The 72,089-nt window shown below is 32.9% G+C and overlaps 4 protein-coding genes across 4 annotated transcripts in view; 3 read left to right on the top strand and 1 right to left on the bottom strand.

Annotated features, from left to right (window-relative positions):
• The first annotated feature begins 28,010 nt into the window (after positions 1-28,010).
• On the top strand, positions 28,011-28,544 carry LOC113388856. The gene is made up of 2 exons (XM_026626009.1): positions 28,011-28,262; positions 28,341-28,544. The coding sequence occupies exons 1-2, from the start codon at positions 28,011-28,013 to the stop codon at positions 28,542-28,544; spliced, it is 456 nt and encodes a 151-aa protein (XP_026481794.1).
• A 688-nt stretch (positions 28,545-29,232) lies between these two features.
• LOC113388840 lies at positions 29,233-29,790 on the top strand. Its single transcript, XM_026626008.1, has one exon. It carries the CDS (start codon positions 29,233-29,235, stop codon positions 29,788-29,790), a length of 558 nt encoding a protein of 185 aa, XP_026481793.1.
• Positions 29,791-31,186: 1,396 nt separating this feature from the next.
• On the top strand, positions 31,187-32,433 carry LOC113388824. The gene is made up of 2 exons (XM_026626007.1): positions 31,187-32,068; positions 32,410-32,433. Exons 1-2 carry the CDS (start codon positions 31,187-31,189, stop codon positions 32,431-32,433), a joined length of 906 nt encoding a protein of 301 aa, XP_026481792.1.
• Positions 32,434-68,977: 36,544 nt separating this feature from the next.
• The window catches only part of LOC113388792 (larval cuticle protein 1-like), a 6,982-nt gene continuing 3,870 nt past the window's right edge, over positions 68,978-72,089 (bottom strand). Inside the window, exon 3 of the mRNA XM_026626006.1 lies at positions 68,978-69,200. Coding sequence (XP_026481791.1) covers positions 68,978-69,200 — 223 coding nt within the window. The remainder of the gene's footprint in view (positions 69,201-72,089) is intronic.

Here is a 72,089-nt window from a genome sequence, read left to right as displayed (position 1 = left end):
ATGATCACTCATGTCACGTCCACCCTCCCTGAGAACAAAATCAGCCTGTAATTTAAAAACATCGTTTATGAAATTTAATTTTTTCTCTTTAAATAATTTCATATTTTTGTACCAGATCAGATTCCATTTTTTTTTCCATTTTATTCGCCCATCTTTCTTTCCACAATTTTAACATCATTCAACGCCTTTAAAGGGAAGATAGTATCAAAAACATTCGCTTCCTTTTTCGGTAATTTACGGTGTGTCGGATTGTTTTGGTCGCTGATCTTCCCCTCCAAGAGTATCAAACGCTTCAGTATTAAATCAAGAGTTGCTAAAATCAAATAAAAATGATAATATATACCATGCACTGCAACCATCTAAGGGCAAGTATGTAGGCAGCTTTCTGAAATAAAATTGTTGTAATGTAGAAAGTCCATTTAATTTACTAACATGAGCACAAGCTTCTGTTATCAATTACCTTTAGCGGCAACAACATGTTCGTCATGTAACACCTCTATCTCGTAATGCCTTCTTGTATTATCTTGAGAAGCTACAATAAAAACAATAATTACCATTGAATTTGAAAAATACATTTGATAAAGACTAAAATCATTAAGCTTCAGCATCCAATTACTTTTAACAACACCAACATCTTTTTCCTCAAACACCTCCTGCATCTCGTCCTCCTTTCTTTTATTAGCTGGATGAGCTACAAAAAAAATACCATTGAATTTGAAAAACACATTTCATAAAGACTAAAATCATTAAGCTCCAGTATTCAATTCAATTTCTTTTAATACCAGCAAAATGCTCCTCCTCAAACACATCATCTACCTCCGCCTCCTTTCTTTTATTAGCTTGAAAAGCTGCAATAAAAACAAAAATTACTATTAAATTTGAAAAATACTTACATTTGATAAAAACTAAAAACATTATATGTAAATGATTCAACCTTCTGACTCTATGAACGCCTTTTCTTCTCTCTGATTAACATCGGTGCCACAATAAAAGCAAATAACACATCATTTGTGACATGTAAAAAGTGAGTAAGTCTAATGCACTACAATTTTACCTGTTATGGCCTCAATCCTTGACTCGATCAATGCTGTTACTTTTTTTTATTGTATGTCAGTTTTCCTTGACCGACTGTTCTCGGTATCCTAGCATTCTTTGATATAAGTTTCGGAAACGCATTTTCATTTTCTTTGCTAATTAAATTAATCGCTTTAACGTATGACTTGTTGAATAAAATTTTGTATGCTTTTTTCTGTGATATACCTTTCATAGCGGTCAATGTTTTTATTTTTTTCGTACGCCGGACATAATTTGCTAGTTACGTAGTGCTCCTTTTGGCACTTCTTTCGAATTGCAGTGCAGTCATCGACTACACTTAGCTTTGCCTTTGCACTGATTTCTTACGTGGCCATATCTCGAACAATTATAGCACTAAATAACTCTTGGTACATATAATTTACTACCGGGCATTATACATAGTATAAAGATACTTTTTCAGGTAGCTTAGTGCCTCTGAAAGTCAATATTACGTTTTCCCTGTTTGTTTATAATTATTAGTATTAGTATTTTTTTGGCATTGTGCATTCAAAGTTCTATGGGGCTTTCTATGTTTTCTAATAATTCTTTTTCGGTTATTTCTCTATCTACGTTTCTTATTAATCCTTTTATTGTAATGTTTTGTGAAGGGGTGTATGTTTTTAGGTTAATGACTTTGAATATTTGATTATTTACTACAAAGTTTGCCCAATAGTGACTTTTAAATACTATTCTTATTCGATTTTTTCAAATACTTTTAATTTCTTCTACTTCTTTACCTATTTCTGGGAATTTTCCATCTATTTTCCTGCCTAATGCCATTTCGTGAATTTTTCCAATGCTTTCCTTCCTATATCTGATACCATTCAAAACTTCGAAAAAAAATTCTTTATTTTTTTCACTTTTTCCGGGATTTGAACCATCATTTGTGCTTTCGCTAACTTTACTATCTACTAGGTTGGAATTTCCTATCTTTCTTATATCTACAATACTTTGATCTATGATTTTTTCAGGTTCATTATTCACATTTTTCTCTGTACCTTTTTTGCATACCTTATGGCTTATTTGTCTCAAATCTTCGGAAGCACTTCGTTTTTGTGACTTCGTATCATCACAATCCGTCTTTTCATGTTTGGAGTTTAATTTTCTCGATCGATGTTCCTTTTCGATTCTATTCTTGGGCTGACCTTTGTCTTTTCAGTCAGCCCCTTCTTCACCATAATTCCCGCTACTCATGTGAGAATTACATTCCTTTGCAATTATATTATTTACTTCCAACACTTACAATTTTGACAGATCACTTTTTATTAACACTTTTACTACACGATGTTAACTGTTCGAGGGCTGACGGCCGAAATAAGAAATATGTTAAAACGATTTTACATATTTCTATGGTCGAGGTCTTCTAGGATACTACACAAAGATATTTTGAATTGATGATGAGTATCACGCCATGGTCAATCTTCGACCGTTTTAAGTTATTTAGTCAAAAGCATATTTCAATTATGCTTTTAACCCCAAGTATTTTTTGTTCTTGGAGTAGAGACGGTGCAACATTAATCTTTGCAGAGTTTTCAGACATAGTGCATGTAATATTAAATAAACAACTTTGACAATATTTTCATACAAAGAAAATCCTCAATATTAATCCTCAATCATAATTAAGATTAATGCGCAGGTAGATCAAAAATATCTAGATATTGACAAAAATGACCTTGAAAACATTGATTTTATTGTAGATGATAAAGATTTTGTCAAAGATGAATTACCACTCAATAATTAATCACTTCACCACATTACCACTTAATAATTATCACTTATAACGATGACTACTCTGTTCCTAGTTCTCTCACACAATCCTATGTTGAACAAATTCCAACTATTAGTTTTAGCTATATTAATAATGACGAGGAATTGCTTATTGATAATAATGCCGATATAGTAAATGAACATTCTTCAATGATAAGCGTAATTGCTCTGGGTCAGAACAAATATCCATTGCTTTGGCATAAAATTGAAAATTTAGATGAATTATGCTTTCCAAAAATATTTGGTGGATATTCCTTTTTCTAGTAAAAATCGCGTACGGTCAGAAGTCAAGCGAAAGCCTGGAGATTTCTTGTATGGCAAATATAAATATATGATTGAGGCGATCTACAAAAAAATGCGGATAAAGAAATTAAAGCATCCTACGTTATGATTCTAGTTTTGTAAACGATTTAGTTAAATTCGATGACGGTTATAGGTTTTTGAAAAATATTAGATCTTCGCCAGCTTTTTGAGAAGATAAGAAAAGGAAGTTATTAGCTATGATTCGGCAGTTGGGCCAGGGTTGTTTCTTGGCTGTCTTGACGTTATCTGCTGCGGAATCCTAATGGCCTGAATTATAGGAAACATTAATCAAATACAGCGATTTTAATCGCAATATCTCTTCGCGAAACCTATTTATTACATTATAATACTAAAACAACTCTGGTAGAAAATGACCCCGTTACCTTGTGCTAGGTATTTTGTACAAAGCTGATAAATTCATATAGTTATTGCGACAACAAAACAGTATTTTCGGTTTACTTATGGTGATAGACAGCTACAACATATATTATTATGGCTAAATAACGCACCGAAGTACGATACGAATGGCGAATAAAGTAACAATAAAACGTTTGTATATTTTATCGATAGATTTATTACGTGTAGAAATGATCCAGATAATATTTATTTTAAAATGCAAATTATATAACAAGGAATGTCGTTTTTATTTTCCATATCCTGTTATGAACAGGAGAATAATATTATCGCCTTTAAGTAAAGGCGAAAGGTCACCAAAACCGTATAAAGCCATACGCGATTTAATGAATAAGTTGTATAGGGAGAATAAATATATGAGTTACGACGATATTTTAAAGGAATTAGGGCTGAACGAAACGGAATATATATTATCGATTCGAAGTACATTGAAACAGGCGCGTATTTTTGAAAAGATCTAGTTTGGAAGTATCTGTTAATGCATATAATTCCAAAAGTTATTCAAGTCAAATATGGATCTTCAAATTATATTAGATGAATATGCGGTGATAAGTTGTGTTACAAACTATATTAGTAAGATAGAGGGGGGGTTATTGAAGCTTTTAAGAGAAGCAGCCGTGGGTTGCAATAATAAAAGTATTAAGGAAAAATTTAACGCAAATAATAAACAAAACAAAACAAAAAAATCGTCTATGATAAGATATATGAGATATAAATTATACCAAGATCTTACCAATTATTATAGAGAGAATATGTTATTCATGCCGTGGCGCAATGAGTTAGAAGAAGTGGAAAATGTGGATTTTGAACTAGTGTATAATCATCAAAAATGATATTTGAAGATTTCCAATGAAAATTTTTTATTATAAGCGACAAAGCTTTAGACGAAGCTCTGAACTTAATTGAACATGGCCAACTTAAAGATGACAATAATGCAGAAGATACAGAAGAAAATTCATTCGAAAATGACATAGATATAGTGCAACAAGAAGGAAATAAAAGCACATGTAATAAAACCAAAATTACTTTTACAAAGAGTCGATACGCATGCTCCACCAGGGTATCCTAAAATAATTTGTACGAAATAATGCGACAATTAAATAATAAGCAACGGGAGTTCTTAATGCATATATTTAAAGTGTTCAGAATAGGAAAATTGCTCTTTCAAATAGCGGAGTAAGGAAAAGCATGGTTATAAATACTTTGTATCAGCTTATAACAAATTATTTCGATAGTTTTCTTGGAAGGGATTTAGATAAAATTGTGGTGCTATTGTGTGCTCTGTCAGGAAAAGCCGCTTTCCTAATCAATGGAGTCATGTTGCATTCCTCGTTCACGTTACCTTGTAAACAATTCGGTGTTAATTTAGCCGAGCTCTCGAGCGATGTCGCAAATACAATACGCAAACAACTTTTGATAATTGACGATAAATCAATGGTAAGTTGCACGATACTAAGTCGTGTTGATACTCGATTACGGCAAATTAAAGGCATTAATAAATCTTTTCGGTGGGGTATCAATATTAGCAGTTGGCGATTTGAAGCAAATACCTCCGATAAAGGATAAATCGGTATATGAAGTGACGCGCCGTAATAAAGTGGCTCCATTTTTTATATTAATCATCTCAGGCAATTCATCATTCTTTGCAGATAATCTGCTAATCTGGATTAGTTATTTTGTCGAGCGCTGCTATCACCTCCACCTGCAATATTGTTAAGGGCATTTCTTCTTGCCCTTTCTCAACAGCTTCTGCATTCTCCAGATTAGTTCCTGTCGGTATTCCTTTTTCTCGACTCTTTAGCTTCATCATTCCTTCTTTCGTCCTCGCTACTCGAATTTGAACGCGTTCTCCGAACGCGTTGAGCGACATTAGACGCGGCGTCGTTTTCTATAATGCCGTCCGTCTCGTTTCGACCTGTTAGAACTTCTGCATCTGAGTTTTAGGGATGTATTTCTGTTGTATGTGTTTCTGTGGTGCCTGAGTAGCCCATTATGACTACTAAATCTCACGGTCAGTCGAACGTCTATGAACACTAAATTGTTCCTATTCTCAACATCTACCCGAATTGCAGAGTTTGTATCTGACTCTACGGTTATAATACAATTGTTTAGTAATCCTAAACCTAGAGGAAATTGTTACTGGCTACTGGAGTACCAACTTATCCGATCGTCAGGTGAGCGTACGCAAAACTGCGTAGCGATGCGGAAAGTCGTTCGTATAAACGAGATCACCTACATGTCGTCGGTTGTATTTGGGCGCTAAATCAGTATTCCTTTGTTTAGACGAAGGGGACGCGCCTAAATAACTCCGAACAACTTTTAAAATAAGGGAGCGCACAGGATGTTTCAGGAGTCTTCAGTTTTTGAATACGAATCTATCGAGGGGGTCTACAAGACTCTTACAAAAATTGTCTATATCGGGGAGTCAATCTCACAAGTGCGAGATCGCCCTATAACAGATTTAGCCCCGAACTAATTTGCGTAGTTCAAATTTTCTTGGTCCAAGGGGGCGCTCAGTGGGCGCTCCGAAGATTCTCAATTTGCAACACGAGGATCAACTGCATCAAACGATTTGGGATCGCTTACGCAAAGAATGCCACGTCCGAGACAACCTATCACAACTCGGGCCTGACAGGTTTTTGATGGGCTCTGGTCCCGTTCCGTGGGGCTCCGCTTCCGACAAGCTCGGCTCAAAATGACAAAAAACCAAAATAGAGCCTTTTTCCTATTTCCTAATTATTGAAGCCGTTTAATTAAGCCGATAAGAACAGATAATACATGTATTTAGTAAATAATATTTACAATGATTTTTAAACCAGATGTGAACTAGTTACAGTATATAAAAAAGAATATCACACTTCTTTAAAAATTACAGTTAAATAAAAGTAAATATGAAGTTGTTATAATATATGATAACTTAAGATATTTCATTATAATGGGTATTGGTCCAGATTGGTTCTGTTCCTAGTCTTCGTTTCGGTGGTCCTCATTCCAGTGGTCCGTCCCTTCGTCCTGCTGCCGTGGCTGCTTGGGCGGTTCCTGCGTCCTGGTATTGCCTATGCTCGGTGATGAGTTCCACGTAGATGTCCCAGGACCAGCGGATTGTATCGGAGACCATCAGCCGCTTCATCACCACTGCATACTTTTTATTGACCTTGAGTGGTGCTAACGCGGTCCAATTGCAGCTGCAATATTCCGACGATGTAGGCTTCCACTGTTGTCCTGAATCCCTTGGCTCGAAAGTGCTCTGCAAGTGCGGCGTACTTGTCCCTCTTCAGCTGTCTAGTCGTCTGGAAGACCTCGGTCCGGTTCTCGAAGGGCATTGCCAAGGTAATGATCGCGGCTGTCTTCTTTCTGCTGTCTACGATGACGATGTCTGGTCTTTTTTGTCGGTCGTATCCTGGTATCGGCTGGTTGCTGTACAGGGCTCCGTTCGAAGGTTTCCTTGCTGCCGTGACCAGTCGCTGCATGATGCTGTCGTGTGTCCTGGTGATGGTGCTCTGGTGCGGCAGGGTCTCGTCGTGTTGTCCACACCTTCTGCATCGCTTGTCCCTGCTGCCATATGGACGACTTTTATTCAGCGGTAGAACGTTGAGCCGCGCTCGGTGGATAAACCTCCACTTTGCGAATCTGGTAAAGCCGCCTTGCCTAAGGAAGTTGTTTGATGCAGAGTTTTGGGACGTTACCTCGAACACTTTTTCTTGGTCCGGTTTATTGAGTAGTCTTTCTTTGATTTTCGGTTTCAGTCGCCGCACTGAGTGAGCCTTGAACACGTAGTTGTAATGTCGTTCGCTGGGTTCGCCAAATCGCCGTCAGTTTTGAAGTTCATAAAGCCGACAATTTCCTCTGTGTTTGGTTTGTGGTCTGCTAGTGTAGTTCGGCTGAGGTCTGCTGTGGCCTAGTCCTTTGATGTCAGTAGCCGGTGGGCATGTACTATTTGTCTTATATCTGCTAACACCGCTGCTGGTAGAATGTTGAAGCCGCCTTCTTTGTAGTTCAGATATAGGACCTTGGCGATGGCACTCTGCGGCAAGTGGGCCCATTTCTTGACGCTTCGCTTCAGCTGCTTGTCGAATCTGTGCAGGATTGCGTTGGTCACGTTCCCGTTTTTCATATTTTAACACATATTTATTAAAAAAACAATTTATTTTTTGTACCACAGAAGTACACACTTGATTATGTTATGGGACATTGAAAATTAAAATATTAAATATTTTGCACATATTTATTAAAAATATTTATTCGATAATATAAAAAAGTTGTATTCAATAATATAAACATTACTAATAAAAAAGATAATTATTTGTGCAAATTATTAAAACACTATATACAAAGTGCCGGTTGGCCCTTGCAATGCGCATTATGTCTTAACTTTTGCCTGCCATTTTTCTTAGTTAATTCTTTGTAGCAATTCTTGCACCGCCAGAGTTTCTGGCCGATTCTTCAAATAATTTCAACATATGCTTATTTGATGAAGTATGACACTTATCTTGTTTTTTTGACAAACAATGATTATTTCTCTGAATTTTAATATAAATTAATTGTATCACTATTTTTCGATTTTGATCGTTTTTTGTAGGCAACTATAATAACCCGACAGCTGATCCGATACGTCTACGCCTTGTTATAATCGGGCTTCATTTTACCATTTGTTGCTTGCATAAATTTACAATGATGGTCGTTCGAAAATGATATTCATTTTAAAAATTTTATTCCATTGAGATTTTCCAAGCTTATCTATTCGCTACGTTTTTGTTTGTGTTTAGCCTGGGGTGGTAAGTTTTTTCTGGTAATTGTTACTGTACCACACATAAATGTTGTATTATCCAATAGATGTTGACCTAAAGCGACACTAGTGTGAAAACTATCATTAAATAGTTCTACTTTCTTTCGAAAATCTGCCACTGTGTTCTTCAAAAGTTTACGATTTATTGCTATGCCTAATTGCAATTCATAATTCTAGTTCCGTCTTTTATTTTGCGTCTTGCACTTTCTTTAGTAGTAAGATAAATCCTGTTACTCTATTTTATTTTTCCATGTGTAAAAATCCACAAAGAAGTATGAATAATACAGAACTGCTTTGATAATATCAGTAATTAAAGACAAGAAAAATCAGTTCTTAATATTTTATTTCAATCTCGTGGTTGAACTCAATCGGATCCTTTAATATATGGTATCTAGAAATTCTTTTTTTTTTGCATATGGGGCATACTGGACCAAGAGCCAGTGAACCTTTTGAATAACAGGTGATTCTTAACGTGCTAAGTACGGAAACGGCGGTCTGGCGGGTTTTTAGCCCTGCACATCATGGTCGTCCAGGCATTTGAAAGTGTAAAAAACACCTGAAAATTAAACTTGTTCCTGTAAGGTTCAAATTTTTATACGATGTAATTTACTCTTTGAGAAGTTCGAACATCAATCTGCCAGACCATTTCAACCTGCACAAGTACCTGCCAGGAAAGTGAGCAAAAAATGCCCCAAAATAAACTTTGTCCTATAAAGCTGAAATTTACATATGTGTTTATCTAAGCTATTCTAAAAAGTTCTGTGCAATTGCCAGACCATTCTGGCTAGCAAAAGCCCTTGCCATACGAGGGCAAAAATGCTATGGCGGGAGGGCGAGTAATAGGCGTTGCGTGAAAACTTATAGCATATGTTCAAACTATATTATGAGAAATCACAAATTATGGTCAAAATAAATTTATTTAGTCACAATAAAATATTTATTATCATGAATTAATCATCATTATCAGATATATCGCTAATTAATACTTCATCGTCATAAGATTTGGCATCGTCTAAAAAAAAACAAATTTAAGTATATTAATAATATAATAAGATATAAAATATTACAAATTTAAACATTTTAACAATTGCCGCCTATGTGTTGATCAGCTCCGTTTGCATCCTCCTCAGCAATACGAGAAGGATGTTGTGATATTATTTCAAAAATTGAAGAGGGAACGGTATCTCCCACAAACCAAATGAAATCAAACATTTCAGTAATTTCTTAGATTATCACTTGCACATATTAATGCAGCTTGTAAAAAATTAATAATTGGAAACAAGCAGCAAATGGCAGTAATTTTTTTTTTATAAAAATTAAAAAATAATTAATTAATAGAATATTATACGTAAGCACTCGTGTATCCGAGGTCTTAATTGATTGCCTTGTAATAGGTATTAGAAACGAAAATACTTGGTTGATGTTTCCTGATTCGATATACATTTTAATGTTTGTAATTCCTAATTTAAGATTCAAATTTAATCCTAGTGTGCCTTTTATGTAATTATCTGTATCATGTAAACTCTATTCGAATATTTTATTTTATCTGAAGGATTTATTAATATCGCTTTCACATATACGCGCATCACGTTTCTTTCAATTTTGGCTTATGGGTTGAAAATGGATCGTAGATATTTTTTTTAAATGAATTAAATAATCTGAAATGAATATTTGATGAAATATGAATAAAAGTATTACAACTGTTAAATTAGTAACATCTAGTAATATTGATAAATAATAACATAAATTTAAATAAATAAAAGTGCAAAGGATAAAATTTACTTGAAAATAATATCCGTAATATGATTTGATATAAAATATAAGCAAATAATAATAAAAATAAAATTAATAAATAATATAAATAAAATTTCTGAATAATAAAATAATACTAGAAAAATAATAAAATATAACAAAATAACAATAATAGGAATAGTAAGATAATGATAATAATAATAATAATAATGTTAGCGTTTACAAATTTATGAGATCATTGGGAATTTTTCGTTTTAGCCTTGTTGGGCGCGCTTTTGAGAATACTTTGTGTGCCAAGTAATTTGGGTGTTCGTTAATTCTTCTTTTGTATTTATTTGTGTTTTGTTGAATTTCTTCATTTACTGTCATCATGTTGCTGTCCTGGTGATTCAACCAGTTGGGAACGTACCTAGGTGCGTTCAGTGCCTGCCGTATGATCTTGTTCTGCACTCGCTGAATAATCTGTATATTGTTTTTTTTGGCGGTCCCCATAGTTGAATCTCATAAGACCACACTGTTTTGGATATACATTTGTAAATAATTAATTTGTTGTTTGTCGACAGTTCAGAACGTTTATTCAGTAGGCAGCCATTTTTTTTAAATAGTTCATCAATCAGTTCAATTTTGTGTCTAGGTATATTCCGAGATATTTTACGCTATCTTTTACTGGGAACTTAATTGTAGGGCATATACCAGAACGCAGGGTGAAAGTGATATGCGTATATTTTGAGCGGTTTGTCATAATTCTCCATAAAGAAAGCCATTTTGTAGCAATATCTAGATGTTCTCGTAATAGTTGCGAAGGTATTGCAGGATCTTTATTGGAGGCAATGATACATGTATCGTCACCAAATGTCGACACGCTTGTTCCGGAGTATGAAGAAAAATCCGCTGACATCCAAGAGACATTCAGTAATAAGATTGTAGGTAGTAAAAATGGATGCTCAAAAGGTTACCCAGTAGAAAACCTTTTAGTATTGATATGTAACAATTATGGCAAAACATTTATAAGTGTAGATACTAAAACCTATTGTAAGTTTAAACATGCATAAATAATATATGACTATAAAAACATATATAAATAATTCCTACTTAAACTAACTTTACTTATTCTGTTAATTTGAGTAATGATTGTCTTTTTAATCTGTGATTATATGTGGTATTGTACAGTTCGTTTGCTAAGACGTTGGGGTGACTGCTTATTTTTGTTTTATAGTTTTGTGATATTATCTCTTCATTTACTGTGTTGACGTTTGCGTCTTGGTGTATTAGCCATGTAGGCACGTATTTCGGTGCAGAGAGAGCCTCACGTAGGATTTTATTTTGGAATCTTTGAATGATTTGTATGTTGCTTCTTTTAGCTGTGCCCCATAGTTGAAGGCCATATGTCCAAACTGGCTTAAAGATAACCTTGTAGATGAAAATTTTGTTTGAAGTAGAGAGTTCAGATCATCTTTGTAGCAGCCAGTAGAAAGTTCTTCGGAGGTGTTCCAACTGTTCTCGCTTTTTGAGAATGTGATTTTTCCAATTAAGTTTATTGTCCAAATACATACCCAGGTATTTAGCAAAATTTTGTTTTGGAATTTCGTTACCGTTTATGTAAACAGGTGGACATGTACTTTTTTGCAGTATAAAAGTAACTTGCACAGATTTGTTACTGTTGACTACAAACCTTCATAGTGTAAACCACTTTTCTATTATATTAATGTGTGATTGCAGCATCGCAGTCGCTGTTGTTGGGCTGCAAATGTTGCGAGGTTTGTGTTGTGGTGGCAAGGAAAATCTGTGGTGTATAATAAAAATAGCGTTGGGCCTAACACACTTCCTTGAGGGACACCTGCATTAATTGGTTTCATTGCAGACTGGGCGTCATGTATCTGTACAAAATATGTTTTGTGAGCCAAATATGATTTAAGTATATAAAATAAAGCGTGTGGATGATTCTTTTTGATTTTATTTAATAACCCCCAGTGCCACACTTTGTCGAAAGCTTGTGCGATGTCCAAAAATACCGCGGAGCAATATTTTTTGGTATGCAGAGCAGAGTTGATCTCATCAACTACGCGGTGTACCTGTTGTAGGGCTGAATGCTGTTCTCTAAATCCAAATTGGTGATTTGGAATTTTATGGTTGCTTTGAAGTGTAAATTTAATGCGTTTTAGTAGTAACTTTTCAAATATTTTGGATATGACAGGCAGCAAGCTAATTGGCCTATATGAATCTATTTGATGAATGTCTTTACCTGGCTTGTAAATTATAATAATTTTGGCAATTTCCTAGTTTGAAGGGAATGGTTGAGTTCTAATTATGGCGTTAAAAATAATGGTCATAAATTGTAGCTTTTCCAGTTTTTGTACGCCTTATTTCTTGTGCAACTTCAGAAACAGTATTTTTTTTAATCTGATCGTTAGATGTGGAAACAGTATTGAGAAAATCAAAAATAAATTTTTCTTCGTAATCTGCGCACTTCTGAGGGGCCGGCTGAAAGGTTTTAAATAGATGTTCAGCAAAAAATCTCATTTTTTTGGGGCTGTCGAGCCTACGTTCCGTCTTTTTTTGTGGTGGAATAGTCATTGTCGGCTGTTTAAATTTTTTATGACTTTCCATATGGAATAGTTAGTCTTCGGTGTGTGTTAGATTATTTACATAATTTTTTACTGTTTTATTTTTATATTTATACATCCGGGTTTTTAAGGTTTTACATGCATTATTAAATTTTCTTCTGTCTTCAGGCGAACGAGTATTTTGCCAAATTTTTCGTAATTTTCTCTTGACTGCAATTTGTTCTTTATATAGTTTGGTATATCTTGAAGTTGATGCTTAACAGTTTGTGTGGTCGATAGAAGTGCCGCATTGTGAATTTGTGTATTTAGATGTGAAATTGCATTATTTAAATCTGATTCGGTTTTAAGTGGTATATTGCAGTTAATTTTATCATAGATTATGTAGCGGAATAAATCCCAGTCTGTATGCTTTTTGGTTTAATATTTAGTAGAAGAAATCAGCGTATTGAAAAAGTTTAGAATTATCGGTGAATGGTCAGAGTTTAAGTCAAGTGATGAATTTATATTAGTTGATTGATTTGGTATATTATTTAGTATAAAAAAGTCTAAAAGATCCGGTATATTATTTATGTCGCTTGGCCAGTATGTCGGTTCGCTTGTAGAAATATATCTGTGATTGTGCCGAGTGCATTGATTTAAGTAGTTCTCGTCCTCTTGGTGTTATTAATCTTGAGCCCCCCAGTAGGTGTTTTGCATTGAAGTCACCTCCGACAATAAATTTGTCACCTAGAGTGGAGAAAAAATGTGAGAACTGTACTTCCTTAATGAAATGCTTTGGTGGGCAGTAAATTGCTGAAACACATATGTTTCCCACTGGTAGTTGTACACATATGCTTGTTGCTTGCAAATAATTTTTTTCGTACGGTTCTAATTCGTAGTGTTTTTCTCCTTAAATGTGGAAGTCTTCGTAGTTTTTTCTCTTTATATTTGACACATACCCTATAATTTGCAGGATGATTGCTTGAGCATAAGACACAAGTGACGTTTTCGTTTACGCACTGTGAGCAGTAATTACCGGTATGTCCTGGATTCTGGCAGTTTGTACATTGTGGGATTTGACGAATGTACCGTTTTGCTTCAACAACTACCTTTGTTCTACCAGATATTCAACACTGTAAATATCTGTATTATTTTTATTTTGTGCTAGCTTTACGACAAACATGTTTAATGGTCGTCTAGTTGAATAGTGTGTCAGATTATATACTCGTAGCACATTGTGTCCAAGATTGTTGATTTCTTTTTCTCCTTTTAACATTTCTCTTGTTTTAGTTGATATGAATGGAGTTGCGTACTCTTGACCCTTAAGTGGCACAACTAGAGTGAAATTTCGAAAAAATCTATTTTTGTTTTTTTCACATTTCGGTAGATTACACCCTCAAAAATAACATATTAAAATTTCAAATCGATATCTCAAATAGTTTACACACAGAGTATATACACAGTATATAGTAGAACGATTATTTTATCTTCAAACGCGTTTTTCTCGAAACATCATTTTTCGAATTTGCTGCAGCGATTACTCAAAAATGAATGATCCGGTCACTATCATTTTTTTTACATGTTCTATATATAGTTCTCCGTAAAATGAACTATCGATTTTTTGATCGGATCAAAAATCGAATTTTGGCACTCCAAAAACGACCAAAGTTTTTCATCGTAGTTCATTTTACAGACAATATTATCTAGTTTAACGAGATTTTTTTTTTATTTTATCCACGTAGAAGGCCGGAATCACTGCAGCAGTGAAGAGCCTTTTTTTCGCGCCGTTGGAGATCGACGATAACTTATAAAATATTTTATTTTTTTCTTCAAAAATTTCATTATGTATTCTTAAAGCATGTGTAAATATATTTTTAAAATATATATATAGCCAGTAGTTTTTGTGTGTTACTTTTTTAGAGTTATTAGAACTTGCGGCAAGGTCGCTATGCGGTTTTCTTCTATTTATGGTGCTCCACCACTGGTCTATTGTTGCCGTTGTGATGTTTGTTGAATTAACAAGCTTGCTGGTTTGACCGTTTGCATTACCGATACCACATTTCTCGTTGAAACTGATTGTTGTGTATATTTATTTTCAATTATGTTATTGACATGATTTTCTTCGTTCGTAACGATCCATTTGAGCTATTGTTGTATTGTTTCATGAATTTCATGAGAGATACAATCAAAAGCTTTGGACAAGTCACAGAAAACTGCAACGCAGAAACTACCATCTTCGAAAGAATAATATCATGGACTAATGTGTGAATTGAGTGAGAGGTAGAGTGATTTTGACGAAACCCAAATTGATTTTTAAATAATATATTATTAACTGTTAAAAAATTGTTTATTCGACTATGTAATATTTTTTCAAAAATTTTGTCAAAAGTGTGTAATAGAGAAATTGGCCTGTAATCATTGATAATGTCAGTGGGCCCTTTTTTATGAAGTGGCCTAATTTTTGAATGTTTTAAATGATTCGGATAGACACCGTTACTAATTGCGTTGTTTAAACAAGCAAGGAGATCAGGTCTTCAGGTATTCAGGTCTTTGTGGAGGCAGTAGTTGGATATATACCACGGTGCATCAGTGAGGATTCTTAAAATTTTATTTTGGCATGTTTGTATAATTTTGATGTTCGAATTGCATGCGCAACCCCACAGTTCTATACCGTAAGTACAAATTGGAATAATTATGGTTTTGTAAATGAGCACATTGTTCTCGAGAGAAAGGTCTGATTTTCTTCCTATAAACCAATGCAGCTCCTTGATTTTTATTTGAATTTGTTTTTCTTATATTCAATGTGAGTTTTCCAATTTAGTTTTGAGTCAATATGTAATCCGAGGTATTTCACACTATTGGATGAAGGTATTATTTTGTTATTTAAATGTAGAGTTGGATTGTTATGTTGTTTTAAGGGAATAATGAGATGTTGGGATTTATCGGTATTGATTGTAATATTTCATTTTGTGAACCATTCTTGAAGTGTCAGTATAGTTACTGACACATCAGTAGGCATATCATGCGTATACAGGAGGTATAGTAATGCGCTTAGCACACTGCCCTGTGGTACACCACATTCTATATTTCTGATGGCAGAGGGCTTTTCTTTTATTATTACACGAAATTTTCTGTTATGTAGGAATGATTTTAGGATTTTGAAGTAAGAAGGAAATGTTAAAAATATTTTATATAAAAGTCCGGAATGCCACACCTTGTCGAACGCCTTGCTAACATCTAAAAATACAGACACACAGTGTTCCTTTTTATTTAAGGCTTCCAGGCTGTAAGACACGATCCTGTTGCACTGTTGTGTAGTGGAATGTTCTTTTCTAAAGCCGAACTTTTGGTTCGGTAGTTTGTTGAGGATAATCTTTGAGCAATCTGCGATGTAGAAGTTTTTCCATTAGTTTGGAAAGAATTGGCAAAAGACTGATTGGTCGATATAAAGAAGTGAAGTGAGGGCCCTTGCTTGATTTCGCTATCATAATAATAAATTATTAAATTATGATATAAAATTATAGATATTAGTTAAAAATGAAACTGTGAACTGTTATTTTATCTAATCCTGGAGCAGACTTATTTTTTAAATTAATAATTTCTTCAAAAACATCATTGGGTGAAAAGTGTCTCAGTGAAGATGATTGGATATTTGCTTGTAGTAGTTGTTCTATTTCTAAATTTGGAGTTATGTTTTGAGCACTGAAAGTAATTCTCAGGTGATCAGCAAATGCTTCCGCTTCTTCTTTCGCACTCCTCGCCCATTTATGGTATTTATAAAGGATAATTTATTTGAGGTGGTTTATTCTTTCGTTTAATAGGTTGCCAAATTGAGTTGTCGAATCTATTAAGTTCCATCAGATAGGATTTGAATGAAATTTTCCCATTCCTTTATTTTTTTCCTCAAGATATTATTGAGGTGGTTGAGAGAAGTCTTATCTGAAGGCTTATGCGACTGTTGCCAAGTGTGTCTCGCTTTTCTTTTTGCTATTAATAAATTTTTGATCTCAATAGGAATTGTTATTTTTTTTTTTTTGTTGCCTTTGGTGTCGGAGTAATTTGTTCTGTTGTTGCACATAAGACTTCTGTGAAAAATTGTAGTTGAGTTTCTATATCGGTCGTGTTCTTTGGTCTTATATTTAAATGTGTTCTAGAGTTCAATTTTTTTTTTAAATGGACCCAGTCAGAGAATTTATTATGTAAAAATTGAATGGAATAAACAGGAATCGGTAGCGTACTAAATGTTAATAGGATTGGGGAATGGTCTGACGATACGTTCTTGGTTCAATATTCATTTGAAATTTGGAAATGCCTTCAAAGATAAAAAAATCTAAGAGATCTGGGAATTTACTTGGATCGGAGGGCCAATATGTAGGACTGTCTGTTGATATGTAAGATAGTAGTTTTGTTCTAATGCTGTATAAAGTTCTTTGCTTTTAGCAGTAGTTAAACGTGAACCCCATGCAGAATGTTTACAATTGAAATCCCCTCCAATAATAAATTTTGATCCAAATTGAGAAAAAAATGATGTATACTCTGAAGACGAAATTTTGAATTTTAGTGGACAGTATATTGCAGATATATGGAGATCATAAAGATTGGTTAAAATCGCAATTTGCACTGCTTGAATAAATTCTTCTCCGATAATTGGAAGAGCATAGTAGTTTAAGTTATTTTTTACTAGAATCGCCGAGCCACCTCGAGCCTTTCCACTTGGGTGGGTGCTTAGCATTATAAGTTGTATATTCGTGAATATTGAAAAATGTTTTATCTATAAAGTGTGATTCAGAAATTAAAATAATATTTACATGGTTTAATTTTAGAAAACATTCTAATTCGTTTTTATGTGGTATTAAGCCGTTGGCATTCCATTGTGCTATTTTAATTACCTTTGCCATTGTTCAAGTTATTAATGAGTGAAGCTAACATATTGACCATACTGTTTTGTTGCATAAGTTGCTTAAATAAGGATCAGAATTTTTGAAGGAATGAGGATAGAGATATAGGTTCTGAGTCCGTAATAGGATTATTGAAATTTGTAAAAGAATTTCTTGTTATGTTTGTGTATGATAAGTCGGGATTTCTTGATTTGATTGTTTATGTTATGACGTGTTGCTTTGTATCTTATATTTTCGGTTGACTTAATATTGAGAAAATTATTTCTTTAGTCATTCATTTCTTTGTAGTAGTCGCAACCGCGATAATTAGCGGTGTGGGCCCCTCCGCAGAGACAACAGCACGTTGGGGTATTGGGATCTTTTGTGTAGATTTTTGTATTGTGGTCATCTCCGCACTTTAAACAGGCATATGGTCTGTTGGAAGTGCAACGGTATGATTATATAATTGGCAACGTGTGCACTGTATGATATTATTTTTTTCGGAGGCTCAATTTGGATTATGTTGTTTGATATTTTATAAATGTCATAGATTTATTTGTTGTTATTTGCTGGCTCGAGGTCGACGAAGAACATATTCAAAGGTTGTTTTGATATCATTTTTTTTTTATTTATTTATTTCTTATAACCAATCTGAACCTTGGGTTCAATGAGGTTATTTGCTGACGGTCCACTCCTCTAGTTTGTGTATGTAATTTTGCAGCTGTCCCGAGGCCTTTTGAGGCGTCTTCGTGTGTTGAAAAAAAACATGTGTCATCTGCGAATGCTCCAAGGGTAATTTTGGGGTCAGTTGGTATGTCGTTAGTATAGATTAGGTACAGGATTGGTCCGAGTACACTACCCTGAGGTACACCAGCTTTTATTGATTCTGTATCAGATGATTCATTCTGCACTCTGACTCTGAAATATCTGTTCGATAAGTAGGACTCCAGTAAAGATGATAGTTCTTGTGGTAGACATTGGTTTATTTTGTAGATCAAACCGTGGTGCCAAACTTTGTCGAATGCTTTTTCGATATCAATAAATATGGCAGATCAATATTTTTTATTTTGCAAAGCCATATGTACATTGTTTATGACCCTGTGACCTTGGTGGATTGTTGAGTGTTAAGGTCTGAAACTAAACTGGTGGTCAGGAATTATTGAAAGCTTTTTGTTTATTCTGCTTAGAATTATTTTCTCCGTTATTTTTGAAAGGATTGGCATTAGGCTGGTTGGTCTGTACGATATAGCTTCAGTAGGCGATTTCCCTGGTTTAAGGGGCACAACTAGTGTAACCGCCTAAAAAAAGGTGATTTTTGGGAATTTATATTAAAAAAACTACTTTATCAATCATTTCAAAATTTTAGGAATATAATGATACATGTTTGAAGAATACATAGCAAAATTTTTGAAGAAAAAAATTAAATATTTTTTAAGTTATCGTCGACCTCCAACGGCGCGACAAAAAAGGCCCTTCACTGCTGCAGTGATTCCGGCCTTCTACGTGGGATGAAAATTTCGAAAAAAAAAATTATTGAAATCTAGAAATAGTAAATGAACTTCGATGAAGAAAAAAAAACGAAAATTGAAAAATGACGGCGTTTTTTTAATAAAAAGTCGAATTTTACCCAAAATTTTGGTCGTTTTCGTACTGCCAACATTCTATTTTTGATCCGATCAAAAAATCGATAGTTCATTTTACGGAGAACTATATAAAGAACATGTGAAAAAAATTTGATAGTGATCGGATCATTTGTTTTTGAATAATTGCTGTAGCAATCAGAAAATGCTGTTTCGAGAAAAACGCGTTTAAAGTGTTTTGCCATTGTTTCCTTGCTTTACATTTTTGTTTTATTAGGCGTTTTATTTCTAGTGGAATATCATAGTTAATTTTATTTTGTTCGTGTGTTGTGGGGGTAGCTTTTGTAACTGCATCTTGCAATGTAGTTATGAACGCGTTTAGACTATTGTCAATGTCCTCTGCAGTTTTTAGTCTTATTTTGAGATTTATGTTTGAATCAATTTCAGTTTTAAATGCATCCGTCTTACAGTTATACAGATTGTTCTTTACTTGCTTATTTAATATGCGTGAACTCAATGTTAACATTATTGGTGTATGGTCCGAGGAGAGATCTAAGTTATTTTCAATCGTCATGTAATTAGGCGAAATACCACTCGTTATGAAAAGGTCTAGCAGTTCAGGTGTTTTTTGTTTGTCTGTAGGCCAGTATGTAGGACTTCTAGTTGACATAAAAGAGTAATTGTTTTTCTGTATAAGTGCTGCCAGTTCTTTACCTTTTCTTGTGGTTAGTCTTGATCCCCAGAGCATGTTTTTGGAATTGAAGTCTCCTCCCACGATGAATTTTGTTCCTAAGATTCTGAATTTTTTTTCATAATCTTCACATTTAAGATTATACCTAGGGGGACAATAAATTGCAGAAACTGTTAAATCAGTTGCATGTGCGAAACCCTTAACTTTTATAGTGGTTGCTTGTATCGTTGTTGGAATTTTAGTATTTCATAGTGCTCGATCGAAGATTTTATCAGTATACCTGTTCCAGTGTGAGCAATTTGGTCTGGATGATTGCTGAAATAAAAGTTATAAGATGGAATGCTGAAAAATAAAGAATCAGTCAAGTGAGTTTCACTTATTAAAAGAATATCGATCATTTGTAGATGTAGAAAAGTTTTTAATTCATTTTGATGGTTTAGAATACCGTTGGCATTCCATTCGGCAATGCGTAACATGTTAATCATTTTTAACTAGTAAAGTAAGCATGTTAAGGATCATATTGTTTTGTTCCATAAGTTGTTTGAACATATTTTTGAATGTACTTAAAAATTCATGTAGCGTTGATCCTATTTCTGTTGCATTGTGTCCGCCGTTGTTTGGATTTTTCAGAATTTCGGAATAACTCATGTGGTTCGAGACATTAGTGTAATTTGATCGTGGTCTTTCTTGAAAGTGTTTTGAAATGTTTTGTAATGGTGTGGCACTATTTTTGTTATGTAAGGTATTATACATAGTGCGGTGCATCCTCTATAGTTTGCCGGGTGTGGGCCTCCGCACAAAGCGCATGTGGCTGGAGTGCTTTTTAATTTTTTACATTTTGAAGTTTCATGGTTGCCGCCGCATTTTATGCAGACAAATGGTCTGTTGCAATAGGATTTACAGTGTCCATATAATTGGCACCTTGTGCATTGTATAATACCAAATCTTTTTCCGGGAGATTCCACTGTTACAATTTGATTTAAAAGTTTGTTCAGTTTATAAATTGTGGTGTTATTCTCTGAAGGCGAATCGACGAAACCCTTTTCAATAGGTATTTAGTCTTGTATTGCAAGATATTGACAATGTTTCCCACTTTGTAGTTTAGATTTTCTAGCGCTGTTTTAATTTTGTCAGTATCGGTTGTGTAGTGAATATTTTTATAACTACTCTGTAGGCTCTCTCTTGTTTAGTTTGGTAGGTATGAAATCAAAACGCGTAGTATCGTTTTGATTTAAAAAACTGTACGAGCAATTTATATTGAAAGTGTTTTGAAATGTTTTGTAATGGTGTGGCACTATGTTTTGTTATGTAAGGTTTATAATAGTGCGGTGCATCCTCTATAGTTTGCCGGGTGTGGGCCTCCGCACAAAGCGCATGTGGCTGAGTGCTTTTTAATTTTTTACATTTTGAAGTTTCATGGTTGCCGCCGCATTTTATGCGACAATGGTCTGTTGCAATAGGATTTACAGTGTCCATATAATTGGCACCTTGTGCATTGTATAATCCAAATCTTTTTCCGGGAGATTCCACTGTTACAATTTGATTTAAAAGTTTGTTCAGTTTATAAATTGTGGTGTTATTCTCTGAAGGCGAATCGACGAAACCCTTTTCAATAGGTTATTTAGTCTTGTATTGCAAAGATATTGACAATGTTTCCCACTTTGTAGTTTAGATTTTCTAGCGCTGTTTTAATTTTGTCAGTATCGGTTGTGTAGTAATATTTTTATAACTACTCTGTAGGCTCTCTCTTGTTTAGTTTGGTAGGTATGAAATCAAAACGCGTAGTATCGTTTTGATTTAAAAAACTGTACGAGCAATTTATATTGCTCGGGTTTTTCGACGTTTATTTTTACTAAATCGTCGTGCAATGATTTTGTTGTGTACTGCTTTCTGCTTATTATTGTGTTGATTTCGCCTTCGAGACGAAGATGGGTGGTGGCCTTTGAACCGTATACCCGTCACCGGCTTGCGAGGTCGAAGGGCTCGGTGCTTCTATTGTGTTATCGGCTTGGGTCGCCGGTTCACCAGTTGCGAGAACATTAAACCGGTTTGATGTTTTTATACTGCCGATGTTTTTAATATGACCTCTTGGTGTTTTTCGACGTTTGTTAGTTTCGATTGTCTGTCAGGTTGCTGCTTGATTAACTTGTTCTGTTTCCATGTGATTAACAGTTTCGGGTGATTGATAATTAATGTTTTTATGTTTATTAATTAAATGGTTTTGCACTTATGCACTATCTGTTTGCGAGGTGTTTAACATGTGATTAACAGTTTCGGGTGATTGGTAATTAATGTTTTTATGTTTTTTAATTAAATGGTTTTGCACGTATGCACTATCTGTTTGCGAGGTATCGTTCAGTATTTCAATTGTTTGTACAATTGGAATAGTTGGACTATTTTCTTCGCTGTTATTCTTCGATTATTTAGTAACACTGTGAATACACTGTATTTTTTACTGTACTATTTTATTATGTGCCCCCCCCCCTAAAAGGGGGCTTAGTTTCACTATTGTATAGTTTTGGATGGATCGAATATGTTTTTATATTACACAGCTCACTAATTTTGTTATGGTTGGATAAATATTATTTTATTTTATTGAAGCACTGATCCGAACAGTACGGCTGCTCGAGGTAAACTCCTCGCAGAACATGTGAGAGAATTTTTTTTCGTGATATCCTATGCCTGATGTTTGTTACATTCTTAACTGTATGACCTTGCTTTGCTAATTTCGATTTGATAGTGTCGATGTCTGTGGTAAAGTGTAGGTTTCTTATTACAATTCTATAGGCTTTTTCTTCTTTCAATTGATACGTATGGAAGACAACGTTTGCAATTTTTAAATAATCAGATAAGTTTCGAAATTGATCAATTGTGTTGCAGAAAATTTTGAAATTATCATTTGCCAGACTTCTTAGAAAATATTGTTCGCGTGGAATGATCTTGTTGATTGCTTCTGTCATGTCGTTTATTTTATCGACGCCTATACGAAAATCGGCGGAGGTTTACTTACAATCGGTTGAACTGGACTGCCATTGTCCCTATTGATAGATTATAAAGCCGTGAATCGGTTTGAAGTTATGATAATTGAATTTAATGGTTTCGATGTTATTTTACGTCTTTTGTTGCTATCTACCTGCCAAGAAACGCCGCATGTGTTTATTTTTGCTGCATTTTGATGAGTATAATTAATGCTAGATGTACTTGCAGTTTATAATGCGCTGGTGCTCGGAATTGGGCTACTTGGAGTATTAATTGTTACATTTTCTTCTAACGTATCCATGTTGTTGAGAACATTAAATGATTGTACTATTAGACCGTTGGTCTCTCGGTCCCCACCGACGGGGGACATTTTAAAAACGGTTTTATTTACACTTTTTCGCAAAATTATTTCAGATAAATATTGATTTAATTCTCTTTAAATATCAAATGTTTGGCTTTGCTTCGATGTTAACGGTACCGTGTCCGAAGACTGAATGACTATTTGATTTTAAAATCAAAAATTGAATTACACATGATAATAACTCACAACACAGTACACACTTTAATGTAGTATATAAATGGCGTTTTTGATCAAACTGGCATGTCCCGTTACGTTGTGATGGCGTAAACAATGCAGATAACAACGCAGATTGGTAAACGAAAGGTGTTTATTGGTTATCACTGAATGCAGTGTTTGGTTTTTCGATCCGACCTCTACGGCGGTTGGCAAACGAATTAAATAAAAACTAAATAAAAAAAATTAAGAACACAATATTTTTGAAGTGTAGATACGGTTATTAGGCCCGTATTCAGAACAACTTTAATAATGCCGTTATTTTTTCTACTGTACCTATGGGTAACTTACAAGTATGTGCAAATAGTGGTCTATCTTTTATAGTAAATATAATATCGCTATTAATACTAAAGCCACTTTCTTCACTAATATTATCACTATTCAAACTATAATTATCAAGCGACTCAATACAAAATTCATCATCATTACTCTGCAACTCATTTTCAATTTCATCTTCTAAAAAATTTTTTGACATTTAAATATTTTTCTAAAATATGAAATATGAAAATTCACTAAACTTTACCCAAACGCGTTATTTATGAAACTGATTATAAATCATATTCAAAACACAAAATCATCATAAGAAATCATAGCGTTAAGACATTTTTAGAATTATATATATATATATATATATATATATATATATCTTATATATAAAAATGGATCGCAAAATGTGTTGGTAAGCGCATAACTCAACAACGCCTGGACCAATTTGGCCAATTCTTTTTTTTTAAATGTTCGTTGAAGTCCAAGGATGGTTGTTACGGCGAGAAAAAAACGAATAATTGGCGGGAAAACCCTAAAAACAGCCCTTTTCTTCTTTAATCGAGTAGGCAACGCAATTTGAAAAAGAAACAATGATCTATGTCATGACATTTTGTGTAGTTTTTGATAATATAATTTTGAATATATTTATATAAACATAGAAATATCTTTCTATTAATCAAGCTATATTGGCAGCCAAAAACATTGATGTAAATTAATTAAATTTCAAAATTCAAGAACAAATTACAGGCGAAACAGTTGGTTCGGCAACTAACCAAGACGATCCACCGGAGTCTTCAATTAAAGGTTGGATCGGCAATTATAATGTTGCGAAATATCGACCAACTATATTCAAAGGATAGTATAAAGCAGAAGATGTTCTCGCACCATGCATCCCAATGCGTTTCCAGTGCGTTTATGGTATCATTAAGTGTTTGTGGTATTAATTTAGAAAACCCATGCTTCTCACATGGAAAATTGTATGTTGTTTGTTCCCGTATTGGAAAACCATCAGATTTGTTTGTCTATGCGCCAGGTAATCAAACAAAAAACATCGTTTATCACAAAGCACTACAATGAAAATTGAACTGATTTTTGAATTATGATTTACATTATTAAAATTACTTACTTTTAAATGTTTATAGTGTTTTATTTAATTATTTTTAATTCACACCGAATTATTACCAGTGTGACGGTTCTGTTCAGGATAATTTTTTTGCAAAGAATAGAAAAAAGATAGGCACAAAACACCGCCACATTACAATTTTTTTGACAGGACGAAGTCTGTCGGGCCGGCTAGTATATATATATATATATATATATATATATAATATTTGTATGTGCATAGTTGCAACGGGCGTAGTTGCGTATTATGTATTTTTACACTGGATTGCAAGTACAATAACCATTTTTTTAACCCGAAAGTAAATTTCTTATTGTGATGAAAGATTAATAGATAAACAATAGGAAAAATAAAAATACTAAATTGTTAATTGTACCATCTGCCACGAATAAATATTTTTAATTATATATAGATATTTATATATAAAATATATAAAATTATATCTCTAGTAGCATTTATGTCTCAAAAAATAATGGTGTTTATGAGCGAATAATTTAATTTTATTTTATTTATTTGTGAAAATAATTATAAATTAATCAATAAATAAACGTAACGGTCAATTAATATCAAAAGAATGAAATAAAACGTTTAGTTCGCGACGACACGATTTGCAGCCGCATCCGAATCGAAAGGGCTAATATAATTGAAAATCTAACTTTCAAGGGATGACTGTATATCATTAAATAGAAGTCAATAAAACATATTAAAAAAAACTTACAATTCAAATGACAGATGAATACTACTCATTTGTCAAAACAAAGTTAAAACAGATTATGTGTTATTCTTTTAATTTTATATATTTTTAAATGTTAATAAGAATGCTTATTTTGATTTTATATGAGGTTTTTATTTAAATCTCAAGTATTTGCTTACTGCCTTTTTCAAAGTATCAGCAGTACGAACTTGCGTTTTATTACATAGGCATTCTATGCATAGAAAGAAGTTTTTCCAGCATTCCAATTAGCAATAAAAAATTAAAAAAGTTAAACATATTCCACTGGTAATAATGAAATTTTTACAGATTTTTCCTTGTGTTGTTCAGATGCTGTTATTTATCGGGTCTTTTTCAATTACTTTCCGAGCATACTATATACAAGTCAGGGTGATAAAAATGATGCCAGTTATTTAGATACACGGTTGCAAAAAAGGAAAATCAAAATAAACTCATTGTACAATTTATTTACAGTACAAATTCTTCATTACAATGCTCGAACGATGGCAACAAATATCACAGAAGAATGGAAAGTATCAGCAGTACGAAATTGCATTATATTACATGATTTCATCATCCAAATAGGTCGAGCACAAAAAGAAGTTTTTCCAGCATTCCAATTTGCAATGAAAAAATTAAAATATTTCAACATATCCCACATACAGAATTTTCTTTATGTTGTTCAGATACTAATGCTGTTATTGATCGGGTCTTTTTCCAATTACTTCCCGAACATACTATTTACAAGTCATGGTGATAACAAAGATGCCACTAATTTGGATACACAATTGCAAAAAAAGAAAGTCAAAATAAACACATTGAAATTTATTGCAATATGAACTCATGTTAAAAATGTGAATATGTGAAAGCAAATTAAGAAAGAAAAAATGTCCATTTTCTATAGCTATATAACAATCCGCAGAACTCTCAGCATAAAACACTTCACGGAAAATAATTTTTAAATTGCAACTTACTGATAATAAGCTAAATTATAATCATTTAGAACTCCAAGATGGTTATTGATTTCATAATTAATAGAGAAAAATAATAAGATAAATTTAAACAATATTTGTTATTTGTTTATTGCTTATTAATTTATATACATTTATGTCATGGGATATTAAAGAAGAAATACTAATTTCATTGAGGAAGAAATTCGTCGACTACTAAATTATTTCAAACAAAATTCTTTGAACAATAAATTACTACTAATGTCTAATTTTTTTATTTGTGAATACATTCAGTAAAAACAAATGTACTATGCATTTTTTGACGTTTCTGAAAATTCTTTAATGTTTCAATAAATTAATGTTTACATAGCTGATAAAATTTTTTATTAGTTGATTATATATTCAACGAAAATATTTATAACTATAATTAATATATATTGTTATAATAAAGATTGAGAAATATATATCGTTTTTGTATTATTTATCACCTAGAGACGCATTGTTATAGCTTTATATTTTCTTCATATTTAGTGTTTAACATTTAGCATAAATGCACAGTTTAATAAATTATAGAATCTATTATATTAAGTTGGTGACATACATTTTACATAAATGAAGTGTTATAAATTCCAAGCAACGAATTTTACATACAATTTTACATAAATGTAGTGTTATAAATTCCAAGCAACGAATTTTTTATTAATTATTTGTTTTAAAATTTTTAACATTTTATTTAATTTAATGGAATTTTTTAATATATTTTAAGAATTAGAACAAGAAACAAGCTGAAAAAATTAAAGTTTTGAGGAAAATTATGATTAAATTACACATTATAATTATAATACTTTGATTATCATTTAATCCTAATTATTACTTTCTTATGTGCATCATATTTTCTTATATTCAATTTTTCCTATGTGTTTGCGTTATTTTTTAAGTTTTCTGTTTATACATATTTTTAAGCTTATGTTAGTAATAAGTTAAATTTGAATGCAACGGTCATCAGTGCGAACATTGATGTATGAAGTTAGCTATGATATAAGTAATATTGGTTGATTAGTTAACATAAGGATTAATGCTTTGTTTGATTACTCTTCTTTTACCTATGGTTTGAAGCTTAATGCCGAATCAAAGTTATTGTGAAACATAGTGAGAATACAGAGTTATTGAAGAAGTGTAGTGTTTTAGTGTGATTTAGGAGAATCACAAACTCGAATACAGAGTTATTAAAGATAGTATTTTAGTGTGATTCAGGAGAATCACAAACTCGAATACAAAGTTATTGAAGAGGTATAGTGTTTTAGTGTGATTTAGGAGAATCACAAACCCTATATACAGTAGTATCTATACTATATAAATCTGATACCAGCTGTTTACGATGCTGAGAAGAAATAGACCTGACATTGGTCGTCGAAGTCGATTAACACGCCTAAAACGTAATTTGCGTAATAACCGCACTGATGGGCAAGTTGGTGCAAATCGATCGCAACAGCAGCGAGCACGCGAAAATGAAACATCTCGAATTCGCGGAAGCAATGCTTCAGTCAACGTGTAGCGAGCAGCATTCTCTTATGATCCGGAAATAGATTACAGTGCCCACAAATTTGTAAAAATTGGAGACATGTCGATCATTTGTCAGCACTTGAAAGCCTTAAAATACAATGGTGAATCTGCAGGACTATGTTGTGCTGGCGGTAAGGTGAAGTTGCCACAATTGGTACCACCACCTGATCCATTACACTCACAAATTTTTGGAATGACCAATGACTTTAAACACTTCTTATCCAACATCCAGAAATATAATAATTGCTTCCAAATGACATCTTTCGGAGCAACGCATATAGTACAGAACAATTTCATGCCGACGTTCAAGGTAATATATCATAATGTTTCTAATGTTAATTTGTATTTGTATCAAAAATAAATTGAAAATGTCATAAAAAATTACAAGGTGCAAGGACAAATTCATCACCTATTGGGGGCACTGCTGCCATTACCAGATGCAGATCATCAATTTCTACAAATTTATTTCCTAGGCAATCAGGGCGCTGAAGTTGATACGCGTTGTACTCCTAATGCATCAGTAAAGCCAACAACTGCAAACGTTTCTTCATCGCAACAATCGTTTAGTGAATTTATTCAAAGTGGCACTTAATCGAATGCCATCAGACAGCCATAATATTGTGATAAGAGCTGACAAAACACCTGCTGGTGAGCATGCAGAAAGATTTAATTCACCAACATTTGATGAGGTGGCTATAGTCGTTGTTGGAGAAAATATGCAATCAAGAGATATTGTGCTTCATCGCCGAAACAATGAATTAAGGCGAGTGTCCGAAACTCATAGGTCTTATGAATGATGCTTTACAATATCCGTTAATCTTCTGGCAGGGAGAAGATGGCTACCACTTTAGTGTCAAAATGGTTAATCCAATAACAGGCAATTATAAACATAATTAAATAATATATTTTAACTCAATATGTATATTATTATTTGTGATTTTAGATGCTGAAACCAATAAAAAAGTTAGCGCTATGAATTTTTATTCATACAGGCTGATGATCCGTGATTGTGAAATAAACCACATTTTGATGTGTCAACGACTTTTTCAACAGTTCGCTGTTGACATGTATGTCAAAATTGAGGCTGAGCGATTAACATACATCCGCTTAAACCAACAGCACCTTTGATCTGAAGAAATACATCCATCTTCGTGATGCTATTATTGCCGATGGTAATGCAAACAATGTGGGTAAAATGACAATTTTGCCGTCTACATACATTGGAAGCCCGCGCCACATGCAGGAATACGCACAAGATGCAATGACATACGTTAGAAAATATGGTCGCCCTGATCTATCTATTCATTACATTTACATGTAACCCGCAATGGATAGAAATTAAGAAAGAATTGATACACGACCAAACACCAGGATATAGACATGATATTACCAGAGTTTTTAAACAAAAATTGAAATCTTTGTTGAATTTCATAATAAAGCATCATGTATGTGCCCAAGTACGTTGCTGGATGTACTCTGTTGAGTGGCAAAAGCGTGGTCTTCCACATGCGCACATCTTAGTCTGGTTAATTGACAAAATGAGGCCAGAAGATATTGATTCAGTCATATCAGCAGAGATTCCTAATAAAAATGTCGATCAAAATTTGCATGCAATAATTACTAAACATGTGATACATGGACCTTGCGGAGTTTTCAACAATAACTCGACCTGTATGACTGACGGCAAGTGCTCTAAACGATACCCGAGAAATCTAACTGCTGAAACCATTAATGGAAATGACAGTTATCCGCTGTATCGTAGGCAATCAGTTGCGGATGGTGGGCAATATGTAGTTGTGAAGGTAAAAGGACGAAATTTATATGTTGACAACCGATAGATTGTGCCGTACTCCCCGATATTATCCAAAACTTTTCAAGCACACATCAATATAGAATTTTGTAACTCTGTCAAGTCAATAAAATATATATGCAAATATATTAACAAAGGTAGTGACATGGCCATGTACGCTGTTGCTAAAACAAATGATGAAGTTTCTGAGTATAAGATGGATCGCTATGCAAGTAGCAATGAAGCAATTTGGAGAATTTTTTCTTTCCCAATACATGAAAGACACTCTTCTGTAGTCCATTTGGCAGTCCATTTAGAAAATGGACAAAGTGTAACCCCGTTAATACTGTTGATATAGCGGCGCATCCACCTTCAACAACATTAACAAGTTTCTTTTCAATTTGTCAAAGAGATGATTTCGCCCGTACTTTGATGTATGCTGATATGCCGCGCTATTACACATGGAACGCATCATCAAAGTCGTTTCAACATCGTAAAAAAGGAACACCGGTTGAAGGATATCCAAATATATTTGCTACAGATGCTATAGGGCGCATTTATACAGTACATCCAAATAATGATGAATGTTACTACCTTAGGTTATTCCTGGTTAATGTTCCTGGACCGACATCATTTCAACAATTGAAAACAGTTGATGGACATATTTGTGCGACTTACCGTGAAGCATGTCACATGTTGCAGTTGCTCGAAGACGATTCGCATTGGGATAATACGCTCAAGGATGCCATAATATCATCATTTCCGCATCAAGTGCGTGCATTGTTTGCGATTATAATTTCAACATGTTTTTCCTCAAATCCGAAAGATTTGAAGATGACATGTCTGAGGATATTTTACATAGTGCGCGTTGTCAAACATTCAATCCAGCACTACAAATTACTGCAGAAATTTATAATAACACTTTGATCATGATAGAGGATATGTGTTTATTGATAGCGAATAAAATATTATCATGTTTGGGCCTGACAGAACTAAACCGTTGTGTACAAGATTTACCATGAGTCTTAACTCATAAACCTTCTTAAAGGGAGCAACAGTATGATATTAAAACATAGACCGAAATAGTTCGCACAACTGTTTCAAAGTTGAATGATCATCAAAGGATTGTATATGATGATTTGATACAAGCTGTGAACTGTGGATCTGGAGAGATTTTTTTTCTTGATGCTCCTGGTGGTACTGGAAAAACATTCCTGTTATCATTGCTATTGGCAAAGATCAGATCGCAAAATGACGTAGCTCCAGCATTGACATGATCAGGAATAGCAGCAATATTGTTAGAAGGTGGACGAACTGCACATTCAGCATTGAAGTTACCTCTTAATATGCAAATCAATGAAACACCAGTTTGCAACATCAGAAAAACTAGCGCCACGGTCAAGATACTTCAGACATGCAAATTGATTATCTGGGACGAATGTACAATGGCCCACAAGAGGTCACTGGAAGCACTGGACAAAACATTGAAATATTTACATGACAATCAAAATATTTTTGGTCGAGCAATGATTTTGTTGTCAGGTGATTTTCGCCAAACTCTTCCAGTTATACCGCGATCAACTGTTGCTGACGAACTAAACGCAAGCCTAAAATCATTAAATTTGTGGCGTCATGTTAAGAAACTCCAGTTAACAACGAACATGCGAGTGGTTTTGCAACAAGATGAAACAGCAAAAGTGTTTTCAAAGCAGTTACTAAATATTGGAAATGGTAATGTCGCAGTTGATGCCTCGAACCGGTTAATAACATTTCCCGCAGATTTTTGCAGTTTTACAAACACAAAGGAGGGGCTTAGTCAATGCGTATTCCCAGATATAAACCAACAATTTTACGATCTCAATTGGCTGAGCGAACGAACAATATTGGCGGCGAAAAACAAAGATGTCGATGATCTCAATGCAACAATACAAAGTTTACTTCCAGGGGAATGCTTTACTTATAAATCTGTAGACACAGCTACAAATCAGGATGACATACTCAACTATCCTACAGAATTTTTAAATTCATTAGAATTGCCTGGGCTGCCACCACATAATTTAAAATTGAAAGTAGGATCACTTGTCATCATGCTACGTTATTTAAATCAGCCCATACTATGCAATGGAACAAGATTGGTTGTGAAAAAGCTAATAAATAATGTAATTGTGGCAAAAATCATTAAAGGAAAATACAAGGGACAAAATGTATTGATCCCGCGAATTCCTATGATCCCAACGGATTTACCATTTGATTTCAGGCGTTTACAATTTCCAATACGCCTCGCTTTTGCAATGAGCATCAATAAATCGCAAGGACAGTCGCTGCAGGTTTGCGGTATCAACTTAGAGTTTCCATGTTTCGCACACGGCCAATCATGCGTTGCGTGTTTGCGCGTCGGTAAACCATCATCCTTATTCATTTACGCACTGCAAAAAAGACCAAAAATATTTTCTATAAAAAAGCTTTATATTGATTCCAAAACATTCGATTCATAAGCAAATGTATAAAATATTTTATATATGAAATATAAAAAAATAGGTATTTTTAAGAATTAAAATATAGTATATATGGAAGCTTTGCATTAATTCTATTCATAACCAAATGTGTTAATTATTTCATGTGCAAGATTTAATTAAATTTTATTAATGATTATTTATGTGAAACGAAGTTCACCGGGTCAGCTAGTCATTAATAAATACTCACAATACCATCAATTTAACTAAGTATATATTTACCAAACTCTGTTTCGTTGCCTCAGTTCCGAGGAATTCTTCCAAATCACTCAATATGTCATCATTTGCCACAGGACTTGCAATCTAAAAAAACGTCACAATTATCTGCACTATCCTCGTTTCTTCGTTTTGGTTTGTTGACCACTAAATTAAGCAATTCAGTACTCCGCTGGAATTGCATTTGGATCTTCGAAATACTCTTTGTGGTTTTCTCTTTATTTTTGTAATACTTCTTCTCACATCCTCTTGCCCTCTCCTTATGACCTTCGTAATTTATATTTACATTTCATTAGTAGCAAAGCAACTTACCTATTAGCTGCTGCAATTGCATGTTCATCTTCTCTGTGCTCCTTGTTCTGTCCTCTTTTCTTTTCATCTGTTCTTGAGAATCTGCATTTGTTAAACTTTTTTATTATTTTCGTAACATATATTTACATTACATTATATTATTATCAACTTACAAATTATCTGCTGATCTTGAATATCCGACCTTTGTTCTCCTACACACTGCTCCCAGCTGCTTCATAATTCCCACAAGTAGGTGATTCTTAAATTTATTATTATGTATTACTTATGTTCATTCTTAAATTTATTATGTGTTTTCATTCAATACTTACAAGAATTAATCATCAATCTTTTGGCAGTGGGTCTAAGTGTGTTCTGTAGTAATAGTGAATCTTGAAAACCTAAAATATATTTTTAGATAAATTAGTATAAATTAAAACTGGATTTACTTAATATTTTTATTTACTTCTGTGTCGTCGATAAATCTCTGGTGTATTAGTAACACATAGTACCTCAAGTGGTGTTTCAATTCTTGTTCGATCACGTCTCTAAATAATCTTTAATTCTATATCCGATGTGATGTCAGAGTGGTTCTGGGCCTTCTTTACTTTCTTCATTGCCAACTGAAATACATCTGCTTACACAATATATTACATTATTTTATTCTTGATACATTTATTATTAATTACTCCACTTTGCTCACCGGTCAATGCGAAAATACGCACAACTGAACTCCTGAAATTCCTTGAACTAAATTTACAAACTCTTGAACTAAATATGCATACACTTGAAATAAATCCTGAAAGAATTCTGTTAAGTCGATTTAACATACTTCAATGATCTTTTAGCTTGGTGTTCTAGCCAACTCTTTAGTGATGATGAATATCACTTCGTGGTCTCAGTGTTGACACCAAGTGTTATTTGTTCTTGGAACAAGAACGGTGCAATTAATATTTGCAGAGATTTCAGACATAGTTAATGTAATATTAAATGAACAACTTTAATTGACAATATTTTCTTACAAAGAAAATTCTCAACATTATGAATACATATGATTTAAATTGTATAATATGTTATAATCAAACAATCATAATTTCAAAATTGTTAAACTGTATCAAAACGATTTTGATTCAAATTCATATTTAAGAACATTATTTTTTTACTTTTGTATTTTATAGCCTTGTTCTATCTGTGATTATCATGACTGCTGTACAAAAAAATACTTTTACACGGAGCCACAATATTATAGTGAGTTTTAAATAATGTCGCCAAACTTGGATAGACTTGTTGATGATTTCTCCATCATTGCATCGGACAATTTAAAATACCTTCTACTGTTTTCATAGGCAAGCTATCATCAGCGAGATATATGTCGATTTCCTTTATGGCTACACATAGTCGAGTGGATTGATGCAGTGAAGCTCCTTCTAGGCTATGTAAAATAGTCCACGGGTTATTCTCATCAATAATTTCCATTTGAGTTGACGGTATGAGAACAACATTCTCAAAAAGTCTTTGTTCCACAATGATGCAAGCTACTTTTTGCTTAAGGTATTCCTTATCCTTGCATCTTTTATATTTGTAAATCCCTCCACTTCAAATCTAGTCGCTAATTCCCGATTTCAAAATTTCAGTTATTCTTCTAATTACTGGCAACAGGTCATTTCGAGCAAATAATTTGTTGCAAAACTCGTTCAGACATTTTACTAATACCAGTGTTTCTGTTAGGTAATTTTTACCACTACAGTGTTAGTAATGTCTTCAAACGGCTTTTAAGTTGAACATAATTGTGTCACACATTTTACACATTTCGGAAGTCAATGATGGTAGATTTGCATCTAAGACGCTCATTGCCATCCTTATTGATTCTTCAACCTCGACAAACCGCTTCACCATGGAGTTTCATTGTGTTTCAATATCTTGAATTAATTTCTGCAATTTTTCACATCCAGTAACATTCCTTCGGAAGTGGCTAACACTTTTCTTCACTAGTAGGTCGATCTCACTTCTTTATCAATCATTCACTATTAAATTGAGAAAATGAAAAAATAACAAATGGTACATATAATTATAAGATAAATAAAAACAACCTGTAAGTAAAGCCACAATTTTTTAATCTAAAATATTATAAAGTCCATTCCTCCTCGGTACAATCGCTCAAGAAAAGAAGTTCGTCCAGTCTTTTTGGCGATATGGATCTTCCCATTGTTTCAGAGGATCCAAAGAAAGTGGGGAAACCTGTGTAGATAAATAATGGCTTATTTCATCCTTATTTTCAAACTGTGATGAAGAACTGGTTTTACATCGCTTTTTCGTGTGAGCTAATTTCTTGTGGTGGCTCCAAAAATCGTAAGTTGTTTCAAGAGAGGAATCGCTGTCATCACGGTATGAGAACAACATTCTCAAAAAGTCTTCGTTTCACAATGATGCATGATACTTTTTGCTTAAGGTGTTCCTTATTAATTCTTGCATCTTTTATATTTGTAAATCCTGCTGCCGATAACACTAGGAGACATTGTTATATATCTTCTCAGTAAAGAAATTGCATTTGCACAAGCATTAGCGTCCTGAAAATGGATATTCTTGAATCTCGGATCTAGCAAACATGACATTGCAATCAAATAATTATCTTCAATATGTCTGAATCGGCGTTCTATCTGTTTTAGGATTTCTTTTTTTATTTTTTCTATTACCCTTCCATGGGGACCATCACCATCACCTACAGCCATAAGTATATTATTAATCTGCGTCTTTAAACAGTTCACCATCGGAATTATTTTACTAATGGTTACTGTCAAACAGAATATTTTCGTTCCATTGATTGTACAATTGAAAGTTGCCTTTTTTGGAAGTGGTGCATAGGTTGCTTCTAACTCATCATCACCACTGATTACTACTGGAATTCTCTAGACATTAGATGGTGAAGGAGTTGTTAACAATGTATTTGATTCAGGTGCTTTCGATGTACTTGTTGATGGTTGGGGTTCGTGATCACGACTCGGTAAATTCGACAGTTCTAACTTTTTCTGAATCGTCGACACCGTCGTTTGTTTTTTATCTTCTTTTACATTAAAAAGAATATATAAAACTAGCAAACCCGACGAACTCCGTTTCGCCACCAGATGGTTTCGTGAGAAAGATGAAGAAATTTTTTGTTTGTTTTATATTTTAAAAGGAAAAATTTGATTTTATTATACAACAGTTCGAATTTATTTTGATTACAAAAATGAAGTGTTTTTTAGTTGAACTTCTCTAAGTAAATGAAAGTGAATCCGCAAATTATCCGTTTCATGGAAGTGATCTTTGGTAAACCACATTTTTTGTTTTTTGGTCTGACGTTAACACAAACAAAGCGGATGGTTTCCCAAATCGTGAACCAAATCATATACATTATTACTTAAGTTCATATTTGAAGTGAATTAATTTGTCAAATCGTGTTCGCATACGCTCTATTCAACCTACGATAAACAAAATTATTGCAGTAAATAGAGAGGGAAAAAGCGTGTGCTCTGCAATTTTTTTTTACTATGCTATTGGCAAAGGCAGGTCCAGCCGTTTCGGAGATACGGAGCAAAGAGTGCAGAAAATAGAAATCGAGTTTTTGAGAGAATGGAGTATCCGATTTGAATGATCTAAAAAACATTCAATTAGTAATGATTGGGAGAAGTGTTTTTTTATTAGTTTTTGGCAAAGGCAGGCCCAGTCATTTCGAAGATACGAAGCTAAATATGTAAAAAAATGGCAGTTTTTGAGAGAACTAAGCGTCCGATTTAAATGATTCAAAGAACTTTCAGCTTGTCATAACAAAATAATTGATTTTGAAAAAAAAATTGTTTCAACTTTTTTTTTCAAAAAAATTTTTTTTTGTATATCGAAAATATTTTAGATTTTATTTTTAATTCTGACTATAGTTCTAACAAATAATTTCAACTTTGCAATTCAGTTTATATAATTCTTATAAATATTAGACAATGTTACAATATTAATAATAATCTATTTGAAAATATTCAGTATTCCTCGAACAGTTCGTTACGGTACGGGAAGTTCCAGCAATTTGCCTTAAGGCACGATGCCATACACCCCACTAGTTAAATATTTATATTGTATAAATAAATTGTAAAAGCATTTTTAACCAATAGATGATCAGTGCAGAGTCAACACATATAAGGGTTGACACACTATATAGCGGCTGATATTGCTGGCGATAATTTCAACGATGGTCTAAGCAATATTTTATAAATGATAATAGTTTTGGAGATTAATGCTGGCATCTGAACATGTAATTTTTGTCTTAAAGTCGATTACAAACGGCTTAAGCATGTCGAACGGGAATGATCAAGGCAAGAAAATAAGAAAAAAAAAAAAAAATACAATGGCATCTGTATGTAGCTGGGATATCAGATTAATAGTAAAAAAAATTAAACTGTCAATTTTTTTTATTTTTTCTTATCTATAATTTATTCCAAACAAAGGCGTTTTTCTCGTAACACGATTTTACAATGCGGCACGCAAAATAACTACAACAATTTGAATTTTATCCATTCGAATTGTTTTACAATATATTTAAAATGACATATTTAGGTGCCCATCATAGCAGATCTTCTATATGTTAATTTGTTCATCAATTATTAACAAATTATTATCCGTTTTTTCGTTGAAATCCAACGATTTTGAATAAAGTGCTCGTCAAACAAAATCGATATTTATCATATCCGCTATATGATGGGCACTTTAAAATATTATTTCAAATGTGCTATTGAAAAATCGAATGTAACTAGCTGTAAGTGGAATTCTGTCTTGAGGCAATTATGGCATCGTGCTTTAAGGCAAATTGCTGGAACTTCTCGTACCGTAACGAAATGTTCGACTGAATGTTTTCAAATAGATTATTATAAATAGTGTAACATTGTCTAATATTTATAAAAATTATATAAACTGAATTGAAGAGTTGAAATTATTTGTAAAGTATATTAGAACTATAGTCAGAATTAAAAATAAACTCTGAATTATTTTCGATATACAAAAAACTAAAAAAAAAAAAAAAAATGGAACAATTTTTTTTTCCAAAATCAATTATTTTGTTAAGACAAGCAGAAAGTTCTTTGAATCAATTGAATCTGACGCTTAGTTCTCTCAAAAACTGCCATTTTTTACATATTTAGCTCCGTATCTTCAAAATGGCTGGGCCTGCCTTCTCCCAATCATTACTAATTGAATGTTCTTTAGATCATTCAAATCGGATACTCCGTTCTCTCAAAAATTCGATTTCTATCTTATGCACTCTTTGCTCGTTATCTCCGTACCTGCTGGACCTGCCTCTACCAAAAACTAATCAGCTCTTTTCCTTATCAATAGGAATCGAATGTTTTTTAAACCATTCAAATCGGTTGATCCGTAGGCCCGAAAACGTGGGCGAAAATTTGTATGCATACATACATACACACACACACACATCCATTTTTTCTGAGGTATGCCAAAATGTTCAGAAACCTTCAAAACGTCGAGAAATGTAAAAATTTTCAATTCCGATTTTCGGCCCATTACAATAACTTACCCTACGGGAAGTTAAAAAAATATAATTGTTGTAGTTATTTTCATTTTCTTACAATCATATTTTTGTTACATTAAAGTACAATAAATAACTATCCTTAATTTCATGATTTTATTACTTTTCCTTTCGCCCGAAAAAAAAAATGGCAAAAACACACGTTTTTTTTGGATGCTACAGTGGTGTAACCCCTTAAACTCTTGGTCTTAAGGTAGACATTGATATATTATGAAGTACAGGAACAGAATAGTAAATTTCGGAAACAAACAGACGTATAAAACTAAAAAGAAAAAATGATTTTTTAATTATTTGTCGAACAATGTAGGAGATTTAAATAAGAAAAAAGAGTGCGCGTAAGGATCACAGACGATTGAAGTAAAACTTATTTGCAATTATATTGTAGCAAATTTAAGTTGAGTAAAAATAAATACATCATATAAAAATTTTGAATAATGTTTATTAGTAATATGGTAACACTCGTGATGCACACATTTATTAGTGTCGTCAATCATTATACACATTTATATAATGATAAATTATAAATTATATATTTATGATTACATTAAAAATATGTATAATATTTACAAACAATAATGTAATCAAAGTCGTACTTGAAATATGACATGATCGTTTTAAAGTAATTGCTGATTAATAAATTCTATAATATTCATTCACACAGTGGATTATGTTAAACAACGCCTAAACAAATATTGTTTTTGCAAATTAACTCATCCAGTAACAATTGTGTTTGAAGAACTTCATGTAATTAAAATTAAAATACATTCATTTACTGTTTGTATTTTTTTACTTTTTCGCTGACGATATAATCTCATTCCTTGAACAGCTGTAATATCCGTCTTGCCTAACAAATTGAAGCCATACTTTTATATTTGTTTTATTTATCAAGCCCTGCACATAGCTTGATCTATGAATCATTTGCTTTTTTATGTGAACATCAATGCAATGATCATCATCAATATTACGAGGTAATAAATTAACCATATTATTACTGTCAACAGGCACATTTATAATTTGGCCAAACATTCCAAATTGTCCATTTGCATGTCGCAATCGTCTAATTTGCATGAAACACAACCTAGGTGAAATTAACCTCTCAGATACAATATCTAGTTTAGGTAGATAATTTGGTATAGGTGGAAATACAAACCCGTTAAACTTACACAAAGTGGGAATTTTACCCGAATTTAATATCTTTCGACAAGTTTGACATCCAACCTGATTATTTAAATCAATATTCAAAAAACATTATTAAGAATTTGTTTTTGAGCATCATTTGATATTTCTAAGTCACTTTGAAGCCAAAGTCGATCACACACAAAACATACATAGCCAAAGCTATCATTTCTTACGCAGCGCAAATTTTTTCTTAGTTTCATTATTTATTTGCGATCATTTGCACTACAATTATTTATGGGGGACGGGATAAAATATTCTTCCGATCCTGACATTTTTATTAACTCACGAATTATACTGCTAACCCATGTCGCGCCTAAAGAAGTTTTACTTCAAAAAATGTCTAGAGACTACGAGCTAAATACAAAACTCAAGTAAAAGTCGACACATTCTTTCTTGTTTTTGACATTTGATGTATTTTTTGTTTTGCTCGCGGACTAGATCGAATAATTGCGATAGCTGCGCTTACTAGCGTCGTAGTCTTCAACTTCACGTTGGCGTTTTCGTTGCATTTGTACGGATTTACACCCGTGTCGCGTCTAATGAAGTTTTTACACCCATGTCGCGCCTAAAGAAGTTTTACTTCAATAATGTAACATGTTGTGATCAGATCTATATTGGAAGCATTCATAAGTATAAGACAACCTTCCGCAAATAACCTCTTAAAGATGTAACATTGATAATATAAAATTTTTGGATTGTAGTTAAACGAGTGTGCATTTTCGACAGAGTGCTGAACAAGGGTCTTGAAGTTTTCCTGTTTACGGTGAACAACATTTAGTTCATGCTGTCTCATTATTTTGTATGCATATTGAGAGGTTCGTCCAATGTACTGGAAAGAACAATCATTGCAAGAATGAAAGAATGAAATCATTCTAATTGCAGATTCATTCTTATACTCCCTCAATGATTTATTCACACACATTAAATCTCCTGCTTCATTCATTTTCAATAAGGACGTAGTATATTCTGAATCTACCTGCTGTCCGTATATGTTTTCGTTGTGTAGTAGTTTTCACATCCGCGGAAGGTTTCCTGTTCGATCCCGGGTGGAAACAAAGATATTTTCCAAATTTCGTAATTTTTTTTATAGTTTCACAACGACCTGATTGCAACTTGTTAATTTTCTAATGTACGTGTATTTTTAGTAGCACGCAATTTTTTTGAGAAATTTTAAATTGAGGTAAAAAATGAATATACGTGATATTGTTGATACTGATATTTAAAAATCAAATAATTTATGAATTGTACATTTAGAATTGTTCGTGCCGCAAGGATTCTTCCCGCGGGCTTTGTTGATTTTTCGTCGGTAATTTAATGGTCAGCATAGTTGCCTTCCAAGCAGTTGATTCGATTTCGATATTTCCGGCAGATGCAAATCTTGTTCTAATTTTCTTGTAACGAAAGCTAAATTTCAATTAAATGATATCACATATTCAATAATATCTTATTCATTCCGTTTCCTACCTTTGAAGAGTTAACACATCTCTTAAAAATAACTTTTATATTTATTTTTCTCAATTTCTTTTCTATTCTAATTTTAAAATAAACCAGTCTATTACTTCCTAAAAATATAATATACCTAGTGCATAGTAGCAATTTCATTGTACCTGCCGATACAAGTTTTTACCCGCGTTTTATCCAGTCAAGATGGTCAATACCAGAAGCTAAATGATGAGTGATATACCTTTTGATAAAACTGTTTTTTATGATGCGTTTAATTTGGACAGGTCAACCGGCCAAAGCGTCTTCAACACTTACTTCTTCCTTCTCTTCCCAGGCCACTCCTAAACTACTGATTTTGTCTGACATCCACGGTAGATCTTGGTTTGAGTTCTTAAGAGGACTGTTAGGTACTATATTCAGTGTGTTTGGAGTGGTCAAACCCGGTGCTGAGTTCTCTAGCGTGATTGCTGGTATCTCGGGTATTGTTATGAATTTTGGTGCTGGTGATCTAGTTGTTGTTTTGGCTGGGACGAATGATACTAAATCTAATTATGCTATTAGAGATGCATTAGAGATAGCCAGTTATTTATGTAGCAAGACAAATATTTGTATTGTTACAATTCCTTATTGATTTTCAGTTTACCAATTTTGCTCTGAATTCCAGAATTTTCAACGCCAAATGTTGCATTTTCTGTTACTTTGATCGTGGTAAATTCAATAATGTTAGGATCTTGGATATCACGTTAACAGAACTGATTACACCAGGCACGGCCTTGATTTTATTTCCAGTGCCAAATAGAAACCTTGTCGCGCTTTCGCTGGTGACTTAAATTCTTTTATTCTCCATCAGAACATACAAAATCTAACAAATTAAACAAACTTGACATAGTTTTGACTAAATATAAACCACATTTTTTATGCTTAATTGAACATTGGCTAACTGACTCTAATCTTAAATTAATCAAATGAAATGGTTATAATTCATGCTTCTTCTTTGCTCGGAATATCTTCAAACACGGCGGTGTTTGTATTTTTGACTCAACAAAAATGAAATGTCAAAGTCTCATAACTAACAGCATGTCTATTGAAAAAGCATTTGAATTTTGTGCCATCGAAACCCATTTTTCTCATAGCACGTTTTGTGTTGTTTGTATATAAAGATCTCCTGACCAAAATGTTAAGAAATTTATAAGTTTAGAATATAATCTGTTATATAAACTTTTTTTTTATTAACTATGACTCAAGAATTTTTACGGTGACTTCAATATCCATTTAAACAAAATAGGTAGGATTAGTGATAATAGTAATAGTGATTGTTTCAAATTTAGCATGAAATCATTCGGATTATTTCCTACCATTAAAGACCCTACGAGAATAACTATCTCTTACTCATATTGTATTGATAACTTTTTCACAAATGTATCTACGGTAAATTCTTGTGTAATTAATACCGATCTTTCTGACCATTATGGAATTTCACTTTCTTTGCCTAATACTACTATTTCTTCTTCCTATACATATCGGTATAAAAGATTTTTTTTTAACTTCCCGTAGGGTAAGTTATAGTAATCGCAAAAAAATCGAAAATGAAAATTTTTATATATCTTTACGTTTCAGAGGTTTCTGAATATTTTGGCATACCTTAGAAAAAATGGATGTATGTGTGTGTGTGTGTGTGTGTGTATGTATGTATGTTTTTTTTTTTTTTTTTTTTTTTTTTTTTTTTTTTATAGAGGTGCGAAAAAAAATCTTCATAAGACACCGCCATCGTTGATACTCCGCTGTCCATCCTACAGCAGACAAAGATGGACGGCCGTGTGGAGATTTTTACCCACTAAAAAAAACACTCCTCTCCCCTCTCCCCGCAGATGGTACGGGGAGGACTGGATTGGAACCGCGTTAGCATTACATCAATCCAGTCCGTGCTGCGCCTTGCGACGCCTGTTTACGACTACTGGTCCCTTTCTCCGGTTTTAGCCTTCAAAAGATGCTGTTCATAAGCTGCTACAGCTGACCAGTTTTCTTCTTGTTTCATCATGTAGGTCACAAGACTTGAGTCACAAGACATGTATGTATGTATGTATGTATGTATGTATGTATGTATGTATGTATGTATGTACGTGTGTGTATGTATGTGCGGATACAAATTTTCGTCGACGATTTCGGGAACACGGATCAACCGATTTGAATAATTCAAAAAACATTCGATTCGTATTGATAAGGAGACGTGCTGATTAGTTTTTGGCGAAGTCAGGTCTAGCCGTTCCAAAGATACGGGGCAAAAAGTGCCGAAAACGGTAACTCAGTTTTTAAGAGAACGGAGCGTCCGATTTTGATAATTCAAAAAACATTTTACTTGTATTGATAAGGTGAAGAACCGATCAAATTTTTATAAAGGCAGGTCCAGCGGTCTCGGAGATCTAATGAAAAAAGTAAAAAAAAATGCCATTTGGCGGTCAAAAATGATCATTAGACATATGCACATCAAATTATGAGATATTTTATAGAGATTTTAACAATAAGTATAATTTTGGCTTACATTCCTATGGGTTCCGTACCAATGTTTACGCGTTAGACGTCGACGCGGCGCTTACGCGGTTTGATATTTCGTCTTTATGCAGTTAAAGCAGTACGATTGCTTTGAAAAAAAGTTTAGATCTTTCAAAATATGTCAAAATAAAGAAAACATTTTTTTTCAAAAAAAAAAAAAAAATTAAAAAAAAAAATTAAAATTTTTTTTTTTTTTTCAAAAAAAAGTAATTTTTTGTCTAATTGTTTGTCAAAAATCTTATTTTTTCGAAGTAAATTTTTTTCAAAAATGTTAATCGTTTTTAAAAAAATAATAATTTTTGGTACGGGAAGTTCCAGCAATTTGCCTTGAGGCACGATGCCTTAATTGCCTTAAGACAGAATTCCACTTACAGCTAGTTTTGATTTATTATTCATAGCAAGCTATACAAAGTACATTTAGCTACATTTGTTACAGTTATATATTATTTGTCTGCGTGAGAAGGATCGCTATCTTGCGATAGCGCCTTCATAGATGTTATATTATATTTTGTAGTAAATCATTGCAGATTCTTTTTTTGAAACGCTTTGGTGGTAAAGGCTTGAGCAGATCAGACGCTAATACGTTTGGATGACGACTTAGACGAGCTTTGTATCTGGTGCAGTAAAGACTAATTTCTTCTTCTATAGTTCGAATTCTGAGATCTTGATGCATCAACCAGTTGGGAACGTATTTTGGAGCGTTTACGATTTCTTTCAAAATTTTGTTTTGGAACCTTTGTAGAATAGTTATGTTCGATTTACTGGCCGCACCCCATAGTTGTAGGCCGTAAGACCATATTGGTTTATTAATTGTCTTGTATATTAGGAGTTTATTTTCTATTGTGACTTGTGATTGCCAGCCCATTAACCAATTAAGTTGCCTACGTGTTAATTCAAGTTGCTGACGCTTCTTTAGAATATGTTCATGCCAAGTTAATCTTCTATCTAAATGTATTCCCAGATATTTAACAACATTGGATACAGGAACTAAATCACCATTCAATCTAACAGGGGGCATGAACCTTGTCGTAACGTAAAAGTAACGTGAACTGATTTAGAGTTATTCACTTTTATTCTCCATAGTTTCATCCACTGTTCTACTTCATCTACATGTTTTTGTAGAATTTCCGAGGCAAGCAATTGGTTGTCATGTTGAGCTAGAATTCCCGTATCATCTGCGAAGGTAGCAATCATGGTTTCTGCATTTGTAGGTATATCAGCAGTATATATAATGTAAAGCAGCGACCAAGAACACTACCTTGGGGAACTCCGGAAGAAATATTTTTAATATTAGATGAAGCATCATTAAAACTGATGAAGAACTTTCTATCACACAGATATGATTTTAGGAGGAGATAGTAGTTGTATGGTAAATTCTTCTTTAGTTTGTACAGCAAGCCATTATGCCAAACTTTATCAAACGCCTGACTGATGTCAAGAAAAAGGGCTGAACAATATTTTTTTAGGTGAAAGGCGTTATAAATGGAATCCACAACTCTATGTATTTGTTCTATTGTTGAGTGTTGTCTAATGAACCCAAATTGATGTTTTGGCATAAAATTATTATCTTCTAAAATATTAATGATTCTTTTGTGAATAACTTTTTCAAAAATTTTTGAGAGGCAAGATAGAAGACTAATGGGCCGGTAGGAAACTGCATCAGTAGGATTTTTTCCAGGCTTGAGAATTAAGATACTTTTTGCCAATTTCCACGATGAAGTAAAATACTTCAGCCGTATTATGGCATTAAATAATATCGTTAAAAATCTCTTACCTTTATCAGGAAGGTGTTTTATTAGACCAAATGTGATCGCATCATTACCAGGTGTTTTGCCCAATTTAGTGTTACTAATCTTGTAGAGCACTTCAGAATACTTAATTTTTGAAATGGGCTCGTCTATGAAATTACTGTCATTCAAGTAATCTGTGATGAATTGATCGTTAGGTACATTACAAGGATGAGGAGTGAAGACCTTTTCAAGGTGATTTGCAAAGGTAATAACCTTGTCTTCAGCTGATCTAGACCAAGTACCATCATCATTTCTAATTGGAGAAAGAAAATTTAACATAAAAAATATTTTTGGATATTTATTTCAAGAAACTGTTAGAAAAAGAGATTTGGAATATGTTGGATCAATCCAATGATCTTACGTTTGATACATTTATAAATTTTTTTTTTACATAATTTCAACACTGTTTTTCCTATATCAAAACATAAAATGAACATCAATAAAACTCAAACGTGGTACTCTCAAGGTCCATGTATTTCATATAATAAATTATTGCGTTTAGAAAGAGAATCCAAACATAATAGTAATTCTAGTTTTATGATTTGATTTATTTTTTGAAATTTATAAAATCCAATGATTTATGTGAACTAGCAAAAATCAAATATAATGACAATATTATTTTCACTTCTCATAATAAACAAAGAGCGATGTGGTCACTCGTAAAATCGGAAGTTATCTTTGAAGTAAAATTGTACCAATATTGAATGCCTTGATATTACTAATATAAAAATGTATGCATTTAATAATTTTTTCGTTAAATTTGACTTCAATTAACTATTGATTAGGTCATTTCAAATGCAATCTTTTCTAAAATAAAAAATAATTCAAATCCTTTTATCTTAAATACCTTCAATATCCTATATCTTCCGACGAATTGTCGCATGCAACTTTCTCTCTTAAGAATTCTTATTCCTCAGAACCAGATGATATTTCATCTGATATTTTAAATCAATTTTTTCCATTATTTATTGATAAACTACTCGTATGCTTTAATAAGGCTATCGATAAAAATACGTATCCAAATCATCTTAAACATTCGAAAGTTATGTCTCTTTATAATAAAAGGGCCACCGATTTAACTTTTGATTAACTTTTGATTAACTTTTTAAAAAAATATTACATAGCAGTCTTAATAATTTTTTAACAATAAACGGCATTTTATTCAAAAATCAGTATGGATTTCGACAAAAGTGCTCAACATCTCATTCAATATACACTTTATTATATGAAGTTCATTTTTTTGAAGATGGTAGCTTTTGCGTTACAATTCGTGACTTGTCCGAAGCCTTTGATGGTATCTCCTATGAAATACTTTTTTAATAAGCTTGAAAAATACGGCCTGTGTGGTTTAGCTCTTGACTTATTTTCATCTTATTTATCAAACAGCACTCAATCTGTTTACTTGGACGATGATGATGGTTCGGTAATAATATCAGACAAATTAAATATCAAACTCGGTGTCCTTCAAGGTTCAATACTTGTACCTTTATTATTTCTTATGTATATAAATGATCTACCAAATTGTTCAGATCTTTGTAAAATTATTCTTTTTGCTGATGACACTAGTATTATTGTTACGGGAAATTCTTTGGAAGAAATAAGTAACAAATTCAATTTAGTAATGGCTTCAATTTCCAATTGGTTTGAATCTAATAATCTTTTACTCAATAATGATAAAATCCAAATAATTTCATTTCGTACTGTTAATAAAATAAATAATGAGATAAACTCGCTGATCATAAACGACACTCTTTTTAAATTTTCTTCTATCTCGACTATCTGGGACTATCACATTGATTCTTTACTAACACTTAATTTAACGAAAACGTGTTTCATGCTAAAAGTCCTTAAATCTAAGGTCAGCTTAAATTGTCTTCTCTCAATTTACTACTCTAATTTTTACTCGCACATTGCGTATGAAATTCAGTTTTGGCGATTTTCTCCATCTCTTAACCGCATTTTCAAACTTCAATAAAGAGCTTTAACAACAATTTTTTTCTATTAGTTCTTTATCTTCTTGTGAAAACGTTTTTCGTCAACATAGTACCCTTACCGTTCCCAGTATATTTTTGTTGTTTATAAAAAATAATCCCGAACGTTTCAATTTGTCTTCAATGTCGAATTCTTATTACAAGACAAGAAAATTAACAATTAAAACACCCGTATTTAAACTTGCAACGTCCTTTAACTCAATTGACGGATTTAGAATTCAACTTTTTAAATTACTACCACTTCACATACGAAAATTAAATAATCATAAATTCCACAATACTATAGTAAAATTCTTAAAATCTCAACGGTTCTATGATATTTCAGAATTTGTTAATTTTGATATTAAACAATACTTTGCTAACTAATGATAATATGGTAATCATCTGCTTCTCGTTCATATCACATTTTCCCTAAATTGTATTATTTAATAAATTTTACTATTTTTTTCTATATAAGATATCTTTTATTCAAATTCATTTATTAATATATTTCTTTTTTAAAACTGCGCTTCCTCTTTTTGCAGATCCACATTAGAATAACATTGGCGCACAGGGTTCATTCAAAACTATTTTCTATCTGCAACTGTCGACATTGTGTTTATTGTACTTGACCTTTTAATGATGCCCAAAACGAAGATATTAAATTGTGCATGTTATTCTGATCTTATTCTGAATTCAACAATCTAAAACTAGAAACCCATGCGTAGCAGAAAAATGGTCCATTGAACCTAAGTTTTCTAAAAGTCGTCAGAGGAAGGCAAACGCCATTTTGACACGCCTTGCTCCAAGGGTCTCCAAGATCTGGAGAATGAAAAAAATATCTTGAAATATATTTCAGGAAATAAAAATTTGAGACAGAGCATAATTTATAAATCGAATGAACGAAACAATAATGTTCTTCGAAATAATAGTTTACGCAGTAATGCGACTTCTAATAAATGTCAAGAACGCCATAACAACATCCGCCGAATGCGAAACATTCGTAAATCTAATATCTATGCCGAAAATAAATGAGACACAATAGGAATGAGGCAACAAAATACTAGAAAGAGTTGCAAATTAATGTAGGAAGCCAAATAAGAACAGAGATGTAGATATTCTGAATTTTAGAAATAAAATTTCTAGAGGCTTACTACAGTAATTTAAGCAAAGTACGTTCGCCAAATTGAAATTAAAATTTATTAGATTCCGAGAAGAAACGCCTTCTCAGATATGTTGTTGCTGCAAAGGGCTATTTTTTAAGCATTTAATATCGAAATTTCGCGAAGATACTGTTTTCCAAAAATACAAGAACTAAATGCAAAATATTCTCTAACTAATGATGCAATAGATATGAATGAATTTTTGCCGCGTATTGTCAATTTCTACTCTGGATGGATATGTTCCACGTGCGGTCCCATGCATATGGTGGCGAAATTTATAAACTGGCAACAAGTAATGGGCTGAAGTTTGTTGCCTAATATTTAGAACAATTGACAGATCTTGAGGAACGCATGGTGTCGCCTGTTATAAATGTTTGGCCTAGAAAATTTAGTGAAATGAAAACTATACAAGTCAAATTGAATCGCCATCTAGACCATAATAGCGATTACATGTTTGAGTCGGGTCGACCGAAATTCATTTGTAATGCTATCAGGTATTTGTACAAAACGTATGGCATTAAATTTGATGAAAAAGTAGATTTTATAGTTGATAAGAGCGATGCGATTAACGATACTGTTTCTCTTTCAAATGAAGAAGCGATCTTGTGCCAAATATCAATGTCGATGCGCAGGCAATTCTTGATTTGGATCAAATCAATAATGATGAATCTATGTTGATCGACAATAATGATATCACAGCAAAAGGACAAGGTGAAATGACAAAAGTAATTGCGCCTGGCCAAAATAAATTTCCTTTAAGTTTGAAACGGTCATATATTTGATTTTATAAACAAAATAATACAAATCAACAGTATAAAACACTTTCAAAAACTACAACATCATTCAAACAATATAGTCACTCAGCTTCTTGAGACATCAACTTCAAGAAGACTGAAGAAGAAGCTGCCCGAAGATAATATGGAGGAACCATAGAACTACCACAACCTTATATAAACAGAATAATTGAATCATTTATTGAAGTGATTCTCTGAATATGATTGTAATATTGATCCGATAAATTTATATGTGTGTTTACAAGTGTGTGTGTATGTGTGTGAGTGAATGACATAAGCCAAATAGCTCATAGAATAGTTATGTATTCTGATTGCTATTGAAAATAAAAATTAAAAAAAAAAAAAAAAAAAAAAATATATATTTGACCCTCCCACAATAGGAAAATGATTTTACTGGCGGGTGTTGCTTAAGAACTGAGGTAATTAGGGACTGACACTATAGTTTTATACTATAAAAATTTCATAAATATATACTATTTAAAGAGAAACCAACGCACTCTTATTTTTTACTTATATTACGCGTTTGATGACGTATAAAAGCTGCATATGAAGAATGTGAATCTTTCAACTTTTCAAACGGCAATATCTCAGAAACGGTGATTCTAACGAAAAAAATAATAAGGACAATTTAATAGATGATTTTATAATAAATAAACCTATTTAATATAATTTTTTAAATTTTCTTATGGTTTCGGCAGAAAATGGAGAAAACTAGAATTTTGCACCTTTGACCTTGAATAAAAAAATTGGAGATGCCTGAGCTATTGAAAATACTGATGAAATATAGTAACTCTGATAAAAGTATATCTGCCCGAGACACTTCTTTATTGGATCCGAATATCGAACAAGTCGAATATCTATTGGCTATACGCAGTACGCTCAAACAAAGTCGTTTATTTTTGAAAGCGCTCCAGTCTGGAAGTCGGTATCAACTCGTACAACCGCGATATTTTGCATTTGTTCGAATCGAACATCGATTTATCATTTATTATCGATGAGTATGGCGCGATCAGCTATGTTACAAATTACATCAGTAAAATCGAAGGAGGACTATCAAAGCTACTACGCGGCAGCTGCAGACTATGATAACAACAATGTTAGCGTGAAAGATGAATTCCGTAAAATTACGAATTTATTCTTGAACCACAACTTGATGTCAGCACAGGAAGCAGCCTATTATGTACTTTCTCTGTCACTGTCAAAACAAAGCAGAAAAACAATATTCATCAATACCAGCCCTTCAAAGGGGCGCGTTTACTTGCTGAGATCGAACAACTGTTTAGAAAAGTTGAATGAAGATCTTCATGGCGGACATTTTTGATAGATACCCCAAGCGGCTAAAACACCTCGAATATATATGTTTAGCAGATTTTGAAGCGAGCTACGAAGTACGAAATCTGCATATAAAGCGTTCGATAAGGACAAAGGCAGTAAGGAATAAAATGAAGATAATGCAAGGCGGAGCAAAGATGCTCTAATTAGATATGTTCGATACAGGGCCGATCAAGATGCTGCAAATTATTATAGAAAGAAACTTCTTCTGTTCAAGCCGTGGAGGACTGAATAGACAGAAGTGGAAAATGTTGACTTTCTATCGCAATACAACCGTTTCAAGAACATCATTGAGGACAATCAGGCCAAATTCTCAATAATTAGCGATGATTGCATCGATCAAATCAGGCAATTGGTTGACAATGAACTCTATGACAATTCTGATAGTGATGACGCAGCGGATTTGCCAGAGGGTTTTGACTTTGATATATTTTAACAAGGCGGTGTCAAAAACGATGGTGATAGTAAAACCAAAAGGCCTGTCATTAGAAGTAGATACACATGCCCAACGAGAATTTCACAAAAGGGTCTGTACAAATTAATGATTTGTTTGTACGCGAAACAAAAAAAATTGTACTGCATATTCTTCATTGTTACAATTTGGGCAAATTGCCATTTCAAATATTACTAAGTGAATCAACCGGCGTTGGTAAAAGCACGATTATTGAGGCAATTTATCAGCTAATTACGAACTATTTCAATGGTTTGCCAGGAGGTGATATGGACAAAATAGTTGTTCTATTATGCGCTCCCTCCAGAAAATCAGCATTCCTAATCAATGTCATGACTCTTCTATCCGCATTTGTTTTGCCCAGTAAGCAATTGGCGTTAACTTGGTCCAGCTCTCTTGCGATTTAGCCAACCCTGTACGAGAGAAATTATCGAAAGTTGAGCTCGTGTATATCGATGAAATTTCTATGGTTAGCAGTGCCCCGTTGAGCCGAATTAACCCACGTCTCCGGCAAATCAAAGGCGTGAATGAACCATTTGGGGGTGTTTCAATATTGGCGGTGGGAGACTTGAACCAGTTGCCGCCAGTGAAAGATACAGCGGTGTACCAAGTTTCTCGTCACAACGAGATGGAATCATTTTTTGACATCAATCCACTCTGGAATGAATTTTACTTCTAACCCTTCATATGACTACCACTGAAATGGCAATTAATGGTAACACAGCCAATCAAATATGTTCACGATGCAAGGACCGAGTATAAAACCTGGAATCCTTATCACACGTGCTCAATTGTATTTTGCTATCGAGGAAACAATAACTTCACGTAGTGTAAATGTACGAATAAATATTTGCAATTATATGAACTTGTGTTTACTTTCCTACACAATACCTATGATGCACATAAACGACGAAATTTACAAAATTTCAATATTCAAGTGTAAGTAACAATAATTACCAAATTTTAGTAGAATTTCATTAGTTTTTCCTTTTTTAGTTTAGAACAAAGTGACCTGGGCAAAATTTCCAAGGTATTCAACAAAAAAGTAATATAATGTCCAAAATTCACATATTGCTAAATGTTCCAACAAGTTTTATACAAAACTTCATTATTTATGTTTCATGACAGTTGCTACTAGATTTTAGTAAATATTTTCTAGCTTTTACTAATGTACACAAATTAAAATGTAAACTAGTGGGGCGCATGGCATCGTACCTTAAAACTGAGTTACCGTTTTTGGCCCTTTTTGCCCCATATCTTCGGAACGGCTAGACCTGCCTTTGCCGAAAACTAATTAGCACATCTTCTTATCAATACGAATCGAATGTTTTTTGAATTATTCAAATCGCTTCATCCGTGTTCCCGAAATCGTCGACGCAAATTTGTATCCGAACACACACATACACGCACACGCACACATACACACACATACATCCATTTTTTCTAAGGTATGCCAAAATGTTCAGAAGGTTTTGAAACGTAAAGATATATAAACTTTTTTTATTTTCGTTTTTTTGCGATTGCTTCGATTAGCTTGCTGTACGGGAAGTTAACTAGTGGGGTGCATGGCATCGTGACTTAATTGCTGGTACTTCCCGTACCGTAATTAAAAATCTTGGTATGGAACCCAAAAAAATTTACACAAAATGTGTACACATTATGAAAATCTCTATAAAATATCTGATAATTTGATGTGCATAAGTCCAATAAACATTTTTGAGAATGACAATGAATTTTTGACCACCAAATGACATTTTTTTAACTTATTTTTATTGAGAGTCCATAACCGCTAGAACTACCTTCCCAAAAATTTAATCAGTTTTTTATCTTGTCAATACAAGTAAAATGTTTTTTTAATTATTAATATCGGACGCATCGGTCTCTTAAAAACTGAGTTACCGTTTTTGGCACTTTTTGCCCTGTATCTTCGGTACGGCTAGACCTGCCTTCGCCAAAAACTGATCAGCACGTCTCCTTATTAATACTTATCGAATGTTTTTTGAATTATTCATATCGGTTGATCCGTGTTCCCAAAATCGTCGACGAAAAATTGTATCCATACACACATACATCCATTTTTTCTAAGGTATGCCAAAATGTTCAGAAACCTTTAAAACGTAAAGATTTATAAAAATCTTCATCTTCGATTTTTTTGCGATTACTATAACTTGCCCTACGGGACAAAAATATCAAATTTATCTTTTTTAAACTATATCAGCGCGTTTTAATTTGATATTATTAAATGTTTACCTAGTCATTTTTGTTATAGTAACAAGACCCACTTCATGAGCATTATAACAATTAATTGTATTATCGCCGATGACTCCACTGGCTATGGACATAATTTTGGAAATACAGGAAAAAGATTATGTAATGAGAACCACTCTGCTAGCTTATCAATATCTTTAAAATCCTTTTCAAATCCGAATCCCTTTCGGTGCTGCAGATACAATTTGTCGAGCTTTTGCAAATAAAGGTAGATCAAATGTAATAATACTATAATCATGGCCATAACGTTCTGCATCTTCTAAAGCAGACAGTAAGGTTGTATATATAGTATTGTAATTACTCGCTGGTTGATAAATAAACGGTAAAAACAAAATTAGAGATTCCGAAAAGTTTATAATGATTACTTGTTAATCGTCCAATGAACCATTCCAACCAGGCAGTAATAATTTTTTGCCATTATCCATATAACCATAACATATCTACTTTTTTTAACTTTCCATAGGGCAAGTTATAGTAATCGCAAAAAAATCGAAAATGAAAATTTTATATATCTTTACGTTTCAAAGGTTTCTGAACATTTTGGCATACCTTAGAAAAAATGGATGTATGTGTGTGTATGTATGTATGTATGTACGTGTGTGTATGTATGTGCGGATACAAATTTTTGTCGACGATTTCGGGAACACCGATTAACCGATTTGAATAATTCAAAAAACATTTGATTCGTATTGATAAGGAGACGTGCTGATTAGTTTTTGGCGAAGTCAGGTCTTACCGTTCCGAAGATACGGGGCAAAAAGTGCCGAAAACGGTAACTGAGTTTTTAAGAGAACGGAGCGTCCGATTTTAATAATTCGAAAAACATTTTACTTGTATTGACATGGTAAAGAACCGATCAAATTTTCATAAAAGCAGCTCTAACGGTTTCGGAGATCTAATAAAAAAAGTAAAAAAAAATGCCAATTTGCGGTCAAAAATTATCATTAGACATATGCACATCAAATTATCAGATATTTTATAGAGATTTTAACAATAAGTATAATTTTGGTTCACATTCCTATGGGTTCCGTACCAATGTTTACGCGTTAGACGTCGACGCGGCGCTTACGCGGTTTGATATTTCGTCTTTATGCAGTTAAAGCAGTACGATTGCTTTGAAAAAAAGTTTAGATCTTTCAAAATATATCAAAATAAAGAGAAAAAATTTTTTTTCAAAAAAAAAAAATTAAAAAAAATTTTTTTTTCAAGAAAAAGTAATTTTTTGTCTAATTGTTTGTCAAAAATCTTATTTTTTCGAAGTAATTTTTTTTCAAAAATGTTAATCGTTTTTAAAAAAATAATAATTTTTGGTACGGGAAGTTCCAGCAATTTGCCTTAAGGCGCGATGCCTTAATTGCCTTAAAACAGAATTCCACTTACAGCTAGTAAATGAAGTTATTATATTATTTTTGTTATTCTAATCCTATACACATATTTTGCTATATCCCATATATATAGTTACAAGATAGATTACAAAAATGTATAGAAGTTCGTGATTCATCGAGATGCTGCCGAACTCATTAACACTTTCGACTCGGGAGTCGGGCTGCCAGTCGGTACGCTGCGCTCGGAATATTATAGTGCTAGACTTATCTCTCAACTCGGAATTTTTTTTTGTATCGGATTTTTTCAAAATGTAGTTATATTGGTTTTAAATATAGTTATTATGATAATAAAACAGAAAATTTTAAAAATTAAAAAAAATTGCATTCAAAACCATGCTATATTGTTTAAAAAATCATTTCTTCACAGATCTATATTAGAATTATGGGGATCATGAGCTAATAAATTAATTTTCGGCGGCATCCGAGTACAACGGTAAAATGACTCTGCCGCCGGAGCGGCGGCATCCGAGTCGAAAGGGTTAAATCATTACACTTTGTTTAAATTTTCGAAGAACTAGATATAATGATGGCAAGACCGATTAGAATATGATAAGTAGTTTAGTTGTTGTATATTTAAATGAAATAATTCTATGTTAAAATTTATAAATGATTTATTATACAGTTGAAATAATACTTGTCGCTTAGTTGAAATTTGAGTCAATACTTGTTACTTAGTTGAAGTTTGAATTAATACTTGTGTTAGTTAGTTGAAATTCTAGATATTACTCAATTACAAAGATTTTACAATTTTATAATATTTTTCTGATTGGCTTGTTTTTGTACGTTTAAGCGACATCCCATTACATTTTTGACCAATCAGGTATTAACCGGCGATTTCATGGTACGTGGAATTGAACCGGGAACAGGTAATTAAAGGTTCTTAGAAAAATTGATTAATGGTATGATGATAGATTTAAGGACGGGATGCATGACAATGAGAGGGATTATTTATTATTTCGGAATTATATAATAAGAGATGAGGGTTTATTATTGCTATCTTGTATGAAGGTAATAAAATATAGTAATATTATTCTGTGTGTTCCACAACAGGGTTTCTAAAATATTGTCAAGCAGATTCGAGTGTTTCGACGCTGCATCTTATTAACTTTTCTGGATATAGTGATTCTGCTGACTCGCAGATTCTCTCTCACGTGAGGCAGAAAATTTTCTTTCATTTTGTGAGGCATCTGCGAAGCCCTTAGTCAGTTTTTTAGGACTTTTCATTTCTTGTTTTAATGTAATTTTGTCTAATAATGTATTTTTTGAAGCTAGCCGGGTAAGCCTTCATGTAGGTAACGTACTTTAGCGTTTCCGCGGATGTGTCACATTTGCCGGCTTCTTGTATTTTTGGCCGCTTGACACATCTGAAGTTTATTTTGCACTAGGCTTGATCTTTATTAGTTTTGATCAGTCTGCTTCATTTGACAAATATTTTCAGTTATATATCTTATATTAAAAAAGGCTTTAGTTGATTCATCGCTTTCAACGATTACTACGTATAGTGTATGACTCGTCTCAATAATCTGAGATTATTCATTTTCTAGAGACTGTTTACGATTGTTATCTTTTACTATATGGAGATGGAGTGTTGATTGTTTCATTTCAATTTAATCGAAGATTGTGAATTTTTTTAAGCATTAATAATTGATAAAAAAAATTTTAGTTTCGATTTGATCCAAAATATAATTGAAGGACTATATAATGTGCAGTGTTTTGAACGTAGAAATTATCCCGGATTGTAACATAGTAGTTGTATTTTTAGGTAGAGATACTATTTCAATATTGTCCTATTGTAAATCTTGAGGTAGACCAGGAGCATTATCAAGAAAGAGAAGAACCCTGAAAGGTAGCCCTTTTTTGATTGATTAATTTTTCACACCTGACAGGTGAAAGTTTTGGAACCTATCGTTGAACATGGGAGCGGTTACCAATATTTCTTATTAGCGCTCCTATATACCGGAAGATTCTATGTCTTTGAACGAACGAGGCTTTATGGCTTTATTAAATGCAAATGGTTTCATAATGTAATCGTCAATAGCATTACTATAAAAAAAATTGTTATGCGATTTTTTGCACCTTTGTAGCCTCTAGCGGATTTGTTGTGTTTAGCTAAAAAAAATCTCTCGGACATTTTTTTTCAAAATAATCCCTATTCGTCGATATTAAACACCTGAGAAGGACTGTAGGACTTTCTAGCAACAATTTTCGCTAATTTCAGAGAAAATTTTTGTGCAGCTTTAAATCCGCATATCCTTCCTCACCTTTTAATATCCTTAGACTATGTAACATGTGACTTTGCTTAAAACGTTGGAACCAGCCGTTTCTTGTTTGGGAAGTGGCCTGATTTGCAGATGTAGACGGCAATTGATTCTTGATTTTTCATAAATTTTTAATGCTTATTTTTATGGAGCTGGTATCGATAGTAATTGGTTTTTGATTTTGTTCTTCTATCCAGATTATCAAACCGTTCTCCATATTTTTCGTCGCAACATTTTTACAATGAGAAATTGTAGCAAGACTTGTAGACATTCCAGCATCTACACTTTTTCAAATTAAGCCTTTATTTTTTATCGTTTTTATTGTAGCTTAATTCATAAAATAAAAATTATCATATCTATTATCTTTTCATTATTACGGAGTGGATTCTAAATTTCAATTCTGGTTTCCTTTATATAACCTTTTCTTTACTCTCTAATTTTTTATTTTTATTTTTTGCCATTTTTGAACTATACATTTTTCATAAATAATAGATTTTCTAAAAAATAATTCTGTTAATTGTTTACCAAATAAATTTACGCTTTCAATTATAAATAAATACTAATTAAAATTGAAGTTTAAAAACAACAATGCTATTTGTTATACAAAATTATCTTTACACATAATATGTAACCTCGATCATAAAACGAAGAGTTTCCTTATTTTATTTTATCTACATTTTTCCATCATAGGCATGGGCTACTAACAAATTGTAACTACTACATACATTTTATAGTGTTGTATTTTAACAGTTAAACATTAAAAATGTTATTGAAGATATACGCATATTATAGCTAGCTTAGCCTTTATAATTTCATATGAATGTAAAATTAATAGGAGTGACACTGGGACTGCCGTAGCGAATGGACTTCTTTTTTTCTTCATATTGCGTATAATATGGGCGATCCCTGCGATCTACAAATGAACATTATACATTTATAAAGTTAGTTAAGTGACGAAATGTTAAAATTGTGGAAATAAAGTAGCAGGACAGGAGCAATTATAGTCAGTGTTGTTGTCGAGCCGGAACGCACCGGAACGTCGTTCCGGCAAATCATTTTTGAGCCGGAACGCGTTCCGGCAAAAAAAGTTTTGAAATAAATTGCTACATACAGAAAGTGATTTAATAAGTGAATTTTATAAATTTATTATTATTGTAATAATTTATAAATTTACTATTATTGTTATAAACATACATATATGTGCACAAAATGGATTTTGTAATGATTTTTAATTCTTTCCTTTTCGAAAGGAACCGGAACAAACATAAAAACCGGTTTTCCAATTTTAGCGTTCAGGCAAAAAAAATATTAGCACAACACCACTGATTATATAGTTGAACGCATTTTTATCCGACGAATTACGTTTTGTGGTTTACTGGGTTCATATATTTCTTTTTAAAACGATTGATTTGGGAAGGATTACGAATTTAATTTTACTTTTACATCTTTACTTTTCGGTTTATCAAAAACATATATACCAAGTGATTGTGAATCGATTGGAATCAAAAATAAAGAATGCGTTTCAATAACTTCTTCACAATCTAGAAATAAATCATTGTCATGCATTATTATATTTTTTATCATAACTATTTTATTGTCATATGTCATACAGCAATTATCAGGTTGCTGATCAGAAATTAAAAAATAATTCAATTCAATTTTAATAATTTTTGAAGTATAGCTTCTATAGGCGCGAATAGGGTGTAAATCGGTACAAATACAACGGAAATGCGTTCCGGCAGATAAGAGTCGATAAGATAAGAGTCGAGTGCCAATGGTTCGTCATTCGCTCTCGATGATATTTGAATACGGCTCGATTGTGGTTAGTCGTCGCGTATGTGAATAGAGATCTGTCGTTGTATGCGTACCGGCGTTGTATGCGTCATTTTATGCTTTCTTATCTATGGTATGCGCAGGGTAGGGCGGGGCTAGTTGAGCAAATTTTTACTTAAACGGATGTAGCTCCTCAATGAAAAGTCTCAATAAATTGCTATACGGCTTAATGGATTTATCGCTTAACAAAAGTGTTAATACTATTTTTTTGGTAAAAAGTAAAATTTAAAAGCTACAGCTGTTTAAATGCAAAAAGTCAAGTATGCTCAATGTATCCCATAGGTGGGGCAAGTTGAGCACTAAGAAAGTATAATAAAATCATAGGTTCAATGTCGATTAGTAATGAAATAAAATAAGTTTTTAATAACCAGTCCTATATTTATAGTCTTTACTGACAGAGAAAACAAAACTTATAGTAATTTTCTTTGAATAATTAACCAAAAGTAGAATCAACAAAACAATATCGTATCTTAGGAATTATTTTACCATTATATTTAGTATTTTTGTTTAAAATCATTATTCATTTATATTATTACTCATAGACTTAGATTAAATCTTGAAAATAATAATTAATTTTTGGAAGTTAATGGTTATTGTCTTAGTGACAGAACAAGTTTAGCAACTATGCTCAACTAACCCCAACTCGGAATTTCAAAATAAAAGTGAGTTTATAAAAAAACGTGAGAATTATACCCAGAATCTCTGTGCATATTAAAAGTTCTATAATTATATGGAAGAATAACATTTACCGGATTAAAAATAAATAACATTTGACTAAACCAGACGAAAACTCGCGATGAATTACATTTTTACTTTTTAGTCTCAAAATAAACAAAACGCCCGTGAGCCTCACTCATTTGTCCAGCGGCCACTAGCGATCGCGGGATCTTTATTTCTCCCAAACCTTTATCTTTTCGCTTATAATGCCTAAACGGACGGTGAATAGTTTTCGAGATATTTCGATTGCTCAACTTGTCCCTATGCTCAACTAGCCCCGCCCTACCCTACCGATATCAACGAAGAAATCGGCATAGATAAATAAACATTTCAAGGATACATCGTAGTACAAATGTTGATTTAATGCAAAATCAACGAGATTTAAGATCAAAAGAATATTTTACCCTGTTCCTTGAAAATAATAAAACAAATTAAACACTTGTACTAAACGTAAGTTTTTTTATTAGAAATTATTAACTTTCCGTAGGGCAAGTTATAGTAATTGCAAAAAAATTGGAAATGAAAATTTTTATATTTCTTTACCTTTCAAAGGTCTCTGAACATTTGGGCATACCTAAGAAAAAATGGATGTATGTGTGTGTGTGTGCGGATACAAATTTTTGTCGACGATTTCAGGAACACGGTTCAACCGATTTCAATTATTCAAAAAACATTCGATTTCTATTAATAAGGGCACGTGCTGATTAGTTTTTGGCTTAGGCAGGTCTAGCCGTTTTGAAGATACGGAGCAAAAAGTGCCAAAAATGGTAACTCATTTTTTAAGAGAACGGAGCGTCCGATTTTAGTAATTCAAATTACATTTTACTTGTATTAACAAGATGAAGAACTGACCGAATTTTTGGGAAGGTACGTCTAGCGGTTATGGACTCTCATTGAAAATAAGTTAAAAAAATGTCAATCCAGTATACAATAGAAATTGTCTAAATTCAGTTGTTTACCATCTTTTATATTCATTCAAAACTCTTTTGGTACGAAAGATTTAATTTCAATGATTTTATGCTTACATTACTTTTATCAATGCCATTTAATCGCAAATCTTTTTGACTATTTATCTTAATCCCAAGGAGACTTTTTCTCACCCCCAAACAAATTAAGCGCATGTAGTCCAATGCAATTTGTGGCACCAAATGTCTAGTTCTTCTAGTATAGAACTACCTATATGATGTTCAGTTTGAAGGCGCAACCTAAAACTTTCATCGGTCCTCAGTTGACAATTCATATCTGGCATCATAATATGGTTATCAAAATACCTTTTCTGAATGCATTTTGGACAACTAAAATATCCTTCATGATCTTACACATATGTGATGAAAGACCTTACAGGGCTATCACAAACGATTTTCGAAATCTCTATCTGACATTTGTTTTATTCAAACACTATGCCATTCAATAAAATGTTTTTTATCTGCCATGACAAATTCCAATAAATATATTTTGGCATTATTTGGCTTTCCTTGGCCATGATGCACCGCAACAACAAAAGGTTTACCATTTTGTTCCTAGATCATTAACTGGATCGGCTAAAATGTCACAATTACAATTTAATTTAATTCAATATTAATAGGGCAGTTCTTGTACATTTTCATAGAAGGCGTAGAATGTATCAATAGAACTTTCTACACCAAAACGTGCATATGAAACCCCATTAACTACCTGAATGCTTCTCATTACCGTTCGTTCATCACATGGAAGGAAATCGGTTCTTTTTTGGGGGTAAACATAACTTTTGGTTAATGTTATCTCTGATTGTTGTATTGTTTTTCAAATGCACAAATTTCTCGTATACATTCCCGAGCATGAACACCATCTTTTCTTCTATATTTTCATTATTGATGTTGCGACCGTTGGCTTTTGTTGGCTTGTTTACGTTGAAGTTGTACGCATCCATGGCCAGCTTCCATCGGATATGCCTAGCTTCTTACAGTTATAGAGATGAGTCAGCGGTTGATGGTTCGTGTAGATTAAGAATTTATGACCATACATATACGGTCTGAATTGTCGTACACCCCATATTATGGCCAATAGTTCTTTATCTATAACCGCGTAGTTCTTCCCGTGTCTGTTGAGCTGCCTGAATGCAAATGCTACTAGCACCTCATCTGCGGGCCCTTCCTGAGCTAAGACTGCGCCGATTGTTTCCCCACTAGCGTCAGTCGTCAAAATAAAAGTTTTATCAATATCAGGATATTGGAGAATTGGTGCATTGTAAATTGCCTTCTTCAACTCGTTGAAAGATACTTCCTGTTTAGGTTTCCCATTCCATGGTTCAACCTTTCTCAACAATACATTTAATGGATTAGCTATTTTTGCAAAGCCTTTCATAAATTTACGGTAATACTCGACTAGACCTAGGAACATTTTAATATATTTCTGGTTCCTTGCCGCTGAAAAATTTTGTACCACTTGTACCTTATTAGAGATTGAATTTTACGGTTTATTAAAATTGCATGAAAAGCTTACAAAAGTGTACAGATAATTAAATAATTGCTTACAAAAAACCATACATAATCGAGATTCTAATGTGCGTTTGTGGAATCAAAAAAATGTCTTACGTTTCAATCAAGATATAGAAGCGAATATGGAATCGGACAGTAAACCATCAGAAATCCCAAAACTACGAAAGACCGTTATTGGATCCAGCAAATTCAGCAAGATACTTCGCGAAGAAGGTCGGACCAATATGTTTACATCGGAAAAGGTCTCGCTGCGTTCAACTTCATCAGTTTCTAACTCAAGACAGGAAGTAATATCATCTAGTAATAATGCATCTACAAGCCTCACTCAACCACATTCTGATGTCAAGAAACCTCCTAATTCATGGCAAGTAGTCAATTTCAAAAAAAGAAAAACTTCATTTGAACCATTAGGAATAGATGTCAATATTCAAAATAGATTTTCGGCCCTTTCAACAATAGACACAGCTAATGATGACAACTTAGTTAAACCGGCCCCAGTCAGTAAGCCCCCTCCAATATTTATTTACGGAGTTGACGATATTAATGATATGTCTAATCAATTAAATGAAATAATTCCGCATGATCAATATTTCCTGAGAAGTTTAGCTAACAATACATTTAAAATTCTATGTAATTCTGTCGACCATTTTCGAACTTTATCCAGACATCTAAAAGAAACTAATGCCGTATATCATACATATCAATTAAAAGAAGAGAAGGCTTATAGGGTTGTTCTTAGAAATGTACACTTTTCAACAAGTACAGATGCAATTAAATTAGAACTATTAAAACAGGGTCATGTCGTACGTAATATCCTAAATATTAGACATAGAATAACAAAAGAACCTCTTAATATGTTTTTTGTTGATCTGGAACCAAATAGAAATAACAAAAATATTTATAACATTTATAAATTATTCAACTGCATAATACGCGTCGAACCACCGAGAAAGTCCAACAACATTATACAATGCACTCGCTGTCAACTCTTTAATCACACCAAAAAATACTGCAATAGACCATTTGCTTGCCTAAAATGCGGTGACAATCATAATACTAAAGCTTGTACCAAAGATCCGAATGCTCCGGCATGTTGTTATTTTTGCGACGGTGCTCATCCAGCTAATTATCGCGGTTGCTCATACTTCCAAAAAATTATAGAACAAAGAAACAAAACTCCAGTAAATCAATCAGTCATAAATCCTAATCCAAATAACCAAAATTTTAATAATTCTAATAATTCTAATTCTAATAATAAAATAAACAACATTTCTCCGGCCTTAAATCCAACAATTCAAAATTCATCCTATGCAGACATTGCAAAAAACAATTACTCTGCTTCTAATCATTCACCTTCAAATCCCGATTCTGATTCTCTAGCAACACTTATTTTAGAATTTAAAAATATCTTCAATCAGCTTTTGCAACAGAACACCATAATAATAAATATGTTATCCACGTTAGTCAACAACAAAAGCAATGGCAAAAATAATTAAAATTGCTGAATGGAATGCCAACGGTTTAATACCTCACAAAAATGAAGTAGAATGTTTTTTAAAGTTAAACTTAATAGATATCTTATTAATCGCAGAAACTCACTTCACTGAAAAAAACTACTTTAAAATTTATAACTACACTACTTATAATTCAAATCACCCAAGTGGCAGGGCTCGCGGCGGTTCGGCTATATTAATCAAAAATAATATAAAGCATTTTGTTCTACCAAATATTTCTGATGATTTTCTACAAGCAACTCAATTTTCTGTTGAAACAAATTTATATAATTTTTGTGTTTCTGCTGTTTATTGTCCACCAAGATTCAAAATTTCTTGTGCTCAGTTTTCTTCATTTTTCTCTCAATTAGGTAATAAATTTATCATTGGTGGTGACTTTAATTGTAAACATATTGCCTGGGGTTCTAGACTGACTACAGCCAAAGGAAAGATTCTTCATGCAGCCATAGGGCAAAATAACCTCTCCTTTATTTCAACTTGCAGTCCAACTTATTGGCCTTCTGACCCTACTAAAGTTCCAGACCTTTTAGATTTTTTTATTGTGAAAGGTATTGATCTTTCAAATCTCAATGTTGAATCTAGTTACGATCTCTCTTCAGATCATTCTCCAATACTTGTGACGTTTAGCACATTTCCTACTCCAGTTATCAACAATCATATTCTACACAACAATCTTTCTAACTGGATTCAATTCAAATCCATACTTGATTCAAAATTATTTCCAAAGTCTAGGCCTACAAGCGTTATTGATATAGAAAATAATATAGATTATTTTTCTGAGATTGTACGTGAAACAACCAAGCAGATCACCCCGAACATTATTCCAAGAAATGATAATCTAATAATTCCGCAAGAGATTAAGAAGCTAATTGCACAGAAACGAAGAGCAAGACGTACCTGGCAACATTCTCATCTACCAACGGATAAGACATCGCTCAATCATCTCAATAACACGCTGAGGAAAAAAATGAAAGAATGGAAGAATTGTACATTCAGGTCGTATATATTGCAGCTAAATAGATACGATAATTCCATATGGAAACCAATCAGAAACAAAAGTAAACCCCTACAACAAAACCCTCCTCTGAAAATAACCAACCAAAACGGATTCATTTGGGCAAAAAGCAACGAAGAAAAAGCGGAGGCATTTGCTGATCATCTAAGTAGCATTTTTAGCGCTCGAAATATTTCCCAGAATAATTTAATTAACAATTTCGTAAATCAACCCATACATTCTACACCGTTAGGACATTTTTCACCAAATGATGTCTTATGTGAAATAAAAAGGATAAAAAATAGATCTTCGCCGGGTATGGATAAAATTACTCCAAAGATGTTAAAAGAATTGCCTACAAAAGGTATTTTATATATAACAAATATTTTCAACGCCATACTTCAATACAATTATTGGCCCACAGCGTGGAAGACTGCAGAAATTATTATGATCGCTAAACCAAACAAAAACCATCACACTGCTAGTTCATACCGTCCTATCAGTCTTTTATCGATATTATCGAAAATTTTAGAGAGACTTTTGTTGCAGAGATTGTCAGAAGATCATCCGAATGATAGTTGGATTCCTCACCATCAGTTTGGCTTCAGAAAAAATCACTCTACAATTCAACAATGCAACAGAACGGTGTCTCGTATTCTTGAAGCCATGAATAGAAAGGAACACAGCGTAGCCGTATTCTTAGATGTTAGTCAGGCTTTTGATAAGGTTTGGCACTCAGGACTCCTATATAAAATCAAAACAACTTTTCCAAACTACTTCAATATCTTAAGCTCATATTTGCTTAATAGAAAATTTAGAATCAAAATTAAAGATGTGACTTCGAGCATCAGAAATATAGAATGCGGGGTACCACAGGGCAGTGTGCTAAGCCCTGTACTTTATCTTCTTTTCACAAACGATATGCCCACAGATGATCTTCTAACCATATGCACTTACGCCGATGACATAGCAATTATTTCATGCAATTCCGATATTAGAACAGCAACTTGTCAGTTACAAAATTATTTATCTAGTCTCGAAAAATGGTTTTTAGATTGGAATATCAAAATCAATATCGAAAAATCTCAGCACATAATTGTTTCTCTAAAACATCACAACAGTCCACCTATCATCATGAACAATTCAATAATTCCACTATGCAATTCTGTTAAATATTTAGGCATGCACATTGATTCGAAATTGACATGGAGAACGCACATTGAATATAAAAAGAAACAAATCCAACTGAAAATAAAAGATTTTTACTGGCTTTTTGGGAGGAAATCTGAAATCTCTCTCGATAACAAGGTACTTTTGTATAAAACTATCATAGTGCCCATTTGGACTTATGGAATCGAACTATGGGGTTGCTCATGCAAATCTAACATAAACATCATTCAAAGGTGCCAGAATAAAATTCTGCGTATCCTTACTAATGCGCCTTGGTATATTTCGAATTTTTGCCTACATAAGGATTTGAAAATCTCAACAGTCAACGAAATGATCAAGATTAGAAGTTCATCTTTCAACAACAAATTCAACATGCAAATCCTACAATTCAAGCGATTCAGAGACCGATAAGAAGATTGAGCAAGAAATGGCCTTCCGATCTACCAAACACCTAGCCCAATGTCTGCACGCGTCCTGACGTAGTACGCGGCATACATCATCACGTCATCGTTCATTTATGTTATTATTTTTGTATTACTGTTTTAATTTTATTTTTATTTTAACTTTTTTCATTTTATGTTCAATGTATTGCATTTTTTGTTTTTTTGTATTTTTTTTGCTCATATCAATTTTGTAAATAAGACATTAAAGTCTTGATTAACAAAAATAAATTGTAACAAAAAAAAAAAAAAAAAAAAACTTGTACCTTATTAGGATCACGTGTAACACCCTTCTCCGAGATTATGGCCCAAATAAGTTATTTTGCGTCTTAAAAATTCGCATTTAATTGGCTGAACTTTCAGGTTATGTTTGCGTAGTTTTGTTCAAATTGTAGTACAGTCAGGTTCGAAAAGTCTATATTGGGTTTTAAAGTATTAATGTGGTCCCCAAGCATAGTTTTAAATTGTCTGGGATTATTTGAATTATTTTTGTGTTGTTGTAAAAAACCTTTATTTAATTTCTGGCTTGTTTCTTCTATGTAATTCAAATTACAGTCTAGTAGGCATTTTAGTTGATAGACGAGATTTCATAGTTCTTCGATAAGCGTTTTTTTGGTAAAAATAGTGCTAGTCGTTGTACTAAAATTGTTTACAAGTCGGAGTCCAGATTTTTCCAAGCTTTATAACTTTAACCAGAATTAAAATTTTTGATAATCAAAAAAATATATTGAAATGAAAAATGTTTATCTCAATTTTTTTTTTTGATTCATTCAAATCGGATTCTCATTTCTCTCAGAAACTGCCATTTGTTAATGGTTGAGCCTGCCTTTGCCATAAACTAATCACCACTTCTTCCAATCATTACAAAGTGAATCTGTTTTAGATTATTCAAATCGGATGCTCCGTTCTCTCAAAAACTAGATTTCTATTTTCTGCACTCTTTGCTCTTTATCTCCGCAACGGCTGGACTTGCCTTTGCCAAAAGCTAATAGCTATTGTGAAATGATGCAAATCGTGCGGTTTTGATAGATAATCAAAGTACATGGCGAGAGCGCGAATGCGGAAGTGCACATATGTCACGTCCTATACCTAATAAATAGAATAGTGATCGTCCATCGAGTTTTGTGAGTCTTAAGAGAGAGTCCAGTCTAGTGAGTCTTAAGAGAGAGTCTAGTCTAGTGAGTCTTAAGAGAGAGTCTAGTCTAGTGATGTCTTAAGAGAGAGTCTAGTCTAGTGATGTCTTAAGAGAGAGTTTAAAGTAGTCTTAGAATATCTTAAGAGAAGATTATGTCTGTTGGAATTTGTAATAAGAAAGAATAAATAAAGTGTACAGTTCAACAAGTGGATTTTTATATTGGATCAGAAGCAAGAAACATATCTCTTTCAGCTAACATCTTACTGAAAGTACTCGCGATTCCGAAGAGGTCTATTTTACAAATTTACAAATTTTTGTGATTCAAACTTACTCCTACTGCTTGACCCAAGGCACCAGGATAGGGTTGGACCTCCTACCAACTACTTATATCATTTCACAGCACATCTCCCTATCAATAGGAATCGAATGTTTTTTTAACTATTCCAATCGGTTGATCCGTGCGCCCGAAAACGTGAACGAAAAAGTACGGACACACAAAACACACACGCACACATCATTTTTTTCTGAGGTATGCCAAAATATTCAGAAACGTTCAAAACGTGGAAAATGCAAAAAATTTTATTTTCGATTTTCGGACCATTACTATAACTACTCCACGTGAAGATAAAAACAACCAAAAATGTGAACACCAACCAACCAATACAACAGTTTAACAGAAAAAAATCAAAAATTAAATATTAAATCAAAATAAATAAAATACATTAAAAGATCTGCAAAAGCTCCAATCATTGAAGCATTCTGATCGTTTGAAAAACTGTACGCAAGTTACTGCTTGCAAGTTATTACTTGTCAACATTTCGGTACTAGAGATGTTCTATCTTCAGGACATTTGTTAAATAACATGATCTGGATAAGATTTAAACAAACAATGTATCTAAGAAAATAGTGGATTTCTACAAAATGAATAAAATTGTAAAAGAGATAACATTTTATAATATAGAACGACATAATAAAAATAAAAATAATCAAGACAACTCTTAGCATCGAGTGTTAATTGCCGACTACTTCCAGACACTCGGACACACACCTCCTCTCTCATGACTCTCATATGCATATAAGAGGAGGGGTAATTCTGCGCACTTTATACATGTGTGTGAATGCTCACCCATACATTCGTCACGGATATATAACGACAATAACACTCGTTATAAAACCATTTTGGAGTTTACATCTGTTATTTTTAACCTATTTTTATTCCTGTCATTACTGACCTCAATCGCTGTCACAACCGTTCCTTAGATGTGAACGGTTGGTTGTGCAGTTTACCTCTTTTTGTATGATATGATTTTATGTTCAAATTGCTATTTAATTTACTTTTCTCCCAGTTAACTGATAAATTAATAAAATTATGGCTGATCAAGAATTGATTGAAATTAGTTGAAAAGCAAATTACGCAGGCTTTATTATTTATACTACTTAATAGCATGTGAAATGATGAATAACACTTAAAAAGTTTTATCGAAATTTATATTAAAATTTAATTATATACAATATTTTTATTATAATATGAAAAATATCAATCGGATTGTAATTTATATAATTTTTAACTAATTTTAACAATTCAATAATATGATAAAATTATTACTATTTTCTTGCAAAAAAGTTACTAATATTCCTAGTCTCTTTTTTAAATGTTTTATATATTTTGTTTTAAACTGTTACTGAATTTCTTATATTTTTCTTATTTTACCCTTTTGTCCCTTTGTTTAACCGTCGCCCTTTCCTAATGTCATCTGACCCTCCGCGGCTTCTCTAATCTCCAAACTGCATTATCCCAACAGAGACTCGATGACGCCAGGCGGTAATCTCTGCGACACTGTCATGTCGCTCTCGGGGACTATCAAAAACCCCTTATCGTCAGCTTTATACGAGACCTCGACGAGTTTGCCATTTGTGTCGGTATAACTGTAGGAGCCCTTAACAGTCAGAATTTGATCGGGTCTAACAAATGCTCCCTCTTCTTTGCGGGACTGACCGTCACTGGTCTTGAACCTGAAAAAGAAGGTGTTAAAAATTACATTTTTTAAAAAACACTAATCAAATTTAAAACATGAAAGCCTGATAAAGGACATATCGATAGGCAAAGATCTTATCTGAAAAGACCTGAAATACTTGTATATCTATTACAAACGCGCGCGGTCGATATAACAGATTATTCCTGTTTTAAACTTCCTTTTACTGTAATCTTCTATGTCGATGTCGACAATTTTGCATTCTTTGGAAAGGTCTCGGGCTCCGCAAGGTTTATAGCTAAGAAAATTAGTGGTGCATGGCATCGTGCCTTAATGCAAGCTGCTGGAACTTCACGCACCGTAATTAAAAACTCGAGAAATGACATTAGTGAGAATTATCAGATTTATGCTTGGTTAAGTCAACGAGCAGTTCTTGCCGCAAAGAATAATGATGTACACGCACTGAATTTCACCATTCAATCAAAAATTGCTGGCGATTTGGTGACATACCAATGATTCCGACTGGTCTTCCGTTTGACATCAAACGATTGCAATTTGCAGTTCGCCTTGCGTTCGCAATTACAAGTCTCAAGGCCATTTGCTTAGTGTTTGCGGGATAAATTTCAAATATATTATTTAGAAAATCATTGTTTTTCACATGGGCACTTATACGTTGCCTGTTCACGAGTTGGAAAACCATCCGCTTTGTTTGTGGTAACATCAGACCAAAAAACAAAAAATGTGGTTTACCAGAGAGCACTTCAATGAAACGGATAATTTGCGGATTCACTTTCATTTACTTAGAGAAGTTCAACTAAAAAACACTTCATTTTTGTAATCGAAATAAACTCATTACTGTTGTATAAAAAAATCAAATTTTTCCTTTTCAAATATAAAACAAACAAAAAATTTCTTCATCTTTCTCACGAAACTCTGGTGGCGAAACGGAGTTCGTCGGGTTTGCTAGTTACTTATAAAATTTATATTTTGCATATTGTTGGTTGCGTATTGTAGCTACTATTTCCGCAAATCGCTTTAGAATTAAGACATCGTATGAGTATAATAAGTTGGTAATTTAGAGACGATTTGCACAATCTTGCTTCATTATCTTAGATAGAAATAGTATGAATAAGAGGAATGGTATCTCTTTACTTTGCGAAAATTACCAAATTATACTAAATAATGTTTCTAAATTTATTTCCACTTAGTAAAACTAAATCCGTTCATATGAACCTCACCTAACTTTACACAGTCATTTTCGGTGCCTGGAATTTTTGGTTCTTTATTATTCTGAATTGGCTGCCAGATAGAATTGTCCTTTCTAGATAGGTTTAAAATATTTTTTTTGTTTTTAGAGTTTTGTTTTCTGACCTGTGGTAAGGTTGCCATTTAGCTCTTACCCTCCTTTTTTCCTGTATTAGATTTTTTATTTCCAGCGGAACATCTTGTACATCACGAAAATATAATTCTGGAGTTGCTTGTAACACTGACTTTTGAATGTTATGAACTAAGTCTTTTTTTGATTTATTGATATCTTCTTCATTTTTCAAACTTATTTTAAAAATTGTTCGTTCATTTAGTGTGTTGAGAATTTTTTTCCTAATTTGTAAATTTATTATGTAGCAATACGTTGTTTTTTATAGGTATTGATGCAACTCCTATTGTTAGAATTATTAGAGAATGGTCAGATGATATGACGAAAGATGTTTTTCTTCAGTGTATTTTTCGTTGATATTCTTAGTTATGAAGAAATCCAGCAGATCCGGTATTTTATTAATACCGCTCGGCCAGTATGTTGGGCTTCCAGATGATATGTAAGAGAGATCGTTTTTATCTTTTGCATTTAATAATTCTTTGCCTAAGCCTGTAATTAATCGCGAACCCCATCTTGTGTGTTTGCAATTGTAATCTCCTCCTACAATAAATTCTGGGCCTGATTGTGAAAGAAAATGTTTATAATCATTCTGTTTATTTATATTTATATTTCGTGGTGAACAGTATACCGCTGATAATGTTATATTATTCGCCTGCAACTTTACTTTTAATGAAGTTGCCTGTAGGTGATCTTATTGATAAACTGGTAATGGATAGTGGTCAATTGTACTTTTAATTATTATAGCGGTTTCTCTAAGAGCTTGAATGTAGTGATGCATATTGTAACCAGGTATTTTAAAATACGAAAAATCTGTGAAATGCGTTTCACTAATTAATAAGATGTCTATTTGGTTAACTTTTAAAAATGTAATAATTTCCAATATATTTAGAATGATTCCATTTGCATTCCACAGTGCAATTCCTAAAAATTTAACTATTAGTGTTGTATTTTATTTACTAAAGTTGTAAGCATATTTAGCAACATAGTGTTTTGTTGAATCAGTTGATTAAACATATTTTCTTCGAGAAAAGCTGTGAAGTTCGGTCCTGAAATTGTTGTGTTTTCAGTACTGTTGTTATTTTGTATAACTACTTGGGAGTAGGTTTGGTAATGACCTTATATTTCGTTATTGGAAATATTTCCAATATTTGATATATTATGATTATGTAATGTTGTTCTTCTATTTTTGAATTTTTTATTTTGTAGTTTTTGATAAATTGGGCATTCACGATAATGGGCGGTGTGCTCCATAGAACAGTGATAGCAGCGGTTCGGTATGTCGATCGATTTTTTACAGTCTGCAGTACTATGGTTATCTGAACATTTGGCACATACGTGGGGTCTGTTGCAGTAGCTTTTAGTGTGTCCGAATAGTAAGTAACGTTTACATTTTACTACTGTTTTATTGTTACTAGGGGGTTCTACACGACTAATGTGATTTTGATATTTTTTTAAGTCAAGTAGATATATATATATATATATATAAATAAATAAATATATATATATATATATATATATAAACTTCACCAAATTTTAATTGCGTTTGAGGTAGGT

Source organism: Ctenocephalides felis, unplaced genomic scaffold, assembly GCF_003426905.1.
Source record: "Ctenocephalides felis isolate EL2017-DRISC unplaced genomic scaffold, ASM342690v1 CF-g0.4_SCAFFOLD_00845, whole genome shotgun sequence".
Classification (NCBI taxonomy): domain Eukaryota; kingdom Metazoa; phylum Arthropoda; class Insecta; order Siphonaptera; family Pulicidae; genus Ctenocephalides; species Ctenocephalides felis.
The sequence above is the reverse complement of the archived record's forward strand: the minus strand, read 5'-3'. Positions and strand labels throughout refer to the sequence as shown.

Coding starts and splice junctions, on each gene's coding strand:
- LOC113388856 (XM_026626009.1), top strand. CDS start 28,011: ATGTCGATCATTTGTCAGCACTTGAAAGCCTTAAAATACAATGGTGAA. Junction 28,263..28,340: donor ATTTCATGCCGACGTTCAAG/GTAATATATCAT, acceptor AAAAATTACAAG/GTGCAAGGACAAATTCATCA.
- LOC113388840 (XM_026626008.1), top strand. CDS start 29,233: ATGGTCGCCCTGATCTATCTATTCATTACATTTACATGTAACCCGCAA.
- LOC113388824 (XM_026626007.1), top strand. CDS start 31,187: ATGGCCCACAAGAGGTCACTGGAAGCACTGGACAAAACATTGAAATAT. Junction 32,069..32,409: donor CGCAAGGACAGTCGCTGCAG/GTTTGCGGTATC, acceptor TGTGAAACGAAG/TTCACCGGGTCAGCTAGTCA.